Source organism: Cryptomeria japonica, chromosome 5 (genome assembly GCF_030272615.1).
Source record: "Cryptomeria japonica chromosome 5, Sugi_1.0, whole genome shotgun sequence".
NCBI lineage: Eukaryota > Viridiplantae > Streptophyta > Pinopsida > Cupressales > Cupressaceae > Cryptomeria > Cryptomeria japonica.
The window spans coordinates 704,663,250-704,735,338 of NC_081409.1; the positions used below are offsets into that span (position 1 = coordinate 704,663,250).

The window sequence follows — 72,089 nt, forward strand, 5'->3', positions numbered from 1 at the left end:
AGGACACCATATGGTGTCGTAAGGGATCGTATGGTATTATAAGGGGTCATATGGTGTCCTATGACCCCTTATGACACTATAAGACCCCTTAGGTGTCATCATGGGTCATATTGTGTCCTAATGGGTCATATGGAATTCTATGACCCCTTAGGACACCATATGACCCCTTGGGACACTATATGGTGCTATGGGTCATATGGTGTCCTAAGGGGTCATATGGTGTCCTATGACCCCTTAGGACACCATATGACCCTTTAGGACACCACATTGTGTCATTAGGGGTTGTATGGTGTCCTAAGGGGTCATTTGGTGTCTTATGACCCCTTAGGACACCATATGGTGTCATTAGGGGTCTTATTGTGTCTTAAGGGGTTATATGGTGTTTTATGACACCATATGACCCCTTAGGAGACCATATGGTGTAGTTAGGGGTCATATTGTGTCCTAAGGGGTCATATGATGTTCTATGACTCCTTAGGACACAATATAACCCCTTAGGAGACCATGTATACTAACTTTTAAATAAGGAGAGATATAAGGCTGAAGAGAGATGAAGAACTAAAGAGAGGGAAAAGAAATAAAGGACAAGGACATAAATAGAGATATAGATATTAAGGAGTATGATGTGAGAGGGGGAAAAACTAAAGGACAAGGATGGATAGAAAGAGGTAGACATATCTAGATATTGAAAAGGAGAGAGGAAGATAGAGATAAAAAATGAAGATAAAGGGAAAGGGAGGTGAATAGATATAGAGAAAGAGAGAGGTAAAGACAAAGATAAATGTATGAAGAGATGCAGAAAATGGATAGAGAGGGGTAAAGAGAGAGATAAACAAAGGAAGTGATAGAGAGATATAAAGGAAGAGAAATATCAATAGAAAGAGATATATAGATAGTGCAAGAGAGTGAGAAAGAGAGATAGAGATTATAGATAAGGATAGATAGAGAGGGAGAGAGAGAAAGAGGAAGATATAGAGATATAAAGGCACTATAGAGAAGGATGTGGGGAGAGAGCCAAAGATATATAAAGATGGAGTAAATAAAGAGATAAAAGTAGAGAAAGGGAAAGATACTTCAAGATGGCGATAAAGGAAGAGACAAAGAAGTAGATTAATCATGTACATAGGAAGATATATAAAGATAGAGGAACATATAAAAAGAGACATTGATAGGGAAAGAGATGGAGATGTGAAGATGGAGATAGAGATAGATATGGATAGAAAGTGATAGAGAGAGTAAGAAAAATGGAGGGAGAGATGGAGTGAATAAGTGAGATTTAGAGATAATGAGATATAAATGTACATGAAGATAGATCTATAGGGATATAGAGAGAGAGGGGACAAGATAAGGAGAGAAAGGAGGTGATAGAGACAAGTAATATATAAGTATAGGTAGGATAAGGTAGATGAGGGAGATAAATAGAGAGAAGAGACATTATTAGAGAGAAATATAGAAATAAGGAGTGACAATGATGGAGTGGGAGAGGGAGAGATAGGAATAGAAAGATGGAGATATATGCAAAGATGCATGTAACTTGGGAATTTATTTATCTAGATGGAATGAGAAAATAAGTGAAATAAGTAGAGAAGAAAAAGATATATAAAATATATTATATAAGTATAGATAGACAAGTGATAGATAAAGGAGGTGATAGGAAAAAAATGAGACTTTGTATGCAAAATTTGTGAGTATTTAAATTTTTAAGATTGAAGGACCAACTTAAAATGATTATAATTAATTTTTGGTTTATAATATCATCAAACTACCTCATCCATTTGATAGGTCTCTGAATTACCTTTCCAACGCCTGTAAAAAATCAAAATTTTGATAAGAAACACAAAAGTTATGGCCATTTTACTAAACTATATTTTTTATGTTGAGAAAAACGGATATCCGATTTGAAAAGAAGTATGACATCACAATAGTGACATCACAATGGTGACATCACAAATCGGATATCCGATATCCGATTTGAAAAGAAGTATGACATCACAATAGTGACATCACAATGGTGACATCACAAATCGGATATCCGATTTGGTTCAAATGGTATTACCAAACCAACTTCAAAATTTGCCCGACCCAAACAAAAAGTCAAAGCGGATTTTGGCGTGTTTGGAAAGGTTGAAAATGCATTTTTTTCTCCATTGCCACTTTTTGGCCCCCCATGATCTTGCACATACCCAAATATGTATGGTGAGTATCTTGGGATCAAAACCACATATTCTCTTGCACTGAACTTCTCACAAATATCCTCAATCAATAGAATGGGTGGGCTTCTACATAAAAAGGTGTCTAATAATTTTTTATGTTTTTGGACATAAGATCATTCTGTAGTGACTCACTTAAGAGCCTTGTAACTTGTGGTGGGGCCCATTTGTCCTTTCGGCAAGTTACACTGTAGGAACAGCTATACCCAAGGTTACAACTTTCGCTCACACCTGATTTCTATAGCAGCTCGAAGGATTTACCACGTGAGGTCATTCCCAAGAGTGATGTGTCTCTTGGCAGGCCTCTCTTAAAAAGATAAACTTTGAGTGTTACTAACACTTTTCTCTTGCACCTAGGACCACGAAAGCCAAGGGAGAGGATAGTGTGTGTTAGAAGTAGGACCACTCGACAAACTTTTGCACAACTGTGCCAATCACAAAAAGCACTTGTTCTTTTTACCTTATTTTCATTGCAATGTGATCTAACTATTTGGAGATGTTGCTCCAACAATCATGGTGTTCTTTTTAACTTCAAAGGCAAAATGTTTTGTAAACTAGGAACTTAAAATCCTAGTCAACTGAATTGAAAAACACATTTTTGCTTGAAGTAAAATCATTTTGGAACTTGAAGGGAAAATGGCTTGTTCTTTTTAGTTTGCCCAAAATGAAATGTTGATTGTGAATTTCCTTAAGTTGATGCAAGAAATGAAATTTGTTGATTTTAAGCACCAAAATAAAATGAATCCTAACTTGCAAAAAAAAAAATCAAATTTGTTGGGTTTGAGTTTGTGGTTCTTTTTACCTTTGACCAATGAAATTCTTTTTAAGAGCCCAAACAAATGTGTGATTCTTTTTAAAAGCCCAAATTTGAAATGTGAAGTTAATTTTAAGCCAAAATAAAAACTGAATTCATTTTTAAAACCAACTTTGATAAAAAGTTAGTAAAACAAATAAATCTACTTTTTAATCCAATTTAAACCTACACAAAAGAGTTAGTAAAATTCGCCTATTCGATGGGCTTCTACAAGCCTAATTTTTTTTGTTTTTCAGTTACAAGGTATTTCTGTACAACTCTCTGTTCCAACAGAGCTACTCTGTGTGAAAACAGAAGCGTTATTTAACATGAAAGCACTAAATAACCAACAAACGCACTAAAAGAAGTGCAAAAGTGCTACAAAAAGAGACAAAAGTGCTAAAAGAACTCTGTCAGACAAAATTAATTCTGTCAAACAAAGAGCCAAAAGCACTAAAAGAAGCTACGATAGCGCTATTTAAGGGTCAATAGCACCAAATGGGAGACAATAGCGCTATTATTATGAACAATAGCACTAAAGTGCCCAATTTCAAAGGTGCTAAAGCATGAACAAATGCACTAAAGCATAACTTGTGTGTCAATTCAAATCATGAAAAATTGTTAGAAGTTTAAAAATTGGTTGCTTTGCATTCATGTCAGGTTCACCAAATGATGTTCTGCAAAAAGGGATGGATAGTTAGGATAAACAAACACAAAACAAGAAATAAGAAACCAATCATTAGATGTTAGTGTTAGAAATCAAAAATTAAAGACTATCCTAAATAGGCATACCAAGAGAGACACTATAAACAAAATAGAGCATTTAATAAAGACAACAAATGCAACAAGGCATCTCCAAATTTCTTCCACCATGCTTGTAGCTCATCCTCCCTTGTTCCTCTCTTCTCCAAGTTTCCAAATAAGTGTAGCTCTCAGCAACTTTTTGCACTATGGATGTCTTATGGAGATTCAAGATTGAAAATGCTTTTAAACTATGCTATGCAAGTGTTAAAAAAAGCTAAATATGAAATGTTATGAAATGAACTAAGATTTATTTTAGTCCAAAATGACAATATGAGTGATTATGCTAAAATGCTCTCTCTATAATTGACTATAAATTAAATGCATACAAGTTTTCAGGATTTGGATTATGAAGAAATGAGCTCTATTTATAGGTAAAATGGAGCAATGGATGGTTGAGATTGAGTAATCTCAACAAGGGTCGGGATTGAAGGGTTTAAGATCCATGTGAGGACTTTCAACCCAATCACAGGATGACAAGTGTCAACATGAGATTGGTTGAGGGGATAGGGAAGAAGCATTAAATGTTTGACATGACCTGAGAGTTAACTTGGGAGGTAGGGTTAATGTTGAGTTGAGTGAATAAATTCATTATTCAAGGAATAATGTTTTTATCCAATGGATAAACTCTTGTGCAAGAGTTAGTGAGGATAACCATGGTCAAAGCAATAAATGCTTGAGGAGACACATGGGTTACATGAGGGTTGAGTTAGAGGTCAAAGTTTCTAACCATGGGTGCAAGTGGATTTAACCATAAATGGTTATGTAAGAACCATTAATGGTCATGTAAGAGCCATTAGTGGTTTGGAAGACTTTAGAGGTTAGAGTGTTGAACACATAAAGCATTAAATGCTTTTCAAAGACTTTGAAGGCTTTGAGAAGTGACTCCAAGTTGCTTAGGAATGTGTTAATATTTAAGGGATGGATTAGGCTAATTAGGAAGGGGTTAGAAGAGTCTAGAAGGGGATTTAGGATTGCAAGTGGGTTTGGTGGGTGAGGGAAAATAGGATTTAAATTTAAACAAAATTAATTTATTTCAACTTGTGGTTGCAACTTGCATTCTGAGGAGAATGCAAGTGGGGTGGTTGTTTAATGATTTAAATAAATATTTTAATTATTTATTTAAAAGAAGAAAGGGGATTAAATTAAATAAATAAGATTTATTTATTTAATTGATTGTGAATTTAGTTTAATGAATTAATTAAAATAAATTGAATAATTTATTTAATTAATAGGAGAATGATTGAAGATGAATTAATTAAATGTTAATTTAATTAACTGTTGGCTAGTGGGTTTATTAATCAAATAAATAGCAAATATTCACTTAATTAAGATGGACAGATTTATGTGACTACAGTGATAATACAAGTGCAATTAACATTTCAAAGAATTTGGTGTTGTATTGAAGGAATAAACATATTTTTATCCAATATTATGAAAAAGGGTTGTAGAGAAGGAAGTCAAGTTGGAGTATGTACCTACAAAGGATCATATTATAGATATTTTCACCAAGGCACTGTTAAAAGATACTTTTGAGTATATTTGATAGAAGTTAGGGGTTATTAGTCCTCCTTCAAACTAGATGAATTTAAGTGGTGCATGTTTTTCTAGGGGGAGTTTCAAAGTTTATCTTTTGTCTCTAGATTGATGTGGTGGTTTCCCTTAGGGGTAGAATTCAAGGCTATGATTTCTTTGTTGTAAGAAAGTGGTTGCAAAATAAAGATATCCCTATCAGAGGGAGTGTTGCATATATTAGATTTATACCTAGAAGGGGGGAGAGAGAGTTATACAGATTGGCATGAAGTGGTATATTGTTATGTACCCTTTTTAGTTGATGTTAAAGGGTGAGAGAGTTCAAATGAGATGTGAGTTTATTGTTGATTGGTAGTACAAGTGTTTTCATTAATGAAAAATAGGGAGATTGTTGGAAACTTGAGGTGTATTGCCATTGATGTCAAGCTTGTTTGGTGTTGTCATTGTTGTCACAGTCTTTGTTGTTTGTGATTATGTATTTTGGTGACATAAGTGAAGAGGAAGTTGAAGTTGTTTAGTTGTGTTGGTAATAGAACTAAAGAGGAAGTTCAATTATTTCAATTATGTGCATGTACTGTATGGTCAAAAAATGAGTGTTCAAATGTTGTTATGTTGTCTAGTAGTGATGTTGAGTAAGTTGAGGTGTTCTCAAAAGTTAACTATAGTTGAAGCTAAAATATGTAGGAAAGAGTTTTTAAAGTCCCTATGGAAGAATGCTCGACATTCCTTCAAATTTTGAATATTACATGACTTGTCATTCTGGATATAATGTCTAAGTTTTGTGGAAGTTGCACTATTATGTTTTGGTTTTCTTTGTTGCTCAGATGGTGAATTTTGTGGTTGTAGTTTGTTGATAGCGAGGGTGTCTATTAGAATAGGCCTAGACAATTTTTTGCATTGCTACACTATGTGGATTAAATTGTTGTGTCTTGGAGGACATGCTCATATGGTTCATGTAGTGTTATAATTCATATTTCTAGTGTTGGGTTTCTCCATAAGTGAAGTTATGTTGTTCTGCATTTGACACTATTAGTTATGTTGGTCTTTGGCCAGCTCATTTGATTTATCTTATTTAGATGATACTCTTTTGGTCCAAATTTTCTTTGGAAATAAAGTTATAATAGTGATATTAGTCTTATCATGACATGTAAAGATTCACATTAAGTAATTTGCATTGGATAGTATTTTTCAGACAAATTGGTTAACCTACATTATTGTTTATATACACATTATGTTTGATGCCAATCTCGCAGGATGTGTTAGTGTGCATTTTGACTTAGAAAGATAATTTTCTATGTATTTGGGTCCCCTTTATGTCTTGAATTCAATTGCATTGTTTGTAGTTGCTCCTAGTGGCCCAATTTATGCATATTTTGATTGTGGTTGACCAAGTAAAGGGTTTCATTGAATAACCTATTATAAATAGAGGTGCAGATGTGTAAATTGATTGTGGATTGTGGTAGACTAATTGTGAATAGGGTGCAAGCATATATGGAGAAGTAAAAGTGTGAATTTCAGTTTGTGATGAGCTTTGATGATCATATCTGTAGAATGATAATGTTTTGAGACAATAAGTGAAGTGAGATGTGTTTTCCATGATTTTATTTTCTTGACACAATGATTTAAGGATAATTTTATGATTAGGAGAAATTGTTCATTTCAATTCATCATTTCCCAATACTTTTTGAAAGATAGTGAATCCTTTTGGCAGCTTCTATAGTCTCTATGTTTTCCCTTGGAGTAGTGTGCTTTAGTAATGCAAGTCTATTGTATCTTTCCTTGAGATTGTGTGTCTTAGTTTTGAAAGTCCCTTGTATCTTGCCCTAAGGTTGTACGCCTTGGTCTTGCAAGTTCAAATCAAGTATTTATGAGCCGCCTTGGTCTTAAGCCTAAAACAATGGGATTAGTTATATATATTGTAAGTGTCATTCCCATCATGGTTGTTCCCTACTTAGGGTATTCCACATAAATATGGTGTTCTCTTGTATGTTGTGCTTTGTTGTTTCATTTTTCATAATTGCGGAGATAGGTTAATTATGGTTTAAATTTTAAAGGATTGAAAGTAAATTATTTTAAGATTTGGATTATAGAATCAATTTATCGATTTTAAAATGTGAAAATATTTTATATATTTACCAAAAAAAATTGAAATCTAAATATTTTATAGACTTAATTATACTTAGAAACTTATCTTACTATTAGCCATAAATCTTTAGAGGTAGAACATGCACGTTTCCCTCGCAAGTTAAAAATAAAAACTTGATCAAAATTTAAACATAATTTATAAAATTTAAAACTTAAAATTAACTACTAAAATTTAAATATATTTTTAAACACTTAAACAATTGGAAAAACAAAATCTAATTGAATTTCAAATTTCATTTAAATATTTTATATATTTACAAAAAACAAGTTTGAATATTTTGTAGACTTAATTATACAAATTAATCTTGCCTTTGGCCATAAATCTTTAGAAGTAGAACATGCACATTTCCTTCACAAGCTAAAAAGTAATATTAATCAAAACTTAAACATAATTTATACTAGCAATTGCACTTTAGTGTGCAATGGGTATGTCGAAGAGGTGTGGAAGATCAATTAGGCAAAAATTTGGTCATTTTTTTGCATAAATTTGTGTAGTACATGAGATCAATTGGTAGAACAAATTTAGAAAATAATGTTGCTTTTACATCAAAGGTCTCAATGGAGAAGTGATAGTTTCAAATCCACTTTGCATTCTCTTACAAGGTTCCAATTATTTTGTAATTTCATTAAAAAACATAAATAATTAAAATAAGATTTTCACTTAATTAAAAATTAATCATTTAAAAAAGTAGAAAAAATAGTTAATCCTTTCTTTTTTAATAATTTTGTCTTTTCTATTTTGAAACTTCAAAAATAATATGGAATATTCAATAAAAGAAAATACCATTAAAAAGTTACTAAAGTAAAAAATAGTAGATTTTTATTTCAATAATCACTTAGAAAAAAATCGAACTACAAAAAAAGTTAAAGTTAAAAGGAAAATAGAGATTATAATTTCAATAATCACTTAGAAAAAAATGTCGACGGAAAAACACTACCATCTTCAAAACTGTGGTATTATAACTCTCTCAATGTGTTCAAAAATTTGATACGACAGGGCTGTATAAAGCTGCGAAGGGATAGAGGAACAATAAGGCCGTTCTTCGAGCGCCTTATGGCTGCGAACTTTTTCATGCACACAATCGACTCTGCAAAGCTCTTGGATAAACCAAGGACAAGAATATCACAGCTATCAATTGCATCCCTAATGTCACTACTTTCCTTATCCTCACTGCCTGTGCACAAACAAAGTGATCCGGTGCGCAGGTGTTTGTACTTATGAGCTATCAATATTTTCCTTTCATCTGCTGCGTGGTAAACAATGTAGACATTAATCTTCTTCTGCACCGAGCTTCCTATCCCGACGCTTCTGCAAAATTTAAAATAATTTTACAGACTACTTTATCAAGAGATAAAATTTCAAACAATTCAATAGAACTATGTCTTCTTTCAAAGTTCTTAAATAGAGTCCGTATATACAAAATTAAATTCACCTATAAATGATCTTTTACCTGCTTAACTCCCTAAGCTGGGCTAAACTGATAACCGCATCATGAAAGCTTTCTAGGTCTGTCCAGCCTGGAATGTGTAATCGCCTAAGATTTTTTAACTTGCCGAACGGGTAAGGAATGCTCTGTAAACTTGAACAATTATACGTAATCAAAGTCTGGAGTTGTGCCAAGTCACCTATTGTGTTGGGAACATTCCTTAGCCCTGTACATCTTTTCAAAACCAGCTCCTGTAGTTGAACTAAATTACCTATAGTGCTGGGAAGGCTTCTTAGAGCTGTACAGTCTTTCAAATGCAAGATTTCTAAATGCATCAAGTTGCCTACAGTTTCAGGAAGGCTTGTTAAATTTGTACAGCCGCACAAATGCAACTCCTTCAATTGTGCCATGTTACCAAGTGTGTCTGGAAGAGTTGTGAGAGCAACACAATCCTGCAGATACAAGCATCGGAGGTTCACCAAGCTGTCAAGTGTCTTTGGGATTATCGTAAGAGTTGGACACTGCTCTACATTTAAAATCCTGCCTTGGGACCAACTGCTATCCAGTTGGAATCTGTTTCTTAATGTTAACCATGTATACATACCACCTAATTCACAGTTTTTTATTTTTATCCATAACAAATTCGGAGCTAACTTTCCAATGTTTCCCACTATTTTTGTATTTTGCACAACTAGGTAGCGTAGGGATGGCATTCTATGGAAGCTCACAGGCTCTTTTCCATTATCCCGTGTAAACAAGCATATTCACTCCCTCTGCTCTGTCTCTGCTCAAAGCTCTGTGTGAACCCATAGGCAGCAAGAGTCTGCTATTATTATCAATCTGCTCTTGAATTCCTCTTCCCATTCCCCGCAGAAGGTCATGCATATCGAGGAGATTTTTAGGGCCACTATCATTTATAAGCATTTTCAGCGAAAGATTCTTTGAGAGCTGTTTTAACTCTTTTTGGGTATAAAACTTCCCAGAAGGTAACAGCATCATTTTCTCTTTTACCAGCAAAACAACAAGCTATATCCAGAAACATTTCCTTCTCAACATGGCTAAGTCCATCATAACTGATTCGAAGGACTTTGGATATTTCTTGATTTTCCCCAAATGTTATGGAGAGCTTCTTCCCAATATTGAATGTCATCCTGCTCTTTCTTATCAAACAAATATACTCCAATAACTTGTAATGAAAGAGGATGACCCTTGCAGGCTCTTGCAATTCTTGTAGAAAGCTTTTTGTAGTGGATCTCCGCAAACGCCCTCGAGAAAGCATGCCAACAAAACAATTGAAGAGCTTCATCCTTCCCTAGCCCACTCATATTAAGAATTGAATCAACTTTAGCAAGATTGAGTATGTGTCGGTCTCGGGATGTAAAGATGATTCTGCTACCAGGCCCACACCAGTCTCCATTCAGTGCATCCAAGTGACTCAGATCATTCACATCATCCAAAATGACAAGGGCACGAACTCCTTGCAATAAGTTTTTCATCAGAGCTTTTCCCTCGGCAACACTTGAAACTTCTCCATGGTAATTTACCAATCTTCTTAGAATTGCCCGTTGCAAGTCTACAAGGGTACTTTTTTTCTGTGCAAAGAAATAAGCATCAAACCTAGCATAAATTCTATTGTAAACAGCCTTGGCCAGGGTGGTTTTTCCGACGCCGCCTATACCGCTGACTCCCACTCTCACTGTACTATGCCATGAACTCAAATATAATCTATGGAGCAGGGCACACATATGCATTTCAAGTCCCACAAGATGGACAGGAACATCTAGCAGAGGCGGAGTAATCTTCAAGGTATTCAACACGTCTTTCACAGCTCTTTTTACCAGTCTTCCTTCGTACCTGCAAATCACCTTCCTTATATTACACATGACCATTTCAAATTTAAGGTTGTAATTACATATAAGGCACACTAAATTCCACGAAAACAACCAGTTTACAGGGCTAAAGAATTACAAGTATCTTATGAATTTATAAAACGAAAAAGAAAAAGTTAAACTTATATATTTCGAGATGATTACCTCATAATATTGACCATTCACAATAATCAATCTTTCCATAAAATTAAAAAAATGTTTCAAGGACAATTAGGGGTCTAGATTAAGGAGAGCAAGTGAAGCTACCTGAATCGTGGATTTTACTTTAGTACTTAAGTCGTTGAGCGAGTAATAAATCTGACGTAACTGGTAAGGACTAAGGAGGGAGTAATGAAAATATCCAAATCTCTTACGCAGGTCGGTCCTGTTAATGCTATTATAAACTTTAAAGCTATTGGTTGTTCTAAGTCGTAACCAATACAATCCTGTTGATATGTGATGCATGGTATGCATAATGAATTCTGAATTTAGAGTCTCGAGGATAATTTGAGTTCTAAATTGTTCCATGCTAAATTGATGGAACAAACAAGTTCAATTTACGGTCGATTTTGAGGGACTCTAATTTCTATATAGAGATCCCGCCTTGTTGTTAAGTGTGCAAGTCTGTAATGTACTGAGAAACAGACAATTGATGTAAGATCTCAACATTGAGGTGCAAAAAGTAATCCGTATTGAATAAAAGATTTATTTGTATGTTAACAGCTTGTGTTTCAAGTATCTACATATTCTAACCTGTAAAGAAAACTACCAGAAAGAAAAAAGATGAACATCTTCTGAATAATTTACATACTAAAATTATTTGCTTAATCTACAAATGGCTAATTTATATACAAAACATCTTTACAGTATTTTTTCAAAAACCTCATGAAAAAGAAACAAACATACTGATCAAAGTCTAACAACTGTCTGACATTTTAAAGGAGAACAAAACTTACCATGGAGAATTAATGGGTCTAAATGATTTTAACCAAACTTATGTTTACACTACAAATTTACAATAGGATAGACTGGAGTAACACAATTTTTATCTGAGAAAGGTTTTCAGAATTTTGGTTTTATATTTACTAATTCCTTATTTATTAGAAATTAGAACTATTTTTTTTTGTGACAAATAGGTAAATGTATGGGTGATCGCTGATGTGTGCAGAGATAAACCAATTTGAAGGAATTGAAGGAAGCTCGAACGTGTGACGAGCAACATAATTGCATGAACAAGAGGTGAACTAATTTGATGCAGGCAGAACTTGGATGGCTAGATAATTCCAGGGATGAGAGTGATTTCGGGGCCTAAAGTAAGTAATAGGATTTGAGGAGGAGCCCATGATCTAGTATAAGTATCATGATAGAAACGGGGTAAAAGGTTGAACAAGAGGACATAGGCAATCATGGCCATGTTATGGAAAGACAGGGTTGGCTCACCAAGGAAAATTATTGATGTTATAAGACCACGTTCCTTTATTGCAGACAATATGGATAATAAATTAATGCTGGCTTAAAAAACAGGGCTTATTTTCTGGCAGCCTGGATGGGATGTTATGCTCGTTGATCTACTTCGATTATATTTTTCAATATATTCAGTCAGCTATAATGAACTTTAACAAATATAAAGTAGGAAGATCAGGCTAATCTTTAAGGATTTAATAAACAAACAGTTTGCCTCCTTAACAAATAGCTAATATAATAAGTGGACCTCTAAAAGATGTTCTCCTTTGGTTTTTTGCCCTGGGTTAATTGCAAAGAAAGGATGCAAATTACTTACCCGAATTCTTCCTTCCTTGTCCAACCAGAAAGAGAAGAGATTTGTTGAAGAACATTCTTCCATTCCTCGATTGTTTGCTCATCCTGCCGATCTAAATGGCTGTAATGCTTTTGGAATGCCTTGGCGAATGGACCTCCCTCTCTTTGAGGGTAGCGAACATCAGAGGGCTCCACATCATAGAAAAGAGGAATGATGAAGCCATTGGATCTCCACATCTGGGCAGCCTCCTTCAGACACCAAGTTGATTCTGCATAGTGTTTAGAAAATATAGGGATCAGAACATCACTTGTTTTAATGGCTTCTTGCAAATTTGAATCGATTTCTATGCCTTTCTCCAGCTCTTCGCTGTCGAGGAAAACCTTAAGTCCCTCTCCCGAGAGAGATTCGTAGAGATGGTCGACAAAAGTTGTTCTCACAACGTTAAATTTGTTGTTGGTATCGAAGGGAATTTTGGTGGCGGGAGGCTGATACTGAACAGCAATCTCCATCCCTTGTTCTGCACAAATTTGAAGAGCCACAAAAGAGAGAATTTCTTGGAAGTTTCTCGTGAAGTGTTAGAGAATTTCTTGGAAACCATATTGAGAGGATCAACCAAGTCGGCGAGATAAACAAAGTCGGATGGAGGAAAACCCGATGAATGGAATTTTCTTGTGAACGGAGAGAACCCACAGAGTTTCAACAGTTCAGAGTCGGCAAGATGCAAGAAAATAATAACCTTCTTGTTATTTTTCTTGTGAACAAAATGACGGTTAACTTTTTAAAACTTAATAAAAAGTAATCAATTTAATCAATAATAATTTATTTATTATTTAAATCCAAACTTCGAAATTTACTTTATTCCCCATGAATCAATAAGATGTTATTCGGAAGACTTAACAATTTTGCACGTTTAAAATTAGTGTAGGTATCTTGAAAATTTCATCAAAGGAATAAACACATTTCTTACATAATTAAAACAAAGTCACAGAAGTTATCAATTATAATACAACTAGCAATCACATCTTAGTGTCTAATGGGTACACTGAAAAGGTGTCGAAGGTCAATTATGAAATATATTGGTCTATTAGTAGCACACATTTGTGCAATATATGAGGTCAATTGATAGGCCATTTAGAAAATGATGTTGTTTCTGCAAAAAAAAATATAACAATGACCATTCACATGATTAGTGAGGTCTTTCACTTTGTGCCCCCATTCTTGATGCATTGGTTATGTCATTTTGTGTGTTGTTGTGCTTACCATGATACCTTTTGTGCACATTGTTGTGTAATGCAACATTTGAATGTCTAATCCATATCACAAACCAGAGCACTGCACTACACATCACAAGGAGACCAAAGGCATACACCTTGTAATAACCCCCCTAACATGAGCGAGGGCTTTGAACTTATGACCTGGGTTCTAATACCACTTGTTGGAAATGCGATTGTTGTTGCACCAAAGGATCAACTTGTTCATGCCTGATACAATTGTGAGACCTAATGAATCCATGAGAGGCTATTAAGCCATGTTACAAAACTAAGTGTTTCATTGAATAGCACAAGAAGACCAAGGGTGCACACCTTGCAGCAAACCATCTATAAGAAAGCATTAATGGAGAAGTGATAGATTAAAATTAACTATGCTGACTCAATTAAAAGGATTGAAAGATGAATGAAATAAGACCTCTGAATCAAGAAGATAGTCCGGCTCCACTACCCACAAGCTCTTGTTATTTTTGCAATCTAGAATGTGTATGTGTATGTGTGTGTGTGTGCGTGCGTGTGTGTGTGTGTGTGTGTGTGTGTGTGTGTGTGAGAGAGAGAGAGAGAGAGAGATGGCAACGTTGATGGAGATGGAAAATGAAAGAGATACAAATAATGTTAAATAGGAAGATTTCAATTAAATAGAAAGAGGGAGAGAATAAACATATAGAGAAAGGGAACATATAATTGACTATTCTATCAAAGAGGGGGAGATCAAAAGTGTACAAAGAAGAGATTACAATAAAGTCCTTTGACCTTTGTCCTTCATGTCAAGGGGAAGAGAATATATTGTGTGTGTATTGCCATAAGTGACAAATGGGGAGATTGTTGGTAGTTGTTGTCATTAATGACTTAGTGTTGTCATTGGTGCTAATCCTCAATGTAGTGTTGTCATTAATGTCGAATGGGGGAGTTGAGTGCAAAGATATAACAATGGAGATTGTTGGAATTGGTGTCATTAATGACTAGATGTCATTATTGATATTTTGATGTTGTTGGCTTGTATTATTGATACTGTTAATGATGGAAGTACATACTAATGTTGTTGGCTGTGATATTGATGATGAAAGTACATATTTTTAGCATCCTAAAGTTTACTCCCTTACAATTTTGTCCTCATTTGGGCCCTCACCTTAGCATTCATGTCTCAAGGCCTAATCAAAGCCTTGATTCTATTCACACCATGCAAATATCTCATAATTTTCAGAATGCACACCTCTTGTCTCACTTTTCTTGGTTTTTGATTGGTCAATACCAAGGCACTAGCGCTCAAGTCCTCAAGGACCAGAGCTCCTAGCGCTCTGGTCCTCCCAATTGCTACCAATTTTGGGGCCCCTCAACAATAACATCATTTTGGTGGGGACCTAGACCCCATGTCGATTCATGTTGGAAAATTAAATTGTTTATCAACAAGAAAGTATAAAAGGAAGTGTACCCTCTCAATTTTACAAGGAGCTAAGCTATTCATGCAATCAATTCAAGCAAACAAGCATTCAAATTCAAGTGAGGAAGCAATCAGTCCTCTTCTAAGCATTTGAGTTGAAATTCAAGTTCTATGTTTATGAAGACTTCATGAAACCCTAATTATTTGTGGAGACAAACTAAACTCCATTAAAAAGATATATCATTAGTGGTTCATACATTATTTAGCATCTCCATCAAAAGGAGATCATTTTCATTATTGCAATTCAATTACATTTCATTTCTATTTCATGGTTAATTCCAAAACTCAGGTTTGACCTGAGGAAAACCCCTATTCCCAACCTATTCCAAACTAGTTACAACCTCCAACTGACCCTCAACTAACATTTAACAACTTTTCAAAAAGTTGTCATTGACAAATTTGACAACAAATGAACAACGTTTGCATCTTGTAACCAATTAACCGCAAAACTTCACAAATGACCCAATATGCTCTATAATGGTCCAAAATGACCTTATTTACACCAGTCCTTACAAAATAAGACAAAAACCTAACGTTGGGCATATTTGCATGAAAGGGTACCCCTACACCAGAAACTTCCAGACTACCCTCAAATAAATGAAAGCTTTAGACATGTGGAGGGCACATAAGTACCACTGAAGTTTTCCTAGCACACCCGGTGGAACCCAAAAGAGATTTTTATCATTGAATATTTCATGAATTCTTCAAAACTCTCAACCTCAAGCGACATCTCAGAAAGTATTTGGTGACTCTGTAGGAATTAATACATCCCCTTATCTTTATAGGTATTTGTTCAAAATCCTAATATTTAACAGACCTATTGTTCTATTCCAAGATAGATAATTTACAAATCTGTTTATATAGTATGGAGAGAGTTTCCAAATTTCATAATTTCCCTCATTTCCATAAAAATACACACCATTTATTTTTTAGCCACAATGTTACACAAGTAAAAATGGTAATTTTCTTCGATATCTTTCCATAGCGGAAATAATTGAATAATCCTCAAATGTCTAACCCTTACTTTCTCTAGTGTCACTTTCCTGACAATAGGAATTCACTTCCCAACAAATTCAAGAGATACATTCTATCCCTTATCAACATGCATATCCCTTTAACCAACATAAGAATATAATAAATCTTAGCAATCATATCAAATTTCTAGACACAATTAAAATCCCTTGAGAAAGAACTGGAATATCAAGAACAAATTTTTCTCCAAGCCTAGTTACAATGATAGGAATTGGAAGCCCTAAGTTGGCAGCAGGAGCAATTTCAAATTTTCAAGCAAGTTAAATCTAAATCCTGGGCTCAACTCAAAATTCCAAGATCTAGCCAAGAGATATCTTTTGATGAATCAACTATTCTTGAGGACTCTAGACCTATGTTTAACAAGAAAATATTTCTTGAGAGAGTATCCCTATTCAAGAAGGCTAGTTTCTTTGGTATCGTTTGTAAAACCATTTCCTCCCATAGTCGTCATGATATCATATGATTTCCCTTTTTTACAGGGGGGCTCGTGGTCTAGAAATTAGATTAGTCCTGAGGAAATGAAAAGGAGGATGAACAACCTATTAATTACGAGCTTTTGCAAGCTCATAAAGGCAAGGAATTCCTTTCTTGGCAAGAGAAAAATGAAAGAGAACAACTGGACTACAAAGATGTTATCTATGTACAAGAAATGAGTGAGGAAAGTTACTCATGCCTCGTGTTAGAAGATTCCTTCTTCTTTGTTAAAGGAGAAGAAGAGAGCATGCCTGTTTTGATTTTGGAAGCAATTTCAGAACCTCAAAGTGATGTAATAAAGCTTTACAAGCAATCAAATCACGAGGTTAACCTCAAGGAGAAAATTTAGGAGTAAATTGATGAAATCCAATTATGAGATAAATTAGAAGCATTTTTCTCATCTATTGACATTAAACCATTATCGGCTATGATGGTAAAGTATGAGAAACAAAGAAAGGGATGAAGACCTGATGCAATTAGGAGGGTCTTGAAGGTCAATTCTCATTGATTAAAAAATATCCAAAGAAGTAGAGTGTAGTTGTAAGTCCATTGATAACTACCATGCTATGAAGAGGATTCTCCATCAAGCATTTAGCTCAATAGGAAATCAGCAAGTCACCACAAGTTATACGTACTTCTAAGCAAGGAGAAGAATTTCAATGAGAATAGAAAATTCTCTCACTTACTACATATGGACATCTCCAAGTGGGTAAGTTTCATTATATATAGTGCTTGGGGTATATTTGGAAATCTCATTGGTTGTTTGTTGCTTTCCCTTTTTTTTATTTCATTTAGAAACATGTAGGATATCAAAGGCTAAGAAGGAATAGAAGCCTCTTTGAAAAGCCAATTAATGGTTTTGTTTATTTTTCCCATCTATTTTTTAGGTTAGGTTAGCTTGGTCACTTTTCCCTTTAAAGAAGTGCAATTGCAAATGCTATGTCCTCCTTACGAGGATCCCAAAATGCAATCAAGCACATTTTTGTGGTTGAATCCCAATGGGTGGTTAAGCATTGTCTTTTGAGAACTAAACCCTCCTCAAGAACAAAATGGATCTTCAAACAAAAATGTGTTGGCCATTTGGTGGAATTGATTATGTGTTGCATTGATGTCAACCCTAGCTATTTGGATGCTTTATCGACACCCTTCTGGTTTTGGTAGGATGAGTGGTTTTTGGTTAACTTGGATTCGGCATGATCTGATAGACTCCGATATAATCTGGTGATGGAATTGTCTTGTTCATGATACTTATACTCATATTTGGTTAGTTGGTTTTGGTCTGGAGATTGGATGCTATCATGCCTGCTTAGAAGTTTGGTTTCTGGTTCCGGTGAGGGTTTCACCGGTAGATCTTCTGGAGATCTTTGATGAATTGCATAAGTGGTGTTGGTGCAACTTCTGATGGAGTTTTAGGATGTTGTTGGTGATCATGTTTGAGACTTGCTGGATGGAGATCATTGTTGAAGTGTGTAGACCTATACTTGGTCCCGATTGATCTAGATTATGGACTGACATTAATATAACGTGTGGATAGGACCTATTGATGTATTTTCAGGATGTCTTATGCATCGATATTATTTGTTATTTTGTCTAAGGCTGACATGGTTTGTAATTATGTAATTGGTTTATTGTTTGGTGGTTGATCTGATTGTTTATGGTCGAGGGTTTGTATAAATAGATGTAAGATATCATTGTAGGTCATCATGGTTAATGTAAGAGATCATGGTCAAGGAATGTAATGTGCGAATAATATAATATCATTCAGGCAGAGGAGTCGGTCGATCATTGGAGATTGAATTGGGTTTTTGTAAGAGGATTTAGTCCTCCAGTATTGAGCTTAACTGGAACTGTACTCAAGCATAGGAGATGCTATCTTTTGTTGTTAAACACTTCTCTGGATTGTAGTCTAGATTTTTATGTAGTCAGTGAGGCTCCTTTTGTGATGAGCAATGTGCTCTAGGATGTTGGCCTTCCTTGAAGTGTAGGCCCCTTCTTTGTAATTCACATAGTTACTACAGAAGTATTATCTAACTGTGGGTAAGCTTCCCACCGTGGTTTTTCCCTTTATCGAGTTTTCCACGTACAAATCTTGGTGTTGTGTGGAGGTCTTTTATTCTATGATTATTGTTTATGCTTAATTGGATTAACTGCTATTCTAGTATTATTGTTTTGGGTTTCGGTATTAAAGTTTAAATTGTTAATACTTCCAGTAACCTGTGACAACTGATTCAACCCCCCCCCCCCCCCCCCCCCACCCTCGGTTGTCTTCTGGTTATCTGAACTGTCTAACAATTGGTATCAGAGCTTTGGTCCTCTTTGGAGAAATCTTAACCGCTTGAGGAAGATCCTATGGCGACAAATAGTTCAAGTTCATCTAGTTCTTCTAGAGATACCTTTCAAAAGGATATACAGAGGCTTGAAGGAACAAATTACATAGTATGGAAGATTCAGATGGAGACTCATCTGAGATATCTTGGCAAGGAGATTTGGGAGATCACACAAAATGGTATCACACCCTTTAATCCAAGATCTATCAATCCTCCTCTGGCTAACCTGGACAAGGAGCTTGAGAATGATTGTAGAGCAATTTAAGCCCTCTTGTGTGCACTTTCTAATGAGAAAATAATGGGAGTAACAAACAAATCATCTGGAAAGGCTATATGGGATAAGTTGCAAACTCTTAATGAAGGTTACCCTATAGTGAAGATTGCTAAACTTGATGGTTACTAGGTGAGATATGAAAACATGAAGATGGAAGAAGATGAAAGGATTACTGCATTCATGGAAAGGTTAAATGAGATTGTTATGGGAATTGAATGTTGTGGTGGAACTCTGAGCAAAGATGGAATTGTTTCTAAAGTCTGGAGAGTCTTACCACTAGCTTACAAAATAAAGGCTATTGCTATCAATAAGTTGAGAACAATGGCTAATACATCTATCAACAAAGATACTTTGTTTGAGAAATTATCTGCTTTTGAGATTGAGTAATTTGGAACTTCTAGAGCTATGAAGACTAAACCTACTTTTCATGTATCTACATTTGCAACCAGTAACAAAGACTAGAAATATTTATATGCAAAAGAATTAGAACATATGAAGAGAGAAGATGATGAGTTTAAGAAACTTGAAGCACTGTTTTCTAGAAGAGTACCGAAAGGACTGGTAGGAAGTAAGTATGAAGGAAAAGAACCTTTTAAATATTTTGCATGTAATAAGATTGGTCATTTTGCATCTAGATGTTCTGAAAGGAATTCAAGATTTAAAGAAATAGTTAAAAGATCATTTAAGCCTAACCCTGGATATCAGAACAAGTATAGATTCAAGAAAAACAGAGACAAATCATGTTACATAGCGGATGAGGAAGGCATTACTGATTAAGATGATGAACCGATAGAAGACTCTACTAGTGGATCTGGCAATGGGAAGGAATGGGTGTTCTTGGCTATCAAGCAAGATGATCTAGCACTAGAAGAGAATGTACTTGAGGAGAAGGCACTTGCTGCTAAAATTGAGGATACGGATGAATGGGTAATTGGCAGTGATTGTTCACATCATATGACTAGAGATAAAGGGAAGTTTTTGTCTTTGCAAGAATTTGATGGTGGACTAGTTAGATTTGGAGATGACAAGGCATGTATGATCAAGGGAAAAGGAACTATATCATTGGATGGTAAGAACAATACTGACAACATTTATTATGTTGAAGGTTTGAAACGTAATCTTTTGAGTGTAGGACAATTGGTAGATAAAATATTTTAATTAGAATTCAAGGATGGAAAATGCAAAATCATTAATAGATCTAGCTTGGAGATTGCAACCGGTACACAGACAAAAGGTAATATATTTTATTTGAACTCCAGTGAGAAGACATGTTTGATTACATAGACTGATGAGAGTTGGCTATGGCATAAAAGATTGTGTCATGTGAATTTTGATTTTATTGTCAAGATCAATTCAACTAAGGTTGTTAGAGATATACCTAAGATTATGAAGCCCTATAATCCGGTATGTAAAGAATGTCAAATGGGTAAATAGGTCAGAACCTCTTTTAGGAGTATACAAGATAAATCAAAAGATATTCTTGAACTTATTCATACTGATTTGTGTGGCCCTACTAGAGTTAAAAGTTTTTATTGTGATAGATATTTCATGTTAATCATTGATGATTATTATAGAATGATGTGGGTTACTTTTTTGAGAGAAAAAAATGAAGCATTTGAAAAGTTTAAAATCTTTAAGGCTAAATTGGAAACTGAGATAGGATTGAAGATTAAATGTTTGAGATCGGATCATGGTGGAGAATTCACATCCAGTGAGTTTAATAACTTTTGTGACAAGCATGGTATAAGAAGATAATTTTCTGCTCCCCGGACACCTCAGCAGATTGGAGTTGTGGAAAGGAAAAATAGAACTATCTTGGATGCTACTAGAACAATGATGATGGAAGAAAATCTACCTCATATCTACTGGAGAGAAGTAGTGAGTACAGGGGTTTATATATTCAACAAAGTACACATCAAAGGAGAAATCGGTAAGACACCTTATGAATTATGGTTTGGCAATACACCTATAGTTAAGTATTTTAAAACTTTTGGTAGTAAAAGTTATATTAGGAGAGATGATACTATTGGGAAATTTGATCTCAGATGTGATGAAGGCATATTTCTTGGTTATTTTAATGAAAGAAAAGCATATAGATGTTATAACAAGAGATTGCAGAGAATATTGGAGAGTGCTAATGTCAAAGTAGATGAGCTGAGCAAAAGTCAAATCAGAGTTTATGAGAAGGAACTGGCAGTGGAAATGATTATATCTAAACCGGTAGCACCTTTACCGGAATAGAGAGTTGAACCAGTTACTTCGGCAACATAAGAGAATTTTACAATAACTGAAGAACAAGGAAGATGAGCAGAGAGTCAGAAGACTCCTAGGTATGTGAGATTGAATCATTCATAAGATCAAATCATTGGGGATACGAGCAATGGAGTTATAACAAGAAGAAGACTAGCAAGTAATGAAGTATGTTTGATTTCATAACTTGAATCGGTATCGGTAATTGAGGCATGTAAAGATAAATTTTGTTTAAAAGCTATGGAAGAAGAATTAGATCAGATTGAGAAAAATTACACATTGACTTTGGTTCCTCGACCTAAAAATAAAAATGTTATTGGAACTAAATGGGCTTTTAGGAATAAATTGAATGAGGATGGTCAAGTTATAAGGAATAAGGCTAGATTGGTTTGTAAAGGATATTCTCAAAAGGAAGGAATTGATTATGGAGAAAATTTTGCACTGGTAGCTAGGATTGAAGCTGTAAGATTATTTCTTGCCTATGCTGCTTATAAAAACTACAAGGTTTATCAGATAGATGTTAAATGTGCATTTTTGAATGGGGATCTTGATGAGAAAGTTTATATTGAGCAACCTGATGGTTTTTCACTATCAGATGATACTGATATGGTTTGTAGGTTAAGGAAATCTTTATATGGATTGAAATAAGCTCCTAGAGTTGGTTGCAAGGTTGGATAAATATCTTTTGAAGCTTGGTTTTACTATGGGAAGTGCTGACAGTAATTTATATTATAAAATCACTGATGATAATATACTAATTGTTGAAGTATTTGTTGATGACATTATTTTTGGAGGTGAACATAAATTATGCATAGAATTTTCTAAGAATATGGAGAAACAATTTGAGATGCCTATGATTGGTGAGATGAAATTTTTCTTAGACTTGCAGATTACTCAGACTGATAAAGGTATTTTTATCTGTCAAACTAAATATGCTAAGGAATTGTTGAAGAAATTTGGTATGAGAGATTCTAAACCAATAAGTACACCTATGGTTACAAGTGAGAAATTGACAAGTAAAGATTTTTTTGCACCGGTAAATCCTACAAGATACAAGTCTATGATTGGTGGTCTACTTTATTTGACTCAGAGTAGGCCTGACATTATGAATGTTGTTTGTATTTTTTCAAGATTTCAGAGTGATCCTAAAGAAAATCATGAAATGGTGGTGAAAAGGATTTTTAGATACTTGCAAGGTACATCAGAATATGGTTTATGGTACCCTAAGGATGATTACTTCACTTTATGATCATATACAAATGCTTACTGGGCTGGAGATGTTGATGACTAGAAAAGTACTTCCGATGGAGCTTTCTTTCTTGGAAAGAAGTTGGGTTCATGGATTAGTAAGAAACAATCATGTACTTATCTATCTAATGTTGAAGGTGAGTATGTTGTTGCTTCTACTAACTGTACACAAGTTTTATGGATGAAGCAAATGTTGAAGGATATAAAGGTGGATTGTGATGCACTAACAATTATTCACTATGATAATTAATTCTATTGATATTTCAAAGAATCTAGTATTTCATTCTAAGACAAAGCACATATCTATCAAGTATAACTTTTTGAAGGAAAAGGTGGAAGCAAATGAAGTTAAACTGGTTTATGTGAACCCTAAAGAATAGATTGTAGATATTTTCACTAAACCTTTATCCAAGGAAGCATTTGATTACCTAAGAGACATATTGGGGGTTTCCGCCCCTCTGACAGAGACTTGATTGATGCAGTTTGGCATCAGTCTGACATGAATTATCATAGATACTATTCATTATAGCACTAATGTGGGATGCTACTGCTCAGGGGGAGTAGTCAGCTTTGAGATTCAGAGGCTTATTTTTTTTCTTTGATATTTTTGTCATATTTTTGGCATTGATGTCAAAGGGGGAGAGATAGTGATGTGAAAAAGTAAATAGAAAACAGGGAGAAATATTATTCAAAGGGGGAGAGTTATTGATATTCAGAGTTATATACAGATGATTATTGATTGTCTTCCACAGGGAGAGACTTGTTTGGCATCTCTTGGTACTGAGATGTTTTTCACATCTAGTGTTGTCATGAATGCCAAAGGGGGAGATTGTTGGCCATTTTGTGGAATTGATTATGTGTTGCATTGATGTTTTATTATTGATGTCAACACTAGTTGTTTGGATGCTTTAACGACACCCTTCTAGTTCTTGTAGGATGAGTGGTTTCTAGTTAACTTGAATCTGGCATGATCTGGTAGACTTTGATATAATCTGGTGATGGAATTGACTTATTCATGACACTTATACTCAAATTTGGTCAGTTGGTTTTGGTTTGTAGATTGGATGCTATCTTGCCTTCTTAGAAGCTTGGTTTGTGGTTCCCACGAGGGTTTCATCGATAGAGATTTTGGAGATCTTGATGAATTGTATAAGTGGTGTTGGTACAGCTTCTGATGGAGTTTTAGGATGCTCATGTTCGAGACTTGGCGAATGGAGATCGTTGTTGAAGCGTGTGGACCTATACTTGGTCCCGATTAATCTAGGTTATGGACCGACATTAATGTAATGTGTGGATAGGACCTATTGATTTATTTCTGGGATGTCTTATGTGTTGATATTATTTGTTATTTGGTCTAAGGCCAACATGGTTTGTAATTATGTAATTGGTTTAATGTCTGGTGGCCGACCTGATTGTTTATGGTCAAGGGTTTGTATAAATAGATGTAAGATCTCATTGTAGATCATCATGGTTAATGTAAGAGGTCATGATCAAGGAATGTAATGTGCGAATAATATAATATCATCCAAGCCAAGGAGTTGGTCGATTATTGGAGATCGAATTGGGTTTTTGTAAGAGGATTTAGTCCTCTAGTATTGAGCTTAACTGGAACTGTACTCAGGCATAGGAGATGGTATCTATTGCAATTTAATATTTCTCTGAATTGTAGTCTGGATTTTTATGTAGTTAGTGAGGCTCCTTTTGTGATGAGCAGTGTGCTCTAAGTTGTTGGCCTTCCTTCAAGTGCAGATCCCTTCTTTGTAATTCACATACTTAGTGCATAAGTATTATCTAACTGTGGGTAGGCTTCCCACCATGGTTTTTCCCTTTACTACCTTTTCCACATGTGAATCTTGGTGTTGTGTGGATGGTTTTTATTTTGTTATTATTGTTTATGCTTAATTGGCTTAATTACTATTTCGGTATTATTGTTTTGGGTTTCGGTATTAAAGTTTAAATTGTTAATGCTTCCAGTAATCTGTGACAACTGATTCACGCCCCCCCCCTCTCTCAGTTGTCTTATGGTTATACAAAAGGATTTTCAGGAGACTCACATGTAAGGAATTCAAAAAATTTAATTAATGCTACTTTGCAATGTAAAGTGACACTACATTCATCAAGAGATAACTACATGAAAAGAGACACATATCCATTCTCTCACAACCCATAGTTGAGGTAAAATCAAGTGCAACAGTTACCATATGATTTGAAGTACACTCTATCCACTACCAATTGATGTATGCAATGATAAAAAAAACCCTATTTTAAATGATACATTGTGAAAGTAAGTATTATTTTTTTCATTTTAAACTAAGATTGGTGTTCTTTCATATACAATTAAAGTATTTTATTTCATTCATAAGTGTTAGCCAGAAATTCATCATTGTCAAACCATGTTTTAGTCTTAAAATATTATACTCAAATGTAATGAAATAAATTCTTGTGCAATGGAAAATAATGTAAAATGCAGACACTTTCAACACCCATGCATAGCTCTAATAAAATTTTGCAAAGTGCTTGAAATATTGTAAGCTATTTATATGTATTCATAATTTATGCGAAAAAATTGTGCATGTATGCTTTCAATTGTTTGTATTGAAAAATTTCACAATAACTCTTTAGTTTAGCAAAAAAATTTAGGAAAAAAGATCAAAAAGGAACAAGATTATAAATCATTCAAAGGGGGATATCCCCCTTGGTCTCTTCATCATTAGTGTCCATGTTAGAAAACATAGCTCATTCACTTTCCATACTCTTTCGTATCCAAGTGATCTGCACCCTTCATAGCAGTAACCAAAGACCTCAAGTCCTCCCACCAGTTCCCGCTATTTATGGGATCCACTCCCAACACCTTCCTTGGGAATTCAAAATCAAGAACAGATCACTCCTAATGCCTCTCAACCTTGGTTATCTGAAATCTGGCAAGGAAGGGTAGCCAAGGAACCACACCATCTTTTTCAACATAAGCCCTTAGATTAGTGAAATTTGGGATGCCTACGCCATATTAAGCTACATATAGAAATTCATCCATACCAACATTGTACTCATTCCCAAATAGGTCTCTAGTAAGCTTCAAAGTATCAAGTTTCATTTCCTCCAGACCCAATAGAAAAGCTACAAAACAAAAGACTATGTTAGTAAGGACTCTATACTAGTCCTCAAAAACTAGAAAGCCCTTGCCCAAAACTCACTTGATGACAATCATTACCAAGTCATTTTTCATGCTTATTACCACTAAGACACTAAGACACAAATTATGGTTTTTTAGTGGTTTGTGTGAAGATTTCTTCATGTTGAAAAACTTCAAGAGAAAAAGTATTTATGGTGGGGAAAATGTCACTTGATATGTAAAAGTCAAGACCAATGGAAAGGTTCAAAGGGTATATCTTCAACCAAGAAGAATAGGGAAGGAAAATTTTGCACCAATTATTTTTCAGAAGAAAATGATGAGAGATTTTGCTAGGGTTAGGAGGGAAATGGAGATAAGGAAAGTGGTGGAGGATAAGTAATGTAAGTATGGATGGACGATATCGATTGACAATTTGTTAAGAGGCCATTAATGATTATTTATAAAACATACCTAAGAAGAATGAAAGAAAAACCTTTTTTTTTGGTCAAGGATAGAATAGAGGAAGAATTTGGTTGGAAGCTATATATGGTGGATTAGAACCTTCAAAATGAGTATGAGAGAGAATTTTTTAGTTGGAATAATTATTAAAAAAAAATTAGGTATTGATTTTGTTTAATCTACATACTAGGAGTCCCAGTTATTGTTCACAATAATAACTATGAGAAGAAAATAAAATCACTATCAAAAGTTATTTTGTCAAATATTATTTTACCAAATGAATTAAAAAAATTGCTATTTTACAATCATATATAACAACTTGGTCAATATAATAAAAATAATCAAATATCACTAACATAATAATATTTTGTAGATTTACAAAAATATCTTTTGAAATTCAAACACTTTATATAATTAATTTTAATTTTATTTTTATTTTTAGTCATAAATTTTTAGGATTAGAACATACACATTTCCCTCCACAAATTTAAATTAAAACCTAATTAATATAATTTACAAAATTTTAAATTTTAAAATTAACTATTAAAATTTAAATATGATTTAAAATACTTATGATTCAAAAAATTACACCCAAAATTCGCATTACAAGAATTTTAAAGAAAAACTATAATTGAAATATTCACTATGAAAAAAGTGTGATGAAAAAAATAAACACTCTTTATATCTTAAAAACTTTGGCATTCTGACTCTCTCAATGTGTTCAAACGTTGGATAAAATAGTACCATGTAAAGATGCATTGGCACATAGGAATAACAAGGGCATTCGAGCGGCGTATGGCTACGTACTTTCTCATGCAAATATTTGACTGCAGAAAGGTTTTGGAATACACAGGAACAAGAATGTCAATATCACTGCTATCAATTGCCTCTCTAATGTCACTACTTTCCTCATCCTCACTGCAAGGGCATATACGAAGTGATCCGGTGCGCAGGTATTTGTACTTATAATAATACATCGATATTTCCCTTTCATCTGGTGCGTGGTATATAAAGTAGACATTAAACTTCTTCTGCACCAAGCTTCCAATGCCGACCCTTCTGCAAAATTTAAAATCATTTCAATCACTACTTTATCACGAGACAAAATTTCAAACAATTCAATATAAATATATTTTCTTTCAAAGCTTTTAAATAGAGTCCGTATAGACCAAATTAAATGTACCTATAAATTATTTTTTACCTGTTTAACTCCCTAAGCTGGGCTAACTTGACAACCCCATCATGAAAGCTTTGTAGGTCTTTCCAATCTGATAAATGCAATCTCTTTAGATTTTGTAGCTTGCCCAAAGGGTAACGAAGGCTCTGTAAATCTGAACAACCACGCATGGACAAATGTTGGAGTTGTGCCAAGTCGCCTATTGTGTTGGGAAGATACCTTAACCCTGTGCAATATTTCAAGCGCAGCTTTCTTAGTCGAGCTAAATTACCTAGTGTGCTGGGAAGGCTGCGTAGAACTGTACATGCTCTCAGCTCCAACATTTCTAGCTGCATGAGATTGCCCACAGTATCCGGAAGGCTTGTTAAATTGGTACAGTTGCGAACATGTAACTCCTTCAATTGTGACAAGTTACCAAAGGTGTTTGGAAGTGTTGTGAGAGCTACACAATTCTCTAGATACAAGCATCGGAGGTTCACCAAGCTGTCCAGGGTATTTGGGATTCTCGTAAGACTTGCACACTGCTCTATACTTAAAATCCTCACTTGGGACCAACTACTATCTAGCTGGAATGTGTTTCTTAATCTTAACCATGTATACGTATCATTTAATTCACAATTTCTAATTTTTATCCATAACAAATTTGGAGCTAAATTTCCAATGTTGCCCACTACTTTTGTATTTTGCACAACAAGGTAGCGTAGGGAAGGCATTTTGTGCAAGCTAAGGGGCTCTCTTCCATTCTGTCCTGTGTAAACAAGCATATTCACTCCCTCTGCTCTGTCTCTGCTCAAAGTTCTGTGTACACCCGTAGGCAGCCACAGTCTGCTATTGTTACCAACCTGCTCTTGAATCCCTCTTCCCATTTCCCGCAAAAGGTCATGCATATTGAGGAGATCTGGAGTGCCACTGTAGTTTATAAGCATTTTCAGCATAAGATTTTTGAGGGCTGTTTGAACTCTGTTTGGGTATAAAACTTCCCAGAAGATAACAGCGTCATGTTTCCTTTCACCAGCAAAGCAACAAGCTATATCTAAAAATATTTCCTTCTCAACATGGCTAAGTCCGTCATAACTGATTCGAAGGACTCCGGATATTTCTTGATTTTTCCCAATGTTATGGAGAGCTTCTTCCCAACATTGAATGTCGTCCTGCTCCTTCTTATCAAACAAATGGGCTCCAATAACTTGTAATGAAAGAGGATGCCCCCAGCAAGCTCTTGCAATTCTTGTAGAAATATTTTTGTAGGGGGTCTTCGCGAATGGCCTTGAGAAAGCATGCCAACAAAACAATTGAAGAGCATCATATTCCCCTAGCCCAGTCATTTTCAGAGCTGAATCAACCTCAGCAAGATTGAGTATGTGTCGATTTCGGGATGTAATGATGATTCTGTTACCAGGCCCGAACCAATCCCCATTCACTTCATCCAAGTGGCTCCGATCATTCACATCATCCAATATGACAAGGGCACGAACTCCTTGTAATAGGTTTTCCATCAGTGCTTTTCCCTCAGCAACACTTGAAGCTTCTCCATGGTAATTTACCAATCTTCTTAGAATTGCCCGTTGCAAGTCTACAAGAGTACTATTTTTCTGTGCAAAGAAATAAGCATCAAACCTGGCATAAATTCTATTGTAAACAACCTTGGCGAAGGTGGTTTTACCAACGCTGCCTATACCACTGACTCCCACTCTCACTGTGCTATGCGATCTATTTTACTGAGTAGGTCACAAATATGTGTTTCAATTCCCACAAGATGGACAGGGACATCCAGCGGAGTAATCTTTAAGGTATTCAACACGTGCTGTAACTAAATATAAAAGAGAGACCCACAATTGACTATAGAAACAAATCAACCAAAAAATATGTATATCTATTTACATATACATCTCACATATACATAAATATGTATATGTGTCTATGTAAATATACATACATGTATATATAAGAAAAAACAGGACAAAAAATATACATACATACATACATACATATATATATATACACATATATACACATATATGTATATATATCTATATACACATACATACATACATACATACATATATATACACATATATGTATATATATTTATATATATACATACATATACATACACACATATATATACATAATAAAAAATAAAAAACATATATGTATATTTACATATTCACACATATATATATATATATATATATATATATATATATATATATATATATATATATATATAATTATTTACATATTCTCACACACATATACATATATGTTTTTAATATTTTAATATATATATATATATATATATTTGTATTTTTATATACAAATACAAAAATACAAATAGTTTCTTGGTCATTTTTCTCATTTGCTCTCACATGTATCATTCTAATGATGGATCACAGATTGTGATCCGAAACATTAAATAAATAAAATAAATTTTTTTATTTTTCATACATTTAAATATCACAAACACATCGAATTTAATACTTTTAAATGTAATGCACCTTTGAGGTGACATAAATTACATCGAAAGTATATCTTATTTTTGAAAAAGACACTTAACTAGCTAGCCATTGATTTTATTATTGGTAGTTCAGTTTTTTCCTTCAACTTCTGACTCTATTTATGTTAAAAGTTTTTCTTCCAATTTTTTGTTGACTGCTTTTTAAAATTCATTTACTTCCGTAAAAAGACTACCCTTTGCTTTGTAGTTGTTATTTGATTAAGAGTGACGTGTTATTAATAAAAATTTTTAAAAACTAAAGTTTCTCGTAAATGCTCTTTGAGCTCTATGACTTGAATCTACAACTTACATAAATGAATAATTTAAAAATTCTATATTTTTTCCTTTCATCATTAATTGTTAAACCTTTTTTAATAGCTATTTTAAATTTACTATCACTTGGTCAGATTTTCCTATCTTAATATGAAATACAATAAAATGTACTTACATTATTTATTTATTTTAAATGTATTTAGATTATATATATTTTTAAATAAATGCTTTTTTTATTTTTTAAGTTTTAATAATTATTATATTTTAATATATAAATTTAGTTTTATTTTAAACTAACAAATATAATGTATAAATAATATATTAAATGTTTAAAATATTGTATTTTTTTATTTTAATCATTATTATATATATAAATAATTAATTCTAATATATAATATGAAAATTTCAATAATACTTTTATCTAGCATATATAGAAAGAAGGGAAAATAATAATAATTTTTTAATTAAATATTATATAAGTTTTTAATATTTAAATAATTATTATATTTTTAATATATAAATTTAATTTAGTGTTAGAATAATAAATATAATATATAAATAATAAAATATAGTTTAGAAAAAACAAAACAAAACAAAAAAATTATAGTTTAAAACTTTTAAATTTTTAATTTTATATAGATAAACAATAATGTAGTTTTAATTAAATAGTGTCTCAGTTTCTAATATTTAATAATTATTATATTATAATATATAAATTTATTTTAGTTTCAAAATAATAAATATAATATATATAGTAAATTGTATGTTTAAAATTTTGTAATTTTTTCTCTTTTTATTAATTTTTAATAATTATCATATTATAATATCTAATATATAAAAATTCATTTTAATAAGTATTATATGAAAAGTTTAATATTATTATTATTTAACTTTTAAATATATAGGTAAATAAAAATAATTTTTAATTAAATATTGTTTTTTAATTTTTTAATAATTATTATATTATAGACGTTATTAGCTTCTGAATGGAGCTGGGCGGGAAAGTTGGTTCTGGTAACTATGCTGGATTCTTTGTGCTTCTATCGCATGGGCAAAAGGATTTAGACACACATGTTGAAGCGCATGCGAATGGAGAGAGCAAAAAGGAAGGGTACCCATCTGGGGACCCTCCTTTTGACCCTAGAGATAAGGGGGAATCACATGAAGGAGTCTCCAACCGAGAGGGAATATTGAAAGAGGGACCTGAGCAAGAAAAGAATGTTGTACAAAAGGATCCCTCAATATCTTAGGCCAGAATAGTTGGATCGAGGGCCGGAATACTTGGGTCGAAACCTACTGCAAAATCTTCCTTTCTTAGTGTTTCAGACTTATCAGACAAGGCAACAGGTAAGTTTGTTATCTCCATTCTCGACGCTATCATTGATCATAATATATCATTAATGGCCTTCACTTTAGTTGGAAAATTTGTTGGTCCAAGACCTAACATTGATGTGGTGAGAGATTTCGCCAAAAAGAAATGGCGATTGAAAGGCCAAGTTGAAATCTTTGCGATGCCTAAAGGCTTTTTTGCCTTCAACTTTTCGTGTTCGAAAGATCTGGAAGGTGTTTTGTATGGAGGTCCTCGGATGGTTAGGAGATCTTTGCTTTCCTTAAGAAAATGGTCCCCTAATCAGGAGTTAAATGATTCCTTTTTTGACTTGGCTCTTGTCTGGGTTAGGCTGCTTGGTTTGCCGGTGGATTTTTGGTTTGAATATGTCTTCAAGGGCATTGCCATTTCCTTTGGTGATCTTCTTGCCATAGACTCAATGACTTCATCTAGAAAAAGGTTGGTGTATGATAAGACCTGTGTAAATGTCTGCCAAAACACTGATCTACCATCATTGATTGATATTTTCTCTAAGCTGGGGAAATGGATGCAAGCTATAGAGTGTCAATCCTTACCCTTTGTTTGCTTTCATTGCAAAAAAATGGGACACTGGGCCAAGTGTTGTCCTAGCATTCAAAGGAACCCACCTAATAGCAAAGGATCTCATAAACATATCTAGAGGGAGAAACAAAATAAAGGTGATGGTTGTTAGGATAACCGGTGAACAACTGAGAGGGGGGGTGAATCAATTGTTAACAAATTATATCAATTAATTCAATTTACAACCTTAAATCGGAGCACATAAACATTGAATACCAAAATAGTAGAAACAGATACCAGTAAAAATAGATGCCGATAAACAATGCAACTAAAAAAGATAATCAACACAATGCAACCATACCACATAACACCACGATTTGTACGTGGAAAACCCAGTAAGGGGAAACCCCACAATGGGAAGCCTACCCACAGTCAGATGATACTTCTGCAGAAAGTATGTGATACAATGAGGGGTCTGCAAATGCAGGAAGGCACACTGGCTAGAGCACACTACTCATTACAAAAGAGTCTCACTGACTATAGAGAGGTTAAAACCACCTCAAGATAATTGGAAAACAATCCAGTAGAGTGAACTGCCAAAGATAGCATCTACCATGCCTAATTACAGCCCCGGTTAAGCTCAATACCAGAGGCCTTTGACCTCTTACATAAACCCAATTCGATATTCAATGATCGACCTAATCCTCTGCCTGAATGATATTATAATATTCGCATATTACATTCATTTTTCCCATATCCACAGTCTACAATGAGATCTTACATTAATTTATACCAACCCTAAGGCCTAAACCAATTAGGTTGGCCACCTAAAAGATATTACAAATATGATCATTGCATGCATCCATATTACAATGATATGTCATGTCGATTTAGACCAAAACAACATTAACCAATCCATAAATAATCTCGGTAACATGTAGAGAACACGTTAACATGATACCAGTCCATAACCTAGATAGGCACCGAACCTATTCTGGGTCCACCATGCCAAAGTGATCTCTCCAACTAGTTGAAGCACGATCAGAGGTCATTTTCTACATCCTAGAAACTGCACCAACACCACTTATACATCTTGTCAAAATTCTCAATAAAAGCTATGTCAGTAAAACCTATGTCGGTAAGGGTTTGCTAGAGTGTATGATAGCATCCGATCACCAAGTCAATACCAACTAACCAAGACATGCTCCAGAAGCATGTAACACATAGATCTGCACCGTTATGTTAGAATATACTTACCAGTGTATGAGAAGATATGTATACACGTACACGCGAGTATAATTACCTTTGCGTACATGGAAAGTCTTACCAATTATTAACACACTAGTACATACTTTTTGTATATGCCCAAGTATGGTACATACATGCACAGGTCTGTATCTGCTCCTTTGCAGACACAATGAGTACTCTTGGTGTCTAAGATTTAAGGCTTAGTTTACTTTAGTCATAAATTAACAATGGCCTTGTCCTTTGTGTTATACTATCTTAAAATTTCATAAGAGCAAAGATTCTCCGAGTAAGATTTATTCCAAACTATAGTTTAACTATGATTTGTTGTTTAGTTTCAGTTGTTCTATCGAGGTTGCTGAAGATTTAATTTCCTTGTTTTAGGAAGATAACAGTAGGATTATCATAATATAGATATCTTGCCTTCTCAAATAAATTGCTCTCTAAAGGTCATGCTTCTACTTACAACATAATAACAGTAATGACATTTATTCCTTGCTTCCTTAATATTCCAAATAGTGAACAAATCTATTTAATATAAAATTTCTACAGAGAATGGACCTGTATTTTCTTTTTATACAAGTTTAACCCTCATCCAACAGAGGTATGAGTTTTTAATTATTTTCCTCTCTTTTAAAACATGTTTTAAAGGGCATAATAGTAAGTTCCAGACCTGCAGGCATCCTTACATACATATTTCTATATATATTCTCATTTATATAAACAAATATGTATGCAAGAATACCTCCCTTCATATTTCATTTTCAGCTACCTAAAACCCCTTTCAAAATTTTATGGACTAATTTCAAACTGAAAATTATTTACTAAGAACTGAAGTAACAACATTATGTTTCATAACAATGCATAAGGGTTTCTAACCCATAAAAATTCCATGAAATATTTTCAGACTTTCTGTACTTTACAACCATAGACTCATATATTCATTTCTTCCTTCTAATTTCTATCTAAGAAACCAAATAACTGTAAGAGGAAATCATAGGTCTGGGAGATAGAATGACCTGAGAAAAGAAGTAACCCAGTCAGAGACCCTCAGAAGTGTGAAATAGAAGTGTTGATAATGGCAGAAAAACACACCCTTACCCTTCGCCGTTTTCCAAAAGTCAGTCATAAAAATAATATCTCCTCTCCTTTCCTTCCAGTTTTTATATACCAACGTAGTCTCAATCCCATACCCTAATACTAGGCAGAATTATCAAAACCCCCAAGGAGTCATGCAGGGTATGCTTATTCCCTCACGTGATCTGCATTTTGGCTTCCAAGAGAAGCTTCTACCCCTTCATGCCAAAAATGCTCCAAGAAAATGAAATATCTTTTTCTCTCCCAATATGCTCAATAAAAATTATATCAAGGTTGAGAAATAAAGTGGTTTTAATCTCCTTTACTTTTTTTTTATAATTAATACCTCTTTATGCCCGATAAAATCATAAGGTAAGGTGGAGCAATGCAAAATGATTTATTAAAAAACTTATTTCCCTCTTGGAATTATTAAAATATTCCAAGCCAATTAACTAGCAACTATAGGAGAGGTTAATTTCATATCTCCCCCTCACATAACCTTCACTTGCATAATTGAGTTGCCAATTAAAGTTGGCAAAAAATATTAATTTATTTAATTACAATAAACCTTATCATGCAAATTATTAATTGATTTAAATATACTTATTTATATATATGTGACCCATACATCCTACATATACCTAATTGTGGTAGTACGTATACGACCAGGTATACGTACTACCATACCCAGGTACTCATATAGGATATAATTATAATGTATATATACACATACATAAATATATATACCTATATATTAAAAGTAACATCAGTCCAGACAACTTAATTAATAATTAATGAAATAATTTATTAATATTAATAATTAATAATTATTACAAGAAGCAGCAAACCTTAGATTCTATATACTGACCTACCAGGTTACCTAACGCACAGGCTAACAAGGTCTAACAAGATCAACCTAGGTTTACCTCGCTTAGGCTAGGGTTTCCAAACGGCATTGAGTTCTTCCTTCCTTTCACCTCCCGAACTGATGATAATATAATATAATGCGTAATATATAATATATTATTATATTATATAATATAATGTTATTTTAAAATAATTTAAGTATGAAATCAGATATCCGATTTTCTGAGACAATATATTTGAATTGTGACGCTAGGCCGTGAGTTATTTTTAACCCATGGGCTGCGTGATTTTGTGGAAATTTGATATCTGATTGCATCCAATATCTAGTTTTTTGCCCAAAAAATTCTAAACAATACATTGAAAGGTAATATTTTTATTGTTTTCAATCATTTTCATTCAATTTTTGTATTTTCTTTAATGCTTATTTGTTTTTTCATTGAAAATATGGTTTTTTCATGAAAACTGGGTTTTTTAAAATCAAATACAAAATTGTTTAAATTTATTAACTAAATTCAATTGTTTACATTCAATTAGTTAAAAATGGGAGATAACAATGAAAACATTGATCAACCACAACCGCAACAACCAAACCCTCCTTTGCCAAACCGCCCCTCAATTCAGGATTTGATTGCACAAAATTTGAATGAATTGAGGGGGATTGCAGATGTATACCGTAGGATCCCTTGCCTAAACCCAATGTTTGATCCTCTCACGTCGATCATAAAGAGTATGGAAACCATGACTGAGGAGCACAATGTTGCCCTTTTGTGGCGAGATTCTATGAGGGAACAATATGTGGATGACTTGTCATATAAGGAGATCAAGGATCTCAAGATATCGAAAGTCAATATCGCCTCATTATTTGTGAATCCCCACACTGGTCAACCCGTAGACCCCAAAAAAAAAAAACTTTCTATTATATGGTGCACAAATGATGGTATTGTGAAAAAAAATTGGGATCGTTGGTGGATGGTTTTCGACAAACCACCCAACAACAAACTTGATGTCCCCTTCTACTTCATAAAAAAATTGTATGTTGAGTTTGTTTTAGGCAAACATGTGAACTACTTTGACATCCAACCTTTCCAAGGTGTGGGTTTAGGTATGCCCCAAAATAGACAAGGGGCAGACAGAGTAGTCCAGGGCCCATATGTCCCCCCTCCTCCTGTTGATCCCCCACCTCTAGTGCAGCATCCAAATATCATTTGTGAGGCGGCTTCACATACCATATTGGCTATTCACTCTTTGAGTAGCCTTTTCCTTTCTTAGGATGGGTCAGTAGCTCAACCTACTTTTGATGGTAGTGGTGCATCTAGTGGTGCTAACACATCATTCTCAACTCCACACATTTGCATGCCCCATAGTTGTGTCATGTGTGGGCACGTATGCTTGGGTCTAGTTGGACAACCTATTGATCCTCTTGTGGGCAGTGAAGATTATAAGGTGCATGAGATACATGATGCACCAGATGTTATGACACAGACTGGAGGATACCCTGGGGAGTCCTCACATGCTAGAGGCGAGGAGGCACCTTCATCATATATTGATGATGTAGTGGTAAGATTTATATTTTCACAGTTCATGCTATATTTTAAATGAATATTTATAATCTAGATAATTTTAAGTACTAATTTTTATTTACATGGTCTATTTAACAGTTGATGACCGAGGAGGAGTTGAGACAAATTCAGGAGGTCACCTTGTCGTCCATTTCATTTGGCGTTGATAGCTTCACGGTACATATATTATTGCACCTAGTCATTTGTATTTTATTGCACATACATGCTCATCATTTATATTGGTATTAATTAGATTATGTAGTAACTTGCATGTATATCTTAATTTACTCTTGTAGGGTACAAGCAGCATGAGTGCGGAGCAGTGTGATTTAGGATCTGGTAGTGTCGTTGGAGACAAGGGAAAGGTAATTGAATGCAAATATGATTGGATGAATAGTTTAAATAACTTATAGTGATTATGCACGTCTAGACATAGATTGATAGTTTCATATACTTGTTGTGTATATGTACAGAGAATTCTTGGCTTCACATCCTTGATGACTACACCCAGTATACCTGAAGATGAAGAAGAAGAAGAAGAAGAAGAGTTGCCTCGAGTACATGTGTGTTTATTTTATTTTGTGTCTAGTAGATATAATTTTTTATTAAATCAGTGATAATTATATGCTAACTTGTGTCAATGTCATGTTTGTGAACATATGTAGGTTGTGTATGAAAATATAGAAAACATACCTCCTCTACCTAAGACATACATCAAGAGTCCTACAAAGCCAAAGAGAAAACATGGAGATGAGGTAAACATGAATAGTTCAATTATAGTTCATTTCTATGTTAACTTTTTGAATGTGAATTATATAATATAACTAATATTAATCGTGGTTTGTTTTTCTTGTGCAAGATCCTTCAGAGCCAAGCAATGCGGCGAATAGGATCGATTTTGATGATCCATTAGCAGCTTAGGATGTTATAGATAGTTTTGGGATGCTTACATGTCTAGTTGGCATGTATATTTTGTATATGGACATACATTCATGTATTTAGACATACATTTTGTTTGAGTTGGTGTTTATGTCATATTTGTGTATGGACATACATTTGTAATCATTTAACATTTTTATATATACAAAAGTTGATATTCGATCATATAAATTGTTGTTCATCTGTGCATGGTGTTATCATGGAAATATTTAGTCTTCATTCCAATAATTAACAATGGTTAATAATGGTTATTTAATGAATAATACAGTTCATTTCATTTCATCGTAAGTTTTGTTTGTATAATGAACAATACAATTCATTTAATGAACAATACAATACAATTCATTTAATGAACAATACAATACAATACATTTAATGAACAATACTTGATATAATTCATTATTACCCTATGCATGGTCCTATTTTTCCCCCTCACTCGGTCGAACGCTCGGGGTCATACCCTACTAGCGTCATCCCTTGAGCACCCTAAGTGCTAAAAATTGTCAAACTTTGACGGGCTCTAACTCGAAATCTGTGGCACCTGTGAATGATCCATTTGAACCTACGGGGCTATGAGAGGGGTCCCTACAAAATCCTATCATGGTTTCTCAATTTTCCCTATGGTTTTATTAAGGCAACATCTTTTCGGTTGGCAAATAAATCATCAGTCTCATTCAATCGAATGTTGTCGCATGACCAATTTCTCGTTCTGCTCATCGTGATGATGAACCGTCGTCTCCTACATGTCTAGTTAGGCATTATTAACCTATGCATTCTCATATTCCCCCCCCACTCGGTCAAACACTCGGGGTCATGCCCTACCCGTGTTGTCCCTTGAGCACCCTAAGTGCAAAAAATTGTCAAACTTTGATGAGCCCTAACTCGAAATCTATGGCACCTGCAAACAATCTGTTTGAACCTATGGGGCCACGAGAGGGGTCCCTAGAAAAGCCTATCTCTATTTTTTAATTTTTCCTACGGTTTTATTAGGGCAGCATTTTTTCGGTTGGCAAAAAAATCATTAGTCTCATTCAATCGAATTTTATCACGTGGCCAATTTCTCATTCTGCTTTTCGTGATGATGAACCGTCAGCTCTAACATGTCCAGTTAGGCATTATTACCCTATGCATGGTCCTATTTCTCCCCCCCCCCCACTCGGTCGAATGCTCGGGGTCACGCCCTACCGGCGTCATCCCTTGAGCATCGTAAGTGCTAAAAATTGTCAAACTTTGATGGCCCCTAACTCAGAATCTGTGGCACCTACAAATGATCTGTTTGAACCTACAAGGCCACAAGAGAGGTCCCTATAAAATCCTATCTTGTTTTTTCAATTTCCCTACAGTTTTATTAGGGAAACATTTTTTCGGTTGGCGAAAAAATCATCAGTCTCATTCAATCGAATGTTGTCGCGTGGCCAATTTCTCATTCTACTCATCGTGACAATGAAACATCGGCTCCAACATGTCCAATTAGGCATTATTACCCTATGCATGCTCCTATTTTTCCCCCCACTCAGTCAAACGCTCGGGGTCATGCCCTACCGACATCATCCCTTGAGTGCCCTAAGTGCTAAAAATTGTCAAACTTTGACAGGCCCTAACTCAAAATCTATGGCACCTACAAATGATCCATTTGAACCTACGAGGCCACGAGAGGGGTCCCTACAAAAGCCTATCTCGGTTATTCTATTTTCCCTACGGTTTATTAGGGCAGCATTTTTTCGGTTGGCAAAAAAATCGTCAGTCTCATTCAATCGAATGTTATCGCGTGGCCAATTTCTCATTCTGCTCGTCGTGACAATGAACCATTGGCTCTGACATGTCTAGTTAGGCATTATTACCCTATGCATGCTCCTATCTTTCCCCCCCACTTGATCGAACGCTTGGGTTCATGCCCTATTGACGTTGTCCCTTGAGCACCCTAAGTGCTAAAAATTGTCAAACTTTGACTAAACCTAACTCAGAATCCGTGGCACCTACGAATGATCCATTTGAACCTACGGAGCCACGAGAGGGGTCCCTACAAAATCCTATCTCAAAATCCATGGCCCTAACTTGTTTAATGAAAAATATAGATAAACAAGCATTATACTGTAGACACATAATGATCATCAATATTTCCATGTATTGTATACACATAATTACCATTACACTTGCATGTGACATCCATGAAGGGATATGCAAACATGATTTTTTTTCTTTATGAATACAACTACACCAATGTACTCATGTATAGATACATTGTATATCATCAATATAACTAAACCAATTTGCTCATGGACATTGTATATCATCATAACAAAGTTACATCAATTCAAATCCATATACAAAATAACATCCCACTTCATCTACATCAGACATCCTCATGTCGTAAGAGAAAAGCTTACGTATAGCAATGCTTGCATATAAATGAAGACCAAAATAAGTAACCTTTTTATGTGGAATGAATGTGCTACAAGAAATAAATTATAACACTTAATACAAATTATTCTGTCAAATTATAAATAGATCATTTAAAACATTTTTAAGACATACAAGATTGTATAATTACAAAACTTACTAGTTTCTCTGCAAAGTATACAAGCATAACTTGAAGAAAGATGTATGTTGAATAAAGCCCTTCTCACTGCATTTCTATGCATGGTTGAAGACGATGGTAGATATGGTCATTTCTAAATAGCAATACATTCACTTGACTTACTGTTTATGCACAAAATTTAATCTCATTAATGCACAAAGGAGTATGTACCATCCCCAAGAGAGGGTCTTGTCAATGGCGAATGATCTAGCATGAACTTGTTTTTTTAAGAATTGTTAGTCTACACATAAAATGCATGGATGAACATAAAGGCTTTATGATAATCACTTCAACTGAAATGCATGATAATAAATGAAAAGGTGGGATTATATACCATAAAAATGCATCCCTTCGAATTATATCAACAGAACCCACTATGTTGAAGCAAAAATCATAATGTGATACTGTTGTATATCATCAAAAAAGATCTGCATGAACATAAAGGTTTTGTGATAATTATATCATCAAAATTGTCAAATAGTGTTCTCTAAATCAAAAATTGTAAAAAAACTCAAATGCATGATAATAAATTGCGTTGAAAAAATACATCCCTTCCAATTATATCGAGTGTACCCGCTATGTGCATGCAAAAACCGTGTTGCCAAAAAAAAATGTTCATCAATAGACCTACATTTTGAACACATCCTTAATATACATGTAACAAACTTGAACATTAAGGTTTAATGATCATTGTTTGAAATGAAATGCATGATAGAAAAATAAGGCACCATTAAAGACCTACTACTCAAGTATGCCTAAAGCGTCATCTCTTTGCTTAAGAGTATCTAGTATTTCTTCATGATCAGTAGTAGTCACTGTCCATAGCTCTTTGGTCTTTGGTTTTGCTTGATGCTTCAACAAATTGACATTTGTAGCTATAATAAGGTGTGAATACATTATAATGATTTTGTGTCTCTCATAGTCTTCAAATGCAGGTATGTCATTCTTTCTAATCATGTATGTTCACAATCAAGTTCCCACAACAACAACTGAACCTGTAGGATATGTGAACTCATCATCATCTGTCACTGGTTGTGTTAGCTTTTGTTTTCCCTATACACATCGTATCAACCAATATTCTAATCTCTCTTCATTCCCTTGCGGTGCAACAACTACAAAAACATGTCCTGGCTATACAAGATTTGATAGATGGTCATACTCAAGTGAGCGTTCCATGTCATCGTTTGACAAGGATAATGTTTGAGATAAAGGAGTTAGATATTGGGGAACCCACGTATCAACCCACTCACTTGACTCGCACTGATCCCAATCACACCGAACACAACTCTGACAAAAACAAGCCAACGCTCGTGTCCAAATGGTCCATGTACTTGCATTTGAGCCGAGAAATGAATGCATCTTTGTATAATCTTTAATTGTTTGAAAATATAATCTATCTCCCATTGTGCCCTCCTCAACCAACCAAAAGAATCTGGTCATTGCTGAATCAAGAGTACCTCCATGTGATAATGCTGAACTACACCAATCAACAATAGAACATGCATCAAAGAAATTTGCACCTGAAATCCTCAATTGTTCCTTAACTAGAGCTCTCTTCAAACATGCACCTGCTCCATCATGCTCCCCCTTCCCATGCCCTACCTCGAAAAAACACCAAATATGAGGTATACGCCTCTCTAAATGCATTCTTCAATTGACCCGTATAGTTATCTGACTGTATGATATGTCGATCAATTGCAATATCTTTCTCATGCAAGAACTCAAAAAAATTCTCGAATAAACATTGCACATACTCGGAGGAGTGTGATATATCATCACTCATATAAAAATGATACTCCCTGATTATCTTCCTATCCTCTTCTATACCATCAAGAGCATGTCTATATGTAATGTGAACAAAAATAGCAATCTAGATTGAATTGTAGTACTGAGACTGAACCTCATTCTGTGGTTGCAATGTATAGTTCTCTGCAAAAATCAGCCACTGATACAATAGTGCCAATCGGGAAAGAGTTCTTACACATCCTGAACTATTGATCCAACCAATGAGACCTATGGGTGTGCCTTGCATACTTGTAGAAATTTTTTTCCTTAAAATCCAAAATATAATCAGCAATACTCACTTCTCTTGAGACTAATTCACATCTAGAACCTTCACCTCCACTCTTCAAAGTATATTTCACTATCTCATATCTTTTTTTCTCAACATAATTCTTTCCAAACTCGTGTTAGCTGCCCTCATGAAAACATGAAACAAACTTTGACAACCCACCACATTCTGAGCACTTCTCATTCAAACAATCATCTCTATAGAAATAGCAGCCATCATCTCTAGGGCATAAAAATAGATATTGCAATTCCCTTGATGATCTCAAAAATAGCATTGCACCACACTCCTACAACATCTCATTAGTATGCATCATAGAACAAATATGACATAAAAGTTCATGGTACATTGAAAACTCCACATGGTACTTGCAACAACAAGTATTGTGAATCTTAAGAGGAACACAATAAAATGGTTTCAAAGATTCAAAGGCCCTTTGTGATATTTGTAAATTTGGATGTAGTTCACAAAAAAAATTGTACAACATTGTTTGGCTTGATTCCAAGAAATGTTTGGGATGCAGTGTGCAGTCTCGGTTGTCGATTCTTAATTTCAAAACGTCATTTACATTGGGTGACACTCTAGAATTAGAGTTCCAAAATTGTTGAATCTCCTCCTTCACATTGTCAATCAACTTTCTATCAACACATGGAAGCCTCCCACCAAAAGGCCATGTATCTTGTTGAAGTGGATCGTCAAGTCTTTATCTTCATGCAAGTGCTCTATCCAAAATTTTACGGTTTATGTTAAAATCAACACAAGTTTGTCTCATTTGACGAGCCTTCCTCAATTGATGGCTTACTAAGGAGGTTGTAATCACTCTTAGAGTGGCTCTCTTATCTCTTTCTTTGGTATTCTTTCCAATAGAATTGAGAGAGTCAAAAAGATTTTTGGCAATAATAGAATTTCTCTCCATCTTCTTGTTCATACGAATCTTCAATTTGTTTACCAATGGTCTCATCTTTATCATCTTTAGCAATTGAACAAAGAGTTGGCATTGCTCGGTCAATGTCTTATTGCTAAAATTTTGGTCAAAAAGTTGTGTAGCCCACAACCGAACAGTTCTTGTTGACCTCTTGCCTTCAAGATTCGCAATAATGTTCTCATCGATTTCAAGTAACCATTTTGGGGTTCTTGAAGGTCTTGGATTTGGAATTTTTCTTTCATCCATGAGAGGGTATTCATTTCTAAAGTAATTAGGTGTTACATATGGTTCACTTGGTTGAGCAATTCCACCTTCAATGTCAAAGTTTTCCATATTTTCACCTCCTATGTCAAAATTTTCCACATGTTGAGCATTTTCATTAACCATTTCAACATTTTCAATATTTTCAAAATTTTCACTTTCAAAATCTACATTTTCATTTTCAATAACTTCTGACACATTTTCAAATTCAATTTCCTCTTCAGTTGAAGTAACATTAGCAATATTTAGCATACCTTGTCTTCTCCTCCTATGATCTTCTCTATCTCTTTCTCTATACACTTCAATTTGGTTATTTGAAAGTTTTCTTTTGTGTTTAGACTTCCCACAACTACTACTCCCCATTTACCTCCACAAAGATGCTCCTAAATGATTGACAATGTAAGATTTGACTTTAAGAATCTCCCAAAAGCACAAATTTGTCTCAACCTATCTGAAAAGCCATGATCGCTGACAGAAAATAGACTATGCAGACTGTGGGCCGTTGGAATCCACAAAATGGCCCACAAGGCTCCTTTTTATTTACAAAAATTGGAGATCCGATAAAATCAGATAACTAATTTTATCGGATATCTGATTTTAATGTATAAATTTGTGGTCCCAAAAAAAATTTCTGGTTGCCGCCTTTTTTTTTTACTGTAGCCACATTAATGGCAATGATAGAAATCGGATATTCGATATCCAATTTTATTACTCATATTTGAGAGTGAGAGAGAGAGAGAGAGAGAGAGATCAGGGGAGGGGGAAAGAGAGAGAGACATCAAGGGAGGGGGGAGAGAGAGATTGTGTCCTAATGGGTCATATTGTGTCATATGACCCCTTTAAGACATCATGTGACCCCTTAGGACACCATATGACCCCTTAAGACACCAAATTGTGTTGTTACGGGTCATACTATGTCCTAAGGGGTTGTAGGACACAATATGACCCCTTAGGACACCATATGACCCCTTAAGACACCAAATTGTGTTGTTAGGGGTCATATGGTGTTCTAAGGGGTCGTAGGACATAATATGATCCCTTAGGACACCATAGGACCCATAATGACCCAATATGGTGTCATAACGGGTCATATGGTGTCCTGAGGGGTCATAAGGGGTCATGGGACACCATATGAACCCTAAGGACAACATACAACCCCTTATGACACCATATGGTGTCGTTAGGGGTCATATGGTGTCCTAGGACACCATATGACCCCTTAAGACACCAAATTGTGTTGTTAAGGGTCATATTGTGTCCTAATGGGTCATATCATGTCATATGGCCCCTTTAAGACATCATATGACCCCTTAGGACACAATATGACCTCTTATGACACCATATTGGGTCGCTATGGGTCCTATGGTGTCCTAAGGGGTCATATTGTGTCCTACGACCCCTTAGGACACCATATGACCCATAACAACACAATTTGGTGTCTTAAGGGGTCATATGGTGTCCTAGGAAACCATTGACCCCTATGGAGACCATATGACCCCTAACGACACCATATGGTGTCATAAGGGGTTGCATGTTGTCCTTAGGGGTCATATGGTGTCCCATGACCCCTTATGAGCCCTTCAAACACCATAGACCTGTTATGACACCATATTAGGTCATTATGGGTCCTATGGTGTCCTAAGGGGTCATATTATGTCCTACAACCCCTTAGGACACCATATGACCCCTAACGACATAATTTGGTGTCTTAAGGGGTCATATTGTGTCCTACGACCCCTTAGCACACCATATGACCCCTAACAACACAATTTGGTGTCTTAAGGGGTCATATGGTGTTCTAGGACACCATATGACCCCTATGGACACCATATGGTGTCCTAGGACACCATATGACCCCTAACGAAACCATATAGTGTCATAAAGGGTCGTATGTTGTCCTTAGGGGTCATATGGTGTCCCATGACCCCTTACGGCCCCTTAGGACACCACATGACCTGTTATGACACCATATTGGGTCGTTATGGGTCCTATGGTGTCCTAAGGGGTCATATTATGTCTTGCAACCCCTTAGCACACCATATGACTGCTAACGACACAATTTGGTGTCTTAAGGGGTCATATTGTGTCCTACGACCCCTTAGGACACTATATGGTGCCATTACATGTCATATGGTGTCCTAAGGGGTCATATTGTGTCCTGGGACCCCTTAGGACACCATATGGTGTCGTTATGAGTCATATGGTGTCCTAAGGGGTCATATTGTGTCTTGGGACCCCTCAGGACACCATATGACCTCTTAAGACTTCAAATTGTGTTGTTATGGGTCATATTGTGTGCTAATGGGTCATATTGTGTCATAGGACCCCTTTAAGACATCATATGACCCCTTAGGACACCATATGACCCCTTAAGACACCAAATTATATTGTTATGGGTCATATTGTGTCATATGACCCCTTTACGACATCATATGACCCCTTAGGACACATAACAACCCCTAACGACATAATACGACCCCTTAGGACACAATATGACCCCTTAGGACACATAACAACCCCTAACGACATAATATGACCCCTTAGGACATAATATAACCCCTTAGGACACCATATGACCCCTTAAGATACCAAATTGTGTCATTAGGGGTCATGTGGTGTCCTAAGTGGTCATAGGACATAACATGACCCCTTAGGACACCATAAGACCCATACTGACCCAATATGATGTCATAATGGATCGTATGGTGTCCTAAGGGGTCATAAGGGGTCATGGGACACCATATGACCCCTAAGGACAATATACAACCCTTTATGACACCATATGGTGTCGTTAGGGATCATATGGTGTCCATAGGAATCATATGGTGTCCTAGGACACCATATGACCCCTTAAGACACCAAATTGTATTGTTATGGGTCATATTGTATCATATGACCCCTTTAAGACATCGTATGACCCCTTAGGACACAATATGACCCCTTATGACACCATATTGGATCGCTATGGGTCCTATGGTGTCCTAAGGGGTCATATTATGTCCTATGACCCCTTAGGACACTATATGACCCATAACGACACAATTTGTTGTCTTAAGGGGTCCTATGGTGTCCTAGGACACCATAAGACCCCTATGGACACCATATGACCCCTAAAGACACCATATGGTGTCATAAGGGGTCGCATCTTGTCCTTAGGGGTCATATGGTGTCTCATAACCCCTTATGACCCCTTAGGACACCATACGACCCGTTATGACACCATATTGGGTCGTTATGGGTCTTATGGTGTCCTAAAGGGTCATATTATGTCCTACAACCCCTTAGGACACCATATGACCCCTAAAAACACAATTTGGTGTCTTAAGGGGTCATATGGTGTCTTAAGGGGTCATATTGTGTCCTATGACCCCTTAGGACACCATATGACCCCTAATGACATAATTTGGTGTCTTAAGGGGTCATATTATGTCCTACAACCTCTTAGGATACCATATGACCCCTAACGACACAATTTGGTGTCGTAAGGGGTCATATGGTGTCCTAAATTGTGTCGTTAGGGGTCATATGGTGTCCTAAGGGGTTGTAGGACACAATATGACCCCTTAGGACACCATATGACCCCTTATGACACCATATGACCCCTAAGGACAACATATGACCCCTTATGACACCATATGGTGTCGTTAGGGGTCATATGGTGTCATAAGGGGTCATATTGTGTCCTGGGATCCCTTAGGACACCATATGACCCCTTAAGACACCAAATTATGTTATTATGGGTCATATTGTGTCCTAATGGTTCATATTGTGTCATATGACCCCTTTAAGACATCATATGACCCCTTAGGACACTATATGACCCCTTAAGACACCAAATTATGTCGTTATGGGTCACATTATGTCCTAATGGGTCATATTGTGTCATATGACCCGTTTAAGACATCATATGACCTCTTAGGACATAATAAGACCCCTAACAACACAATACGACCCCTTAGGACACAATATGACCCCTAAAGACACAATTTGGTGTCTTAAGGGGTCATATAGAATCCTAAGGGGTCATAGGACACCATATGACCGCTATGGACACCATAGGACCCCTTAAGACACCAAATTGTGTTGTTAAGGGTCATATGGTGTCCTAAGGGGTCATAGGACACAATATGACCCCTTAGGACACCATATGACCCCTTAAGACACCAAATTGTGTCGTTAGGGGTCATATGGTGTCCAAAGGGGTCGTAGGACATAATATGACTCCTTAGAACACCATAGGACCCATAATGACCTAATATGGTGTCATATCGGGTCCTAAGGGGTCATGGGACACCATATGACCCCTAAGGACAACATACGACCCCTTATGACACCATATGCTGTCGTTACGGGTCATATGGTGTTCATAGGGGTCATATGGTGTCCTAGGACACCATATCACCCCTTAAGACACCAAATTGTGTCATTATGGGTCATATTATGTCCTAATGGGTCATATTGTGTCATATGACCCCTTTAAGACATCATATGACCCCTAAGTACATAATATGACCTCTTATGACATGATATTGGGTTGCTATGACCCCTAAGGACATAATTTGGTGTCTTAAGGGGTCATATGGTGTCCTAAGGGGTCATATTGTGTCCTACAACCCCTTAGGACACCATATGACCCCTAATGACACAATATGGTGTTTTAAGGGGTCATATGGTGTCCCAAGGGGTCATAGGACACCATATGACCCCTTATGACACCATATGACCCCTTAAGACACCAAATTGTGTCGTTATGGGTCATATTGTGTCCTAAGGGATCATGGGATAACATATGACCCCTAAGGACAACATACGACCCCTTATGACACCATATTGGGTCGTTATGGGTCCTATGGTGTCCTAAGGGGTTATATTGTGTCCTACGACCCCTTATGACACCATATTGGGTCATTATGGGTCCTATGGTGTCCTAAGGGGTTATATTGTGTCCTACGACCCCTTAGGACACCATATGACACCTTAAGACACCATATTGGGTCGTTATGGGTCCTATGGTGTCCTGAGGGGTCATATTGTGTCCTACGACCCCTCAGGACACCATATGACCCCTTAAGACACCAAATTGTGTAGTTATGAATCATATTGTGTCCTAATTGGTCATATTGTGTCATATGACCCCTTTGAGACATCATATGACCCCTTAGGACACAATATTACCCCTCGTGACACCATATTGGGTCGCTATGGGTCCTATGGTGTCCTAAGGGGTCATATTGTGTCCTCTGACTCCTTAGGACACCATATGACCGATAACGAAATGATTTGGTGTCTTAATCTCTCTCCCTCTCTTCCCTAATTTCTCTCTCTCTCTCTCTCTCTCTCTCCACTAATCTCTTTATCTCTCTCCCTTCCCCCCCTCTCTCTCTCTCTTTCTCTCTCTCTTTCCCCTAATCTCTCTCTATCTCTCTCTCCCTTACCCCTCCCCATCTCTCTCTCTCCTCCCACTCCCCCCTCTCCCTCTCCCTCTCCCTCATATCATATACTAATTTATTTATAAATTAATATATTAAAATATTATATATTAATATATTAATAAATGTTAGATTAATTATGTGCAAATTTAGTTAGTGAATTTACTTAATAAAATTGGATATCCTATTTTTGTTGTAAAATTTTCAAATTTTGGCTCGGGAATGCTTTGGGATTTGGCTTGGAAGTGACAAGCCTGGAAAGTCAACTGAAAAAACGTGTTTTTCAGTATTCCTTGATTTTCTAGACTTTACACTGGTAGCTGACGAATTTTTTTGTAGCTGAAATTGATAAAATGAAAAGGGTTTTTTAAGGATGTTCTCAGCTTTCCAACAATATAAGGCTTGTCTTATTTCAACTTTAATAAATAATTATTATGTATTTTCTAATTGAATTCTGACAATAGTCCTGATTGATAGACTGATTGAAAAACACTCATAACTTTCAAATGGTATAACATTTTTTGAATCCAAAACATGCATCACATCCTATGCTTTGTCTACTATAGATAAAAATAAAAAATAAAAAAAATCATAAGGTTTTGACCAAGTTAAGGTGGTCAGACGTAGGAGTTTTTGAATTTATGAAAAGTTGTAGTAAAAAATCTATAAATAATTATTTACTTTATAAAAAATTATGAAAAAATATGTGTCACATCCGAACATGAGTCTAATACTTATATTATAATATTATACAAAAATATTATGATTTGATTGTGATTACGTCTATTTCTTATCTTTTTCCTGAAATTTTAGTACCACTACATTGAAATTTGAAATTTTCATCAAATGGGATTTTTTTTTTCCAAAAAATAACTAGTAGCTTAGAAAACTGCATTCAATTTTCTATAGATTCTCTTCTTACATATTTTAAAAATAACATTCACAACTTATTCAAATTTTCATGTCAAGTTGCATAACTCTGATTTTCTGAAATTTCATTGCCACTTAAGGGTCTATTTTGGCACACCATGATCCTGCACATACCCATGTCTAGAGTAAGGTGCAGAGTGCACTTCTTTCAACACCAATTTTCTCAACTCAAAGGACTCAGGTATATACATCCTACCTTGGTATCTTAAAAGTTCATCTGATTCAAATTTGAAACCATCATATCTGGGATCCTGGGAATCTATTTGTAAAGCCTCTTTTACCTACTGGTAAAATCTATCCCCTCCTAACAATTGTAGGACACAGTTCCAGAAATTTGTATGCACTGTAGTGATGGCATTAATAAGGCATCTACGACTCAGTGCGTCTGCCACTCGGTTTTCCTACCCTTGATGTAGCTGATCTCAAAATCATAATCTGAGATTAGTTCTAACCATCGTCTATGTCGTGCATTAAGGTTGGGTTGAGTGAAAATATATTTCAACCCTTGGTGATCTGACCGAATCTCAAAAGGGTTACCTAGCAAATAGTGACGCCACATTTGTAGAGCATGTACTATTGTTGCGAGCTCAAGGTCATGTGGTGCATAATTTTACTCATAATTTTTTAGCTTTCTTGATTCATAGGCAATTACTTGTCCTCTTTGCATCAGGACTCCACCTAATACTTTCCCTGAAGCTTCAATTACTACTAAGTATTGGTAATCTAGATCTGGCACTTTTAGAATTGGTGTCATGGTCAATTTCTCTTTAAGGAGTTCAAATGCCACCTAGCATTTTTCTGACCATTCAAATCTTTTGCCCTTCCTTTGCAATGATGTGATAGGGTGTGTGATGCGTGAGAAGTTCATTATGAACTTTCTATAGTATCTTGCTAACCCCATGAAGCTTCTAACTTCATGCACATTCCTGGGAGTTGGCCATTCAGAAATGACTTTAATCTTTGTCGAGTCTACTGATATCCCTTTGGCTGAAATTATATGCCCTAGGTATTGTACTTCTTTTTGGAAGAAGGTACACTTGGATAATTTTGCATATAATTTGTTTTCTCGCAATCGTTGTACAACAAACCGCAATTGCTGCAGGTGTTCTTCTTCATTCCTTGAGTATATCAAAATGTCATCTAAGAACACCAAGATGAACTTGTCGAGGCAGTCATGGAATACACTATTAATTAAATTCATGAAAGCGGCTGGTGCATTAGTAAGTCCAAATGGTAGAACCGTGAACTCATAATGTCCATAACAAGTTCTGAAGGCCGTTTTATGGACATCCTCATCATTTAGCCTCAACTGATGGTACCCCGATCACAAATCGATCTTGGAAAAGACTACTACTCCATGCATTTGATCAAATAAATCATCAATGTGGGGTAGAGGATATCTATTTCAAATGGTCAATTTATTCAGCATCTTGTAATCTATGCAAAGTCGGAGAGTCCCATCTTTCTTTTTAACAAAGATTACTGGTGCCCCCCAAGGTGACACACTAGGTCTTATCAATCCCTTATCCAAGAGTTCTTTAAGTTTGGCCTTTAACTCCATCAACTCGACAGTTGTCATCCGATAAGGCGCTTTGGATATAGGTGTTGCTCTTGGTATTAATTCAATGGAAAAATTGAATATCCTTTTTGGTGGTAAGCCAGGCAATTCCTCTAGGAATACATCCTGAAAATCTTGGAGGTAAGGATATTTCACTTCAAAAGGCTCGTCCAGTTCTTCAGCTTCACCAAACTCCTTTTCATGACGATTACAGTTCTCATACATCATCATATCATCCTGATATGATGACATCCTTTGCATCCTTGATTTCATCCATTTTAACTACAAATATCTGACATCCTTTCTTTTCGCTTTGTCTCAGTTGCATGGCAGAGAGTTGTCACAATCTAATTTCCCATTGCATGCCTCATAAGAGTACTTTGTTGCCAAAGTCATCCTAGCATTCCACAAACTTGTCGAAACATTTTACCCTTGCCCTATGCTAACCCAACCACTTCATTCCTAAGATGACATCATATGTGCCTAGTGGTCCTACAAACAAGTCAACTTCACTAGTGAAGTTTGGAAATTCTACTCTTGCCCCAAACAAGTATTTCTCTACCTTAGCTCTTGACTGGTTGGCATATTCTACTGTCCATGAATTAACCATAAAACTAGCTCTCCTAGGAAATCTACTAAGCAATTTTGGCAAAATGAAATTTTCAGTAGCACCTGTATCAATGAGTATATTAATGGGTATACCATATAAAGTACCTAGAGTCTCTACTGGTGTGAACTGGTACTCAACCTGGCGGTTATCAACCACTGCATGAATTCTTTGTTCAAAAACTGCCTGTTGAGGTGGCAGTGGGTTCCTCTGATGTTGCCCTCCTGGTGGTTTAGTTGGGTACTGGTTGGCATAGTGATTACCAACCCAATTAAAACAACCCCCTGGTGGTCCCTTCTTTTCTGATTTGCTACTATTCCCACCATAGTCCCTTATGGGTTTATCAAAACTCTTACCCTCTCTATGGTTGTTTTGTTGTCCTCCTTGGTGCCTTTTATTGTTTTTATTGTTGACTCCATATCTGTCTCCCTTCTTGTTGAACTTTCGAGATGACTGTCCCCAATTACTCTTCTTTCTACTTTTATCTCTAATGGAATTGTCGTTACGGAGTTTTTGTTCTTTCCTAACAGCTTTCTCATAGGCTTCATCCATAGTAGTCGGAGCTAAAACATCTACTGAACCACCTATTTGGTTGTTTAAACCCATGATGAACTTCCTGATTTTATACCTTTCGTCTACTTGGAAGTGAGGTACATACTTCAGGAGATGCGTAAATTTTTCCCAGTAAGCATGCATGGAAAGTTCTCCTTGTTTCAAATCCTAGAAGTCTATCAATTTTTGCTCGAAGAATAATTGAGGCAGCCATCTTTGTCTAAACACCTGCATAAATTTGCTCCAGGTTATATTGTCTGATCTCAAGCCAAGTTTGGTCTTTTTGTTCTCCCACCAACCGACAGCTTCTCTGGTTAGTTGGTAGGCTCCCCAAATAGCCTTCATGTTTTCAGTATAATCTCTGATCTCAAAGTACTTCTCCATGCTTGTAAGCCAAGCTTCAGCAACGTCTCCTCCTTCAGCCCCATTGTACTATGGAGGTCTTACTTTCTTCATATTGTTCAATATTACCCCCATAAGTTGCTTCCCCTTGGGGTTCCAGTTATAGTTTTGTGTTTCTTGGAACCCACTCTAAAGAGTGTGCTCCTTCTCTATAAACTAGTCCCTAAATTGATCGAGAATCAAATTCCACACTGGGTGTTTTTGTATGACCACTTACTCTCTGCTCCAAGTCTTGGAGCCTGTTTTGCGTGTTTTGAACCATCTAAATGAGTTTATCTAGTTTATCATTTGATGTTTTCGGACCTTCAGATTCTCCCCCACCTTTCAGGTGATGAGATATGTTATAGTTCTTGTGACACCTGATATTACAAAGATATACAGTTTTAGTTTTGTCTAGCATTCAACATTAAGAGTATGGGATGAAAGCATAATAATAAAAAAAAAATTAACCATCTAACTATCCACATATATATCATGATTCCAAAAACTGTTGTCAAAAGTAAGTGAGGGAGTTAAAGTTCATTATATACAATGTAACCCTATCCGGGTTATTCTCAAAAATAGTTCAAGTTAGGTTTCAATATTTACAAGAAAGGCTTCCTCTCTAAGAACTACTTTCCGATCCTATGATGGGCTCTTCTTGCCCCTCAAAGTCAGAAAAGTTTACCAAACGAAAACCAGGTCAGGGTATACGAACCATCTTCGGTTCCTCAGGTTCGGGATGGATGATGGCTGTGTTATATTTCATCTCTTCCCTTTCAAGTTTCATCAGTTTCAGTGCTTTGTTTGCTAGTATTTGTGTTCATACTGTTGCCTTACTGGCAACAGTCTAAGGTCATCTTTCCTTAACGATTATTTTTAGGGCATCGGCTAGGGTTTCATCATCAGACGACATGAAGCAGTATGAGTAATCATAATTGCGATTGATTACCTTCCACAACTGAAGGTAAACCGAGTCATGTACTTGTTTTCTTTTGGTTGTGTGGAACATCCTGGACAATGCCAAGTATTTTGTTTCAGTTTCTTTTCAGGTTTTTTTTTTGTTGTTGTGGTGAGGCCAAGGTTCAATGTTGAACCCGACGCTCTGATACCATATGTATCATGCTAAAAAATTTAAAAGAAAATTAAATTCAAATAAACTAACTGTTGCAAATATAACCGTTAACAGACAAATAAACATGGCAATAAGAATTTTTTTATTTTTTTAAAAATAGGATCATGAATAATGGTAATTGAAATGTTAAGCATATTAAAAAATTAAGCATACATTTAAGATTTAAGAAATAAATAACTTGCATGAAATTAAAGGGATAGGGTTTAGAGAGTACTTTTCAATTGATGCTAAATTTTGAACTTCAAACTCTGTCATGATACTGGTGAGGAGGGAAAGTATCATTAGGGCACTTTTTCGCCCAGCCACAGACTATCTAGTCCCCCATGCCATGTCCTTATGGACTGGCCCGACCCTTTGCAAGGAGGTAAAGAAATATGAGAACTCAATGCCATATGAGACTTGGTGTTAGGACCTACACACTTAGTTGGTCATACACTAAGGGTAACTCCCTACTAGTATGACGCTTTGACTAACGGTGTATCTGGTGCTAAAGATCAGACTGGTGCATGCATTACACAGCACCACCTTGGACAATGTTTTACACTGTAAGCACAAATTTCCGCCATGTCAATGATCTCACCCTTCTCGGCAATAAGTCTGGGTTAAGGAGTTCAGCTGAACTCAAAAGGAAATCTAAGGACCATCTTGGGGTTAGTCTTCAATAGTTATAGTATAAGTATTTCAAGTGTTATCAACCATTTCTTCCTTGCACAACTACTATGTTTTCAACATGTTTCAACTGAACCCCTGGCTTAGGAAATTAGAGGTATAGGAGCCGCCAATTGCACTTACAAATCCCAAGTATGGATTTAAACCTGCCAAACACATCACTACTGTCTAGCCACTTGACAGCAACCTCCCGAAAATGATGCTACTGTATCATGTACAATCGTGATCTTCCACCCACTGCCTTCCTAGGCTGGGGTATGGATAAATTTCATAATTCTAGAGAAGTTGATTTTATTATAATAAGTTTGTTCAAGTGATGTCTTAACATCTTAGTTTTAAAAGGTTTTGGAAGCTTGGTTAGAGGTCAAATCTTCTTTAGGTTGACTCGAAAAAGAACTCTCTTCCTTGGAATGATACAGATCTGCACCATTATGTCAGAATATACTTACCAGTGCATGCCAAGATACATATACACGTACACGCGATTACAATTACCTTCAAATGCGTACATGACAAGTATTACCAGTTATGAACACACTAGTACATACTTTTTGTATATGCCCAAGTATGGTACATACGTGCACCTATATCCATTCCCTTGCAGACACAATGAGTACTCTTGGTGTCTAAGATTTAAGGCTTAGTTTACTTTAGTCATAAATTAACAATGGCCTTGTCCTTTGTGTTATATTGTCTTAAAATTTCATAAGAGCAGAGATTCTACGGGTAAGATTTATTCCAAACTGTAGTTTAACTGCAATTTACAAGTGAGTCTATAAAATTAATTCATAGTTTGTTGTTTAGTTTCAGTTGTTCTATCAAGGTTGCTGAAGATTTAATTTCCTTATTTTAGGAAGATAACAGCAGGATTATTGTAATAGAGATATCTTGCCTTCTTAAATAAATTGCTCTCTCAAGGTCATGCTTCTACTTACAACATAATAACAGTAATGACATTTATTCCTTGCTTCCTTAATATTCCAAACAGTGAACAAATTTATTTAATATAAAAGTTCTACAGAGAAGAGACCTGTATTTTCTTTTTATACAAGTTTAACCCTCATCCAACAGAGGTATTAGTTTTTAATTCTTTTCCTCTCTTTTCAAACATGTTTTAAAGGGCATAATAGTAAGTTCCAAACCTGTAGGCATCCTTACATACATATTTGTGCATATATTCCCATTTATATAAACAAATATGTATGCAAGAATACCTCCCTTCATATTTCATTTTCAGCTACCTGAAACCCCTTTCAAAATTTTATGGACTAATTTCAAACTGAAAATTATTTACTAAGAATTGAAGTAACGACATTATGTTTCATAACAATGCATAAAGGTTTCTAACTCGTAAAAATTCCATGAAATATTTGCAGACTTTCTGTACTTTACAACCAGAGACACGTATATGCATTTCTTCCTTCTAATTTCTATCTGAGAAACCAAATAATTGTAAGAGGAAATCACAGGTCTGGGAGATAGAATGACCTAGGAAAAGAAGTAACCCAGCCAGAGACCCTCAGAAGTGTGAAATAATAGTGTTGATAATGGTAGAAAAATGCATAGCAACTCTTACCCTCTGCCATTTTCCAAAAGCCAGCTGTAAAAATAATATCTCCTCTCTTTTCCTTCCGATTTTTATATACCAACGTAGTCTCAATCCCACGCCCTAATACCAAACAGGATTATCAAAACCCCCCAAGAAGTCATTCAGGGCATGCTAATTCCCTCACATGATCTGCATTTTGGCTTCCAAGAGAAGCTTCGACCCCTTCACGCCAAAAATGCTCCAAGAAAATGAAATTTTGTTTCCCTCCCAATATGCTCGATAAAAATTATATCAAGGTTGAGAAATAAAATGGTTTTAATCTCCTTTACTTTTTTTTATAATTAATACCTCCTTCATGCCTGATAAAATCATAAGGTAAGGTGGAGCGATGCAAAATGATTTATTAAAAAACTTATTTCCCTCTTGGCATTATTAAAATATTCCAAGCCAATTAACTAGCAACTATAGGAGAGGTTAATTTCATATCTCCCCCTCACATAACGTTCACTTGCATAATTGAGTTGCCAATTAAAGTTGGCAAAAAATATTAATTTATTTAATTACAATAAACCTTGTCATGCAAATTGTTAATTAATTTAAATATACTTAATGTGCGTGTGTGTGAGACCCATACATCCTACGTATACCTGACTGTAGTAGTACTTATACGACCAGGTATACGTACTACCGTACCCAGGTACTCATATAGGATATATTTATAACGTATATATACACATACATAAATATATATACCTATACATTAAAAGTAACATCAATCTAGACAATTTAATTAATAATTAATGAAATAATTTATTAATATTAATAATTATTAATTATTAAAAGAAGCGACAAACCTTAGATTCTATGTACTGACCTACCAGGCTACCTAACACACTGGCTAACAAGGTCTGACAAGATCAACCTAGGTTTACCTGGCTTAGGCTAGGGTTTCCAAACAGCATTGAGTTCTTCCTTCCTTTCACCTCCCGACCTGAGAATACTTTCCCTCCTTTCGTGGAGGACGATGATCTCTTGCACACACTTGGCCCACGGAAATCGGTTAGATCCAATCTTGTCTAGTTCTGACAAATAATAAATCTTGATAAAAGTGAAACATGATATCATATTGCTAACTGCTATTCATCAATTTACTAAATCAAAGTACATCAAATTAGCATAGAAAACATAAATATCATTATTCACATTTGCATAATCATCTGAACAAATCCATCATTTAAAGCATAAAACTAGGCAAATTATATATCATACGAGTTTATCAAAATGCGCTAGGGTTAGCATGTATCAGGATGTAAATACTGCAAAAATCAACTAGGGCACAAGCGTGATGTAACAGAGGCCAATGATGATTTATAAAACATACTTCAAGAAGAATGGAAGAGAAACCTAAATTTTTGGCAAGAATAGAATAGAGGAAGAAATCGATTGGAAGCAATGGTGGATTAGAGACTTCAAAATGAGTACGGTACATAAATTCTTACTTGGAATCATTATTTATAAAATTTAGGCATTGATTTTGTTTAATCTACATACTGGGAATTCCTCTTAGTGTTCGTGATAATAATTGTGAGAAGAAAATAAAATCAATATCAAATTTATTTTGTCAAGTATTTTTTACCAAATCAATAAAAAAAGAAATATTTTCCAGTTATACTTAACAACTTGAACAATATAATAAAAATAGTTAAATCTCACTAACATATAAATATTTTATAGATTTATTGATATTTGACCAAGTTATACTTAAAACTGATATTTGACCAAGTTATACTTTAAGGGCATGGCATGACATAACACATGTTGGTCATCCAGGGTATTACAAGACATACAAGCAAGTAAGAGAGCATTTTTCATGGAAGGGTTTCAAAAGTGGTGTTTTGAGGCATGTTAGGGACAGTGTGGTTTGTAACAAAATAAATGAAATCCAAACACTTAATACACTTAATTATACTTAAAACTCTATCTTAACTTTAGTTATAAATCTTTAAGATTAGAACATGTACATTTCCCTCTACATAATAAAAATAAAAGCTTAATCAAAATTTAAACATAACTTGTAAAATTTAAAATTTAAAAATTAACTACTAGAATTTAAATATAATGTAAAAAACTTTAATTTCAAATTTTAAATCCAATTAAATTTCAAATTTTATTTAAATACTCTACCCAAAAATCCCATTACAAAACTTTAAAACCAAAAAAATCCAAACACGTTACTAAGTGGAGGAAAATAGACATTTAATTATACTTAAAACTGTATCTTAGCTTTAATCATAAATCTTTAAGATAAGAACATGCACATTTCCCTCCACAAGATAAACATAAAGCTTAATCAAAATTTAAACATTACTTATAAAATTTAAACACAACACACACCAAAATAACCAAAATTTCATCCATGATAAAAAAAATGGACAATTAAACACAACACACACCAAAATAAGCAAAATTTCATACACTATGATATTACTATCTTCCCCTTGTGTATTCTCAATAAAGAAAATCTTAATTTGGATAGGTCTCTAAAAATTTCTCTCATAAATTCTAATAATGAATGCACGAAATTCTTGTTTTCTTCTTGGGTAACAACTCATTGTGATCTTTTGTAGAAAGTTCCATATCAATCATGCTATGGAATTGAGACAGTGTTGCATTATCCACTTAGAGCTAATTAAATCTACTGACATTATACCCTTTCCATGCTTAGGAAAACATCAGTGGTACCTCTGCACCCTCCACTTGTCATCCTCGTGTATATCTTAAGGAAGTCCACAATTTGCACCTTTGAGGAATCTTGCATTCATGCCATGTGTCCCATTCAAATAAATCTCAAGCTCCAATGCTCTAAATTCCTCATTTGGCAATGCTACCATTTGTTTGTAATATGCAGTAATAGTTGCTAGATTTGCGTGGTTATCCATGAATGGATAGGGATACTGATTGATTTTTTTTAACTGTAGGAAACATAAGGGCCTCAAGGCAAAGAAGGCATATGGATTGATTGCAGACTGACATGGATCAAATATGGGTGGTTGCAATATCATCGGGCAAGAAATTAAATCAAAAGCATTGGCATTGTGGTCACCCTTGACTCATCATTGAGAAGCGATCCAAGAGTATTTAAAATGAATCAAGAAAATGAAGAACCCAATGGGTAAGACACTGGTCTGCAAAACCAGAGATCATGGATCCTACCTTTGTAGGAAAAGATTCCTTATTGAGTCACCAAATCTATAGATAAATCTACAAGCTTCGAGAATCAAATCTCAAAGCATTGATAGAAACAACGTTGTAATCTCATTCTTTGAGGAAATTTCATTTTAGCAATGGCTATTTCCTTCCCAGGTGACCTTTTCTTTTAAGATCCGTGGAATTCCTACCTTTCAAGCCACAGGCATGATATAAATGCAACTCGTGTGTCAGTTCCACGTAGTTTCCTAATACACCACAAGCCTTCATCCTTGAAGAGGCCCACTAGCACGCTACCTAACAGTCCCGTGTGAATTCAAGCAAAGAACCTTTTTTATTTTAGCACTCACATGTGGAAGGTGACATGTGTTAGCTCTATAGAGTTCGAAGAGAAGTAAACGAAACAATGATTCACAACTTCAAACAACACTAAAAATAAGTTTTTTAACTTTCAAATGAACTACTATAGAAAGTGTACATGCACATTACAACATTACAACGTGCTATAGATTTCACCCATATGTATGCCTTGACACAAGCATTAGCCTAAGCCTTACAAAAATTCAACAATTTGAACTAGAAAGTTCTCGTAAATTCTTCACAATTTTCTATCACTAAAAAAAATATCACTCTCTAAATCTTGTAGGAGAAGTTGCTTCCCATGTCTAAACCTTGAAATTATTTTTGGTACATAAGTAGGAGTGATCCACCAACTATCTATCTAATAAATACATGTGCATAATTATTTTATCACAAAAGTGTTGAGTCATATTGGAGTGTATAGTTCCAACCTCCATCATAGCTTGTAAAATAGGGAGTATGTGTTCCCGAAATGATGGTGTTTTAGTGGTTTGTGCAAAGATTTCTTCATGTTGGGAAACCCTAAGAGAAAAAATATTCTATGGTGAAGAAAATTTCATTTAATATGTAAAAGTGAAGACCAATAGAAAGGTTCAAAGGGTATATCTTCAACCAATAAGAATGGGGAAGTAAAATTTTGTACCAATTATTTTTAACAAGAAAATGATGGGTGATTTTGCGGGCGTTAGGAGGGAGATAGAGATAAGGAAAGTAATGGAGATCAAGTAATGTAAGTATGTATGGACAATATCAATTGATAACGTGTCAAGTAAGAGGCCAATGATGATTTATAGAACATACTTGAGAAGAATGAAAGAGAAACCTAAACTTTTGGGAAGGATAAAATAGAGGAAGAATTCGATTGGAAGAAATGGTGGATTAGAGCCTTCCAAATGATTATGAGAGAGAAATTCTTACTTGGAATAATTATTTATTAAATTTAGGCATTGATTTTGTTTAATCTACATACTCGGAATTCCTCTTAGTGTTCATGATAAGAATTGTGAGAAGAAAATAAAATCAATATCAAATTTATTTTGTCAAATATTTTTTACCAAATGAATAAATAAATAAATATTTTACAGTTATACTTAACAACTTGAACAATATAATAAAAATAATTAAATCTCACTAACATATAAATATTTTATAGATTTACTGAAAAAACTTTTTGAAATCTAAACACTTAATACACTTAATTATACTTAAAACTCTATCTTAAATTTAGTTATAAATCTTTAAGATTAGAACATGTACATTTCCCTCCACATAATAAAAATAAAAACTTAATCAAAATTTAAACATAACTTATAAAATTTAAAATTGAAAAATTAACTACTAAAATTTAAATATAATGTAAAATACTTTAGATTGAAAATTTTAAATCCAATTAAATTTCAAATTTTATTTAAATACTCTACCCAAAAATCCCATTACAAAACTTTAAAACCAAAAAAATCCAAACACGTTACTAGGTCGAGGAAATAGACATTATAGTTTCAATATTCACAATGAAAATATGTCAATTAAAAAATAAAAACTTTTTATATCTTAAAACCTTTGACTTCTTAACTCTCTCAATGTTTTCGTAAATTTGTAAAAATAGTGCCATGTATAGGTGCGAAGGAGCAGAGGCATAGAAAGGGCATTCGAGCACCTAATGGCTGCGTACATTCTCACGCACATAATCGACTCCACAAAGCTTTTGGAAAATACAGGAACAAGAATATCAGAGTTATCAATTGCCTCCCTAATGTCACTACTTTCGCTATCCTCACTGCCTGGGCATATTCGAAGTGATCCCGTGCGCAAGTATTTGTACTTATAATAATCCATCAATATTTCCTTTTCGTCGGCTGCGTGGTAAATAAAGTAGACATTAAACTTCTTCTGAACCAAGCTTCCTATGCCGGCCCTTCTGCAAAATTTAAAATCATTTTACTCACTACTTTATCACGAGAAAAAATTTCAAACAATTCAATAGAAATATATCTTCTTTCAAAGTTGAATAGTGTTCGTGTACACCAAATTAAATGCACCTATAAATGATCTTTTACCTGTTTAACTCCCTAACCTGGCCTGACTTGACCACCCCATCATGAAAGCTTTCCAGGTCTCTCCAATCTAATGAATAGATTGTCCTTAGATTTTGTAACTTGGCCAACGTGTAACAATCACAGATGGACAAATGCCAGAGTTGTGCCAGGTCGCATATTGTGTTGGGGAGATTCCTTAGTCCTTTACATCTTCTTAAGTACAACCTTTTCAGATGAGCTAAATCACCTACAGTGCTGGGGAGATTCCTTAGACCTCTACAGTCTGACAAATCCAAAAATTTTAGCCGCCTCAAGTTGCCCACAGTATCAGGAAGGCTTCTTAGACCTGTACAACCTTCCAATTCCAAATATTTTAGGTGCTTCAAGTTGCCCAAAGTATGAGGAAGGCTTGTTAAACTTGTACAGCCGCGCAAACATAACTCCTCCAACTGTGACAAGTTACCGAGAGTGTTTGGAAGTGTTGTGAGAGCTACGCAATCCCGCAGATACAAGCGTCGGAGGTTCACCAAGCTGTCAAGTGTATTTGGAATTCTCGCAAGACTTGCACACTGCTCTACACTTAAAATCCTGACTTGGGACCAATTGCTATCCAGCTGGAATCTGTTTCTTAATGTTAACCATGAATACGTATCACTTATAAATTCACAATTTCTTATTTTTATCCATAACAAATTCGGCGCCAAGTTTCCAATGTTCCCCACTACTTGTGTATTTTTCACATCTAGGTAGCGTAGGGAAGGCATTCTATGCACACTAACGGGCTCTCTTCCATTCTCTCCTGTGTAAATGAGCATATTCACTCCCTCTGCTCTGTCTATGCTCAAATTTCTTTGTGCACCCATTGGCAGCCACAGTCTCCTATTATTATCAACCTGCTCTTGAATTCCTCTTCCCATTTCCCTCAAAAGGTCATGCATACGGAGGTGTGCTTGATAGCCACTGCCATTAATACCTATAAGCATTTTTAGCGAAAGGTTCTTGAGGGCTGTTTGAACTCTGTTTGGGTGTAGAACTTCCCAGAAGATAACAGCGTCATTTTTCCTTTCACCAGCAAAGCAACAAGCTATATCCAGAAATATTTCCTTCTCAACATGGCTAAGTCCATCATAACTGATTCGAAGGGCTCCAGATATTTCTTGATTTTCCCCAATGTTATGGAGAGCTTCTTTCCAACATTGAATGCCATCCCGCTCCTTCTTATCAAACAAATGTGCTCCAGTAGCTTGCAATGCAAGAGGATGTCCCCGGCAGGCTTTTGCAATTCTTGTAGAAAGTTGTTTGTAGGGGTTCTCCGCGAATGCCCTCGAGAAAGCATGCCAACAAAACAATTGAAGAGCTTCACCCTCCCCTAGCCCACTCATTTCAAGAACTGAATCAACCTTGGCAAGATTGAGTATGTGTCGGTTTCGGGATGTAATGATGATTCTGCTACCAGGGCCAAACCAATTCCCATTCACTGCATCCAAGTGGCTCCGATCATTCACATCATCCAATATGACAAGGGCACAAACTCCTCGCAATAGGTTTTCCATCAGAGCTTTTCCCTCAGCAACACTTGAAACTTCTCCATGGTAATTTACCAATCTTCTTAGAATTGCCCGTTGCAAGTCTACAAGAGTATTATTTTTCTGTGCAAAGAAATAAGCATCAAACCTAGCATAAATTCTATTGTAAACAGCCTTGGCCAAGGTAGTTTTACCAACGCCGCCTATACCGCTGACTCCCACTCTTACTGTGTTATGCGACGAACTGAGATCTAATCTATTGAACAGGTCACACATATGCGTTTCAATTCCCACAAGATGAACAGGGACATCCAGCGGAGTAAACTTTAAGGTATTCAACACGTCTTTCACAACCCGTTTTACCAGTCTTCCTTCGTATCTGCAAATCACCTTACATATATTACGATTCAAATTTAAGCTGTAACTAAATATAAGGAACATTTATACGACCAGTTTATAGGGTTGAAAAATTACGAAGTATCTCATGAATTTATAAAGGAAAAAAAAAATCATATATTCTGAGATGATTACAACATAATATTGACCATTCACAATTATCAATTTTGCCATTAAATTAAAAAATGTTGCAAGGACAATTAGGGGTTTGATATATAGATTAAAGACAGCCAGTCAAGCTACCTGAAGAGTGGATTTTATTTTAATAAAACTGATGTAACCGGTAATGAGGGAGTAAAGAGAATATCCATGAGTCTTAAAGTTAATTTGAGTTCTATGCTGTCCATGCTAAATGTATGGAACAAACAAGTTCACTTAATAGTCTATTTTTAGGGATATAGCGATCCCCTTTAAGTGTGTAAGTCTATTATATTGAGGAGAAGCAACAATTGATGTAAGACCTCTATATTGAGGTGTAAAATGTAATCCATTCTGAATAAAAGATTTATTTGTGTCTTGTGTTTCAAGAATCTACATATCCTACTCTGTAAAGAAAAGTAACAGAAAACAAAGCAAAAATCGAAAGTTAGCCTCTTCTGAATAATTTACATACTAAAATGATTTGCTTTATCTACACTTTTTTCATGGCAAATAGCTAAATGTATAAGTGATCGATGATGCGTACAGGGATAAACCGAGTGAAGAGGGGATGCTTTTTTCACCAGATTTAATTGATGATTGGTGACAGCGCATAAGTAGTACAGTAGAGAATTAACAGGAGGACTAACTACTCCCAAATTTAGGAAAATTTGTTTCTGAAAAAGAGCAAGAAAAACCCAGACGATCTCACCATTGGAAACTAGCAAATCAAAGAAATATGAGGTTCACAAGACTCAAATTCCATATCCTAGAATGACATGATCACATATCCTGGAGTAAATGATATGAGAGTACCAAGAATAATTCGTCGAATTGAAGGAACCCTTACCCTTAAACTAGCTGACTGAATGTACATGACAGCAGAGAAAAAAAGATAACAGCCAAAAACAATGATAAAATCAAATCACTTACTGATCCCTCTTATCAGACATGAAAAATAAATTGACCATTCATGGATTTCAACAATGGTAGAATCCTCTGTTTTTTATTACTGAAATGGTTTGCTACACAGCAGATTTTTTTATTCCAGGGATGGCTAGATAATTCGAGGGATGGAAGTGTGATTTCGGGGCCGGGAAGTGGAAAGAGACCTGAAGTAAATCTCGAAGAAATTAATAAATCGACTAAACCAGGCAATAGAATACAAGGAGGAGCCCATAATCTAGTATAAGTATCGTCTTAGAAACGTGACTATGATCGCTGAGCTCCTTAACTCAAATACAGGGTTGGCTCACCAAGGAAAATTATTGATGTTATAACACCACATTCCTTTATTGCAGAGTGCAGACTATATGGATAATGAATTAATGATGGCTAAAAAATGACCTTATTTTCTGGTATCACATTCGTCGATCTACTTTGATTCTATTCAGTGAGCTATAATCAACTCTAGCAAACAGTTGAACATCTATAGAACTATAAATGAAAAAGAAAAACAATTTTTCAAAGTGGTGTGCTCGTATGAAGTATGAAAATCAAGCTAACTTTGAAGGATTTTGTAAGCAAACAGTTTGTTCCCCAAACAAATGGCTAATAGTATAACTGAAATTCTAAAAAACAGTTCTCCTTTGGTTTTTGCCATAGGTTAATTGAAAAAAAAAAGGATGCAAATTACTAACCCGAATTCTTCCGCCCTTGTCCAACCAGAAAGAGAAGAGATTTGATAAAGAGCATTCTTCCATTCCTCGATTGTAGTCTCATCCTGCCGATCTAAATGGCTGTAATGTTTTCTGAATGCCTCGGCGAATGGACCTCCCTCTCTTTGAGGGTAGCGAACATCACAGGGCTCCACATCATAAAACAGAGGAATGATGAAGCCATTAGATCTCAACATTTGGGCCGCCTCCTTCAGACACCAAGGTGATTCTGCATAGTGTTGGGAAAATATCGGAATGAAAACATCACTTGTTTCAATGGCCGTTTGCAAGCTGGAATCGATGTCTTTGCCCTTCTCCAGTTCTTCGCTGTCGAGGAAAACCCTAAGTCCCGCTCCAGAGAGAGATTCGTAAAGATGGTCGACAAAAGTTTTTCTCACATCTTTTCCGCGAAAGCTCAGAAACACATTAAATTTGTTGTTGACATCGAAGGGGATTCTGTTGGTGGGCGGCTGATACTGATGAAACTCCTCGTTGAGATCGCAGAGGATTTTGATGGCGGGAGGCTGAGACTGGTGCTGAGCAGAAATCTCCATGACTTGTTCTGCACAAGTTTGAAGAGAGAGTAAGGATATGCAGTCCCAAACGCGATCGGGGTTATATAAACCAAGCTGAGTGCGATGAACGACAGAGAGAGGGAAGTTTCTTGTGAAGTGTTAGAGAATTTCTTGGAAAGCATATGAAGGGGACTAAACGAGTTTCAACAGTTCAAAGCGCGAGAGATAAAATAGAATGGAGTAGAAAAGGGTGAATGGAATTTTCCAGTGGAGTTTCAGAGAATTTCTAGGAAACCAAATGGAGAGAACCCACCAAGTTTCAACTGTTCAAAGTCCGCGAGATTGACGCGGAAGAGTTGCTTTTTAAAATTAGTCTTGACGTTGACATTGACATTGACAATTCCCTGAAAGTAGTCGAGAAACAATCATAAATGCTTATTTAAACATTATTGCTGACTCGGAAGGCACTACACTTAACCCTATACCTTTGTCAATTTCTACACGTGGAAAGCAAGAGGATTCCAGCTGGTCGCACATTTAGTCCTCTTGCGATCAATGAAGAGATGAAGACTATGGCAACATACAAGACATTGAAAGTATAGATCATAATTCATTATTAGTATATATATATATTTTTTAAATATAAGTAAGATATGTCAAACGATATATTATTTACTCATTATTTTATTTAAAAATAATTATTATTTATTATATTATAATTAATATTAAATTATTATTATTATATTATAATATTACAATCAATATTAAATTATTATTAATATATTACTATTTTGTATATTTTTTATATTTCTATTAAACTCTTAAACAAAGCAAAAAATTATTTAATAATTAAATAAATAAAATATTTTTTTAATTTTTCATGTATTTAAGTGTCACAAACACGTCAAATTTAATATTTTTAGTTTTTATTAACACACATTTGTGCATGTAATACACCTCTTGGTCGGCTACAAATAAGGAGGTATTGTGATATCATACTTTTGCAAAAATGTTATCAATAGATATATTCGATATTAAATGGTAATCAATATAGTTAGGAATATGGATGATTGAGAATGTGTTGTTGGCTTAGGACTTGATGCTTATAATGATTATGATTTTGTAATGTTTTTATAAGATGATGAATGATTAGTTTTATAAGGGATTTTCATGTACTAACCTATGTTGCAGCAACCAAAGTTGGAGGGTAAGTAGATGTAGTGGCCTTTCATGACACACTTCTTAGGATGGTTATAGTATTTGCTTGTGAATTTTATATTATTGATTTTATGTGGTGATGTTAGGTTTATGCTAACTATTCATTAATCAGTTGATATGGTTCATGTTTACTAACTATGATGTTTATCATGAGCTAGCCCTGGTATGATGAACATATTTTTATACTGATGTGTGAGTAGACTAGTTAACCGATGTGTATTTGACTGTTGATTAGGGTGAAGGGAGCGATATCATATTTCTCACTTGTGAGAGCCATATGATGTTGTGATTTCCTTTCACTAGATCTGAGTGTTATGTATGTATGCATATAAACGGTTGGTTTCAAGCAGGATGCAGGTACTAGACATCGACTCCACCTGGCTATACAGGTCTGAGCGTGTCTTTAATCCCAATGGTAGTTGTTTGGAGGTGACATCAAGGCCCTTATCACATCCAAAACCTATCCTATAGCCTAATTTAGTTTGTGTGGTCTAGGTCTTGAGTTGTCCTTAGGCCTTGTGTGTTTTCGTGTTGAATATTATTTTGGTTAAGTTATGTTATTCATTGTTTTATATGTGGCATTTAATGTTTGGTTTATGTTGATCATAAGGCAATTAATTTATGTGTGTACATCTATACAAATATCCTACATGTATAGGCAATATGAATATGCGTATAATTGAATATGTAAACTAGAAGTTTAGGAGATTTTATTATTTCACATTTCTTTAAATTATGGATTGTGTTTGGCAATTATTTATTATTCCTAACCCGAGGAATTGTATGATTTGCTATTATTTTGTATTTAATAATTGAGGTAAATATATATATATATATATATAGAATCATTTATATATGATTGTTATATTAGTTATATTATTAAAATATTATTATTAATATTGACATTAGTATTACATGATTATATCATTATGATATTACGTCTTTGTATTATAGTATGGTTATTAATATTATTTCTATTATTAATTGCATGAAAATATTATATGATTATTATTATTATTATATTTATAATTAATTGTGTGAGAAAGATATTGATTATTAAATAAAATATATATATTCATTTTGGAAATGAATTTAGTGTTGGAGTTCAAATGCTAATTTCTATTTTCATTTTGAGTGGAGAGGGGTTTCTTATGGCAGGTTGCCTTTCTCATTCGTGAATGTGGGAGGAAATGGTTTTGAAAGTGTGAAGTTGTTTTAGAAATTTTTGGGGGGGCGATTTTGGGGAGGAGATTTTGTGGGTGATTTAAAAAAAAAATTAGAGGGTAGTGTTGGAGTTGAGAAACACAACACCAAAGGAGCCCAAATGATCTCTGCAAGTTGAAAACCCTGTTACAAGGAGAAGCAAGGAAGCAAATAACAAATAAAACAAATACACAGAAAATATGCTCAAAAAGATGAGAGCTCAATATTCACAAAATGTGTAATGTGATAATCCTTACAATACAAAAGAAAGAACTCAACCTTTAATAGGTCAAGAAACCCTAAAAAGGAAAACCTAGATTTGCACATAATAATTAATAAAAGAATTAATTATTATGCACCTAAAGTTAGCTTAAGTGTAAAAGAGATAAAGGGAACTTAAATAATTAAACAAATATTGTTTAATTAATCAAGTAAATACCTGAATACTCTAACACCCCCTTAAGCTAGACTTAGGGAGAAGCTAAAACCTAGAATAGCGACTGAAAGCATGAAAGATGGGTCCCAACAACAAGGCCTGATCAGGTACCCAAATACAACCAAATCTCTATGAACCGAAGAAATAGAGAAAACCACGTGGGAAAAAACTCTACTCCAATAAGAGATGGAAAAGAACACCACTGAAGCATGAAATAGATGCAAACACTGTCGAAGAGAAATTGCTGATCTGAAGAACCTCCACTGAAATAGAACATGACCAGGTGGAAAAGATTGTAATCTGTATGAGTGCCCTCAAATGACACTACTTGAATCAGATGGCAAACAAGGCAAACAACTGAACTCAAAGATACAGATGGCATGTGAAACTAAAGCCTGAAGAGTTGATCAATCAAACCACAGAAGTATTAGAACCAACAGGACAAACCTCCCCATAATGTTGAAGAGGGAGAGGGATAGGTACACTGAAAAGAACGCCCAACAAGAGCTGCATGACAAAGAACCAGGAACATCAAAGGTTCTGAGAAAGTACATAGTGTCGTGGAAGGAACACTCACTTGACACACAACATGAGGCGAATGTCGTGGAAGGAACACTCACTGGACAAAGGTGGATGGAAAACAAGGCAAATATCAACCCCCTCATGGCACTTTATAAGTAGTGCGTGTACAATAAGGCACAAGATGTGCAAGATCCCAAGTAAACAATGCATGATGGCACTTTATCTCAGTGTGTTTGCATAAATGAAGCTACAATGATAAGAAGACTGGAAATATAAAGGACAACCAAAATAGAGACATCCTACTTAGAGAAGAGATCTCAGGACCTGAAACAACCAAGATATCCACAAGGTGCTGAAAAAGAAAAAAACTGAAGAAAATATTACTGGAGAAGAATCTGGAAAGAAAACTCATATGGCTGGAAAGTAAACAAAACAAACTTTCCAATGATATAAATTTTTCAAAAAATGGAGTTCGGATGCTCATTCTATGGCTCCCTGAGTGCAAAACAAAGACCCCACTTTGACTAGAAAAAAAATAGTCAAACAGAAAAATTGGTAAGAAATTCCAACATCACGAGGTTCATTTCAGAACCAGCTTTCCGATGCCTATTCGTTTTCGAAAAAATGACTTTGTATGCCCAAGTTATGGCAAAAAAACCAAACCCCCCTTCAAAACAAGAGGGAGGGGTAGTCTAGTGGCGAGGATGGGTGGAGGTGGCCCATGGGCGACGCAGTGGTGGCGGGCGGGTGGCGCAACAGTGGGCGGGCAGTTGTTTTCGTCTGGGGTTGTGGTTTTCGGCAAGCAAAGCCAGGGCGACTAGGGGTCGGCGAGGAGCTGCGGGCGGCGGGGGTCGGGAACGGGCTGCAGGGGGGAAGGCTGGTGGCGGGGGCCAACGGGGTCGTAGGGAGGTCGATGCGGGTGGCGCAGCACAAAGGCGGCGGTGGCAGGGGCCGGTGGGGCCAACAGGGAGGTCGGTGCGGGTGGCGCAATGCATAGGCATCAACAGCAAGGGCTACGAGGCCAGTAGGGAGGCCGGTGCGGGCGGCATAGTGCAGAGGCGATGCCAGCAAGGGCTGCAAGCAGCGAAGGCCAGGGAGCTGCGGCCGTGAAGTTGCGACCGACAAGGAGCTACAATATGCGAGGAGCCGAGGAAGCGACGGCGGTGGCTGGGGAAGCGACAGTGGGGGTCGTAGTGACACCTGCAGGGCCTGCGACAAGGCAGGGGCCCCATGGTACCCTGCATATCGTGGGAGCCCCAAAAAAAAAAAAAAATTGAGATTTTTCAAAGAAATATTTTGCCTTGTAAAGTGTTTTGATTTTTAATTTTTTTTTCAAAAAATCAGCTTGCATCGTAAAAAGGCAAAAAATTATTTTTTTGCAAAAAAAATTCTCGAACTACGTGCCAAAGCCGTATGGCCTGGGATTGGAGAAAAAATACTCCTAGAGGCTCAGGAGCCAAAAATGGTCAAGTTTTATATGACTGTAGGGGTTTTTGGGCCTTCTGAGCACAATGGTGAGCTCCGTTTAGGCCCAAAGTACCCAAAAAAAAGGCCTATCCCTAAGTACATAAAAAAAACTTCCTGAAACCCCAGATCTGCTTCCAATGCTAAAATTCTCAAAACAAGATCAGATAGTTGCAGATTTGAAGCTTTGATACCATGAAGAAGTTGAGGAAATAAATAATAGATAAAACAAATACACAAAAAATATGCTCAAAAAAATGAAAGCTCAATATTCACAAAATGTGTAATGTGATAATCCTTACAATACAAAAGAAAGAACTCAACCTTTAATAGGTCAAGAAACCCTAAAAAGGAAAACCTAGATTTGCACATAATAATTAATAAAAGAATTAATTATTATGCACCTAAAGTTAGCTTAAGTGTAAAAGAGATAAGGGGAACTTAAATAATTAAACAAATATTGTTTAATTAATCAAGTAAATACCCGAATACTCTAACAAGTGGTATTCAAGGTTGGAGAGTGGGTTTTATAATTGAAGGGTGGTTTTGATAATTTGAGAGTGGTATTTGAATATTTGTGAGTGGTTTTAAATTATTTGTGAGAGGTTTTGTGTGGGATTTGTTGGTTTGGATCTTGTGCTCAAATTTGTGGATTTTGGAGGTTATTTTGAGCGATTGTTGGTGATTTCCTCACATGCAAAGTCTTGGCATCTTGCTGGAGATTCTTTCTTCATAGGTTTTGCATCAAAGTGGTTTTGTTTCAACTCTTATTTTCATACTTCGTTACCCAGGTTGGATTCTTAAAACCTTTGTTTTTAGTTGAAAATATGAATCTATTTTATTGAAAAG

General features: G+C 35.4%; 3 protein-coding genes across 3 annotated transcripts; all 3 read right to left on the reverse strand.

The window, feature by feature from the left end:
• Positions 1-9,976: 9,976 nt before the first annotated feature.
• Positions 9,977-13,045, reverse strand: LOC131876093 (disease resistance protein RUN1-like). The gene is made up of 2 exons (XM_059220879.1): positions 12,558-13,045; positions 9,977-10,763 (listed from the first exon to the last, which is right to left on the reverse strand). Exons 1-2 carry the CDS (start codon positions 13,043-13,045, stop codon positions 9,977-9,979), a joined length of 1,275 nt encoding a protein of 424 aa, XP_059076862.1.
• A 13,996-nt stretch (positions 13,046-27,041) lies between these two features.
• On the reverse strand, positions 27,042-52,881 carry LOC131876094 (disease resistance protein RUN1-like). Its single transcript, XM_059220880.1, has 3 exons — positions 52,169-52,881; positions 27,620-29,305; positions 27,042-27,477 (listed from the first exon to the last, which is right to left on the reverse strand). The coding sequence occupies exons 1-3, from the start codon at positions 52,879-52,881 to the stop codon at positions 27,105-27,107; spliced, it is 2,772 nt and encodes a 923-aa protein (XP_059076863.1). The 3' UTR covers positions 27,042-27,104.
• An 8,783-nt stretch (positions 52,882-61,664) lies between these two features.
• On the reverse strand, positions 61,665-66,706 carry LOC131032224 (disease resistance protein RUN1). Its single transcript, XM_059221645.1, has 3 exons — positions 65,865-66,706; positions 62,186-64,069; positions 61,665-62,046 (listed from the first exon to the last, which is right to left on the reverse strand). Exons 1-3 carry the CDS (start codon positions 66,434-66,436, stop codon positions 61,680-61,682), a joined length of 2,823 nt encoding a protein of 940 aa, XP_059077628.1. The 5' UTR covers positions 66,437-66,706; the 3' UTR covers positions 61,665-61,679.
• Positions 66,707-72,089: the final 5,383 nt, after the last annotated feature.

What these genes read in the sequence shown, in the direction of transcription:
- LOC131876093 (XM_059220879.1), bottom strand. Translation starts at nt 13,045, where the DNA reads ATGGAGATTGCTGTTCAGTATCAGCCTCCCGCCACCAAAATTCCCTTC. An exon ending in ACAAGGAAGGAAGAATTCGG is followed by an intron (nt 10,764 to 12,557) that starts GTAAGTAATTTG and finishes GGTGATTTGCAG; the next exon opens with GTACGAAGGAAGACTGGTAA.
- LOC131876094 (XM_059220880.1), bottom strand. Translation starts at nt 52,881, where the DNA reads ATGGGTTTAAACAACCAAATAGGTGGTTCAGTAGATGTTTTAGCTCCG. An exon ending in TTCACTAGTGAAGTTGACTT is followed by an intron (nt 29,306 to 52,168) that starts GTTTGTAGGACC and finishes TCAGTAAAATAG; the next exon opens with ATCGCATAGCACAGTGAGAG. An exon ending in CAGCTTAGGGAGTTAAACAG is followed by an intron (nt 27,478 to 27,619) that starts GTAAAAAATAAT and finishes TAAATTTTGCAG; the next exon opens with AAGGGTCGGCATTGGAAGCT.
- LOC131032224 (XM_059221645.1), bottom strand. Translation starts at nt 66,436, where the DNA reads ATGGAGATTTCTGCTCAGCACCAGTCTCAGCCTCCCGCCATCAAAATC. An exon ending in ACAAGGGCGGAAGAATTCGG is followed by an intron (nt 64,070 to 65,864) that starts GTTAGTAATTTG and finishes GGTGATTTGCAG; the next exon opens with ATACGAAGGAAGACTGGTAA. An exon ending in CAGGTTAGGGAGTTAAACAG is followed by an intron (nt 62,047 to 62,185) that starts GTAAAAGATCAT and finishes TAAATTTTGCAG; the next exon opens with AAGGGCCGGCATAGGAAGCT.